Source organism: Pinus tabuliformis, chromosome 4_1 (assembly GCF_031772625.1).
Source record: "Pinus tabuliformis cultivar Carrire ecotype Pingquan chromosome 4_1, CPIR1, whole genome shotgun sequence".
In the NCBI taxonomy this organism is placed as follows: domain Eukaryota; kingdom Viridiplantae; phylum Streptophyta; class Pinopsida; order Pinales; family Pinaceae; genus Pinus; species Pinus tabuliformis.
In genome coordinates this window covers 229461285-229533373 of record NC_142303.1, presented here as the reverse complement: position 1 = coordinate 229533373, position 72089 = coordinate 229461285, and the positions used below count along the sequence as shown (strand labels likewise).

The window sequence follows — 72089 nt, the reverse complement described above, 5'->3', positions numbered from 1 at the left end:
AAGAAAAGGGCAAACATACGAAATTCCAGAAGCTGTGGCTTGGTCCTTTTCAGATTGTAGAAGTCATAGGCCCGTCGACTTTTGTGTTGCAGGACTTAACAGGCAGAAGAGATTCTCTGCCTGTGAATGGACAAATTCTCAAAACGTATTTTCCTTAGAAGAGAATTCTTCTAATTTTTGTAGGATAGATTTATTTTTAGTTTTATTTTGATTTTGTTTTTCTTTTTATGAATAAAACCGGTTGTAAATGATCATTTAAAAAGGATTCATGAAAAGAGCACGCCAATTCTCTATCAGATCTTGATTTCGCTTGTACAAATAGCAAAATTTTTGAAAAATCTGAATTTTATTATTAACAAATAGAGTTAACTTCACCTTGATTACGATATCAGTTTCAACCTCAGAAAACTTTGACGAAAGCAACCTTTGGTAAAGAATTGTTTTGTATCAGCACAATGAAAGGTATCATCAATAATAAAATGGGTATTCTCTGCAAAACTGCTGTTTTCAGAAAACTCTATTATTGTCGTCCAGAGCTTTCTTAAGGAAAAACATTGACTTCCTCCCTGCTAAAAGGGAATTGCAGCATTCAGAGAAATAATCCAAGAAAAACACTATATCTCAAAGAATAAGAGATCTCATCACGAGCCGGCTTATCACAATCACAGATATTATAACTTGCTGACTTTGCCAATACTGTATATCAAAACAGGGCAACGACTTAAGATTGTTGCAATCAAAAGACAAGAGGTCTCATCACGAGCTGGCTTGTTCAGCAAAAGTGTAAATCAAGTGAGTGACTGTGTCATAATTTGGCCACCAAACCAAGACATTGTTCTTTAGAGAATTAAAAAAGGAAAAGTGTGTCAAAAAGGATTTTTCTCTGGACTGTTGCGAGTAACCTCAAGCAGGAAAAAGGATCATTGCTGGATAAAATGGTAACCCTATCGAGGCTATGGACGCTTGCGGGCAGCAGAGGCTCTACCTACGACAAATGAGCATACTTTTAAGCCGGTACGCAGAGAAGACCTTATTTTATCTTTAATCAAGACCAAGTAATGTCTGGTGCGAATGCAAGAAAAAGCCTGAGGAAGCAAGCAATTGGGATGAAAAAGGTTGAGACAAAGTATCGTTGACGAGGTGAGGGGTAATCTACTCTATCTGTTCATAACAAAATTTAGACATATAAGAATTTTGTTGTTTCGGAAGTGAACGGTCAATAGAAAAGCAGAGATAACTGGTTCTTCACAGTGAATCGCCATTGTTGTGGTCACCAACAACCCCCCCTTTTTGTTTGATATTAGCAATAACACCAAGCAAAAGGGGGACCCTGAACATAAAATCCAAAAAATATTTTTGTTAAAGTTTTTGTATTTTTCTCCCTAAAAGCTTGATCGCATCGCAAAGAGAGAGTGAAGCGCTTCCTAAACGCGAAAAGCAAAGCTGCGAAGAAGCGACGCGAAGTTCATCGCGTCGCATGCACATTCAAAACGCTCTTAAAGAGAAAACCTTAAGGAACCACCGACCGCCGATATGCGACATCGCACATCGCAAGCGTCGCATGAAGCAGCATAAGCAATTGAATGAAATATGCGATATCCGCGATCTGCGATGTCTGCGATCTGCGATATCTGCGATGTCTGCGATCTGCGATATCTGCGATCTGCGATATCAGCGACCTGCGATAACACTTAATGACGTCGCGGCCCTCGATACTACGATGCCAATCGAAGAAAAGACTCATCGCAAGAATTCTCCGACATACACGGTAAACCCAAAATTGAACGCATGCCTTAAGGGAAATTAATGACCGCATGCTTGAGTATCCAGAGATGATTGCATCGCATTTATCGAAGAGTCAAGTCATGATGAATGTCAGAATTACGCATTCATTAGAATTTAATGCTTTCATGTCAATCTTTTCATCATTTCCCTTCTTCTTTGCATAAACTGCAAGACATGCGACTGATATAAATCTATATGCAGGAAATATCTAAGGAAAAGGGAAGAGCGCCAATAAGACAACAGAGAGAAGATGCCTCCGCAAATGGATGCCGCATGCAGCAGAACCGCGGATTCCAGAGTATCACCCAATAGGCACTGATGAAAATAGACTATCCAAGACTCAGAGTCAAGGGTGCACAAAAGCAGCATGTTTACAAAAGATCCTGAAGCTCAGACTTGGTAAGGCAGAGAAAGAAGCGCAAGAGAAGGAAGACGCTCCAGAAAAGCCTGGAACAAAGAACGGAAACAATTCTCAAAACAGGGGATTGTCCATACAGCGCGACTCCTAACTCATTGAGTCATTCGCACAACTGGAAACCAAAATAGCAACAACAAAATCAGTTCGAAAAGAAATTGGGTTGTACTAAGTGTGCGCACAGCGAATACACCCAGCCAGAGAAAGGTCTTCGAAAATATCTTCTAGTCTGTCAGAAAGAGGTGCCAGGTCTTGTAATTTCTAATTATCAAGCTCGAACAAAAGGAAAGGACAACCAGCTGACTCTTTCAGGGCAAACAGCGCATTGCTTACAGCACTAAAGAACAAATACAGAAATGGTTAGAAATTAGATTTGATTTTTAGAAATAAATTTGCTTTTAGTAAGAGGGCGGTCATTTGAAGCCATTCCCTAAATTTGTGTAATTAAGATTAATTAGTTAGTAGTATTTAACCCTTCTCATGGAATTTGGAGAAGGGTCCGGAAATCTGTCAAAAAACTTATCCTCAGAACATGCACTTCTGCACCCTCGGAGGAGGTTTTTGATGAATGGATGGATCGAGATTTATTTATGTTTGCATTTTAATGTCTGTTACTAATGTTGCACTTCTGTACTCTTAGCAGATATTAGAACAAGTAGAAATAAATCGTTATTGCTTGAAGTTTATTAGTGAAATCAGTCATAAATGGTACTTTTATCTCTTGGCTAATTTTTGCTTATACTCCTAAAGTGATATGCAGCTGAGTTCTTTATATGTTAATGTATGAATGTGTGCATTACCATTTGGCACTTCTGTACGGTGGAGTCATTTGTTTATGCTTGACATATGAATAACTAATTATGCGATATGCTGTTCACAACTGTTTTGCCTAACTTCTTATGCAGAATGGTTTATCTTCATTGATTTATATTCTTATAATAGCTGAATGATCTTTATTACCAGCTATTGTTCGAAATCTTTTTAGATCGCATAATAAGAGAAAATACCCCGGGTTAGCGTAGACTAGATGTATTGTTTTTCCATTAGATTATAATAGCATAGAGTTAGATTAGAAGTTAGAATTAAATTAGCTTAAAAATACCCCTTAGATCAATACCATCAAACTCTACACACACACACATCCCTCACATTGGGAAACTGGTCCCATTACCCCCAGTCGGACCCGCTACTCCAAACGGGCAAGGAGCCACCAACCAGGTTCTGGACCGGGTGGGTATCCCCCTTGTTGTCGACCCGATTTCAGGGTCCTCAACACTATCAGAGCTTGATGCATCCTCCTCACAAGGTGTTTTTCGGAATTGGTCGAGTTGCAGGCTGAGCAACTCCCTCAAGAAATTGCGCAATTATGAGAGGCAACCAACCTTCCCTCTAGAAATTACGCAATTTAGTTTAGTAGCCTGTTGGGCTCCAGAATTGCACAATTCTTCGAGTCAGGCTTCATCCAGAAAATTGCGCAGCTCAAGAATTGCACAATCCTGGGCAGTAGTCAGTTGCTCTTCCCAAAAATCATGCAAATCTCCTGGGAAACCAGTCCATCTCCCTTCCAGAAATGCCCTTACAGAAATGCACATTTTCTCCCAGTAGTTGAGCAGCCTCTTGCATGTGCAATTGATTTCAATGGTTCCCTCCCAGTCTGAGCAAAACTGATTTGCATGCATGGGATTCTTCTCCTAGGGCAGCATGCAAAGGCATCCCTTCATTCAGGGATCTACTTCTAGCAGCTAGAGGTTGCATGCAAGGATCATCTCGAAAACCTCCCACCAAGTGTCCCTCTTGCTAGATTTGTGTCATGCGCATCATATCTTCGATTTTATCAAACCTCATGAATCGGATGTTGCAGAGATCATTCCTAACATCAACCTTGCAACTCTTACATCCCACATCGCATCAAGGAGTCGTTGGCACATTCAACTCAATTGTTTTTGGTAAGCCTGCTTTTTATGTCTTGTGTTGCATTTGTGGTGCTTTTTGTGTTTCGCTTCATATGAATGATGTCTTCTTGATTTCAGTGAGTGCTTGATATCGTTTTGATACATACTAGCTTGTACTAGTGTCGTTTCGTTTTTCGTTAACATCTCACTGTTGTCGCATGCATGAAATTGTTTTTCACAAATGCTTGATGATTCGTTGACTCACCTCACCCACATGAATGTTGTTTCATTTTCTAAATCTTTCATTCATCGTTTTCATGAATGATCATTCACTTATGCTGACACTCAGTATCACCATGCATTCACATTCACATTCTCTTTCAGTTGCCCGTTAGCGAGTTTGGGCAGCTTTGCCCCAGACTCTGCTTCACCAAGACAACATTGCACAATCCTGAGAGGGAAAGCTCTATCTTCTTCTCAGGAAATGTGTATTTATGCCCAGTGAATATCCTCCAGTCTTACATTGCGCAATTATGAGGGACAATGACTGCTGGCCCAGAAAATCACGCAATGCAATCACTGAGCCTACAACCATTTCTAGCCGATATTGTGCATTGCCCAATTCCAGTAGTCAGTAGCCAGACTTGACTATGCGTTGCATAGTTCTAGGAGTCAGTAAACCTCCCAGCAACCCAAATTGTGCGTTGCGCAGTCTTGGCAATTAATCTCCCAACCTCCCAGCGGAAATGGTGCAACCTTCATGATCAGTCACATAGGTATGTTGCAAGTGAGTTCTCAAGTTTGCCATGAGTGTTGCCATGTCTCTAGGTATCGCAGGTTTTCATTTACCTCTCAACAGTACAGGTACAATGGCTTCCAAAAGAGTAGAGTCAAAGACACCGTTCAAAGCACACTTGGGGATGTATTCGATCAAGTGTCTATGGATTTGCCTACCCATGAAGACATCAAGTTATTCGTAGATAAGGACATCAAGATATGAGGACAATAACATCACAACGAGTAGCATCATGAAAAACAACTAAAGGTAGCATACTAGATGCAACGAATGAAAGAGGAAGGTTGTTGACAACAGAGAGGCGAAACAAAGTTTCAAGCTCAAGCATATCCACTTATGGTGAAAGCAACTTTGGAGACTCAGGCTATGAGGTGACAACGCGACATGAGGATCATGTGAAAGCAAAGAACAGAATAGAGAAGGAGTTGCATGTCCTCAAGCAACAACTCAAGGAAGAACAGGAGCTGCATAGACAAGAGAATGAGTTGCAGCAAGAACAAGTACATCAACGGGCAAAGCGTGCACTCATAGGTGAAACTGTGCCCATACAAGTTAAAGATCCATCCCAGCAAGTGGCATGGAGTAGACATGGTGGGAAGTGTTGTTGATCGCATGCAGGGAATTCAGTAGCATGCATGTTATCGTGCGCACACATGCGATCCAACCCATTCAGCACACTCACGAAGGAAAAGACAAGAAGCAAGTCTGACTGGAGCTGAGAATGTAGTTGACAGTTGATGTGCATGATCGCTAGCACACACTAGAAGATCATCATGGACAATATGCATTAGTGTGTTTCAGGTTCATTTGCACCAAGAATACCATGCTCATAATAGAAGACGAGTTAGATGAAGGATCCACACCAATGCACTCAGATTCAACGGAGGCAAGAGTTTTCTTCAACAAGATGTCACCATGGGGTGCATGCACACCATCACAGATGACCAAGCTTGGCATCATCTCACCAACTTCACCATTACAAGCATGTCAAAGAGTTGGTCTCACCACAATGGATCGAGTGTCAATGATGTCTTGCATGGTTTACTCAAGCCATTTTGTCTCACATAAGCACATGTGCATTGTAACGTAACGCCGTGTCAAGTGGAAGTTCAAGTGTCAATAGTTGGATGTAAAAGTCATAGAGTAGATGAAGAGTCATGAGGGTAGATGAACTGTCACAAAGGGGAATGTCAAGGGTCACCCCATCGTTTGCTATAAATATAACCTCATAACTCGTTGTAAAGGCTTTTGGTCAACCAAGCTTCGATAGGAGTACCTTAGAGAAAGATTGGACAGTATTGTAACGATCCTTGGCTTCTCCACTACATAGAGCTAGTACATCTCTTTGGAGGAGAAGGCGGTTGTGGCTGTAATGTTCTGCTATCAAGATTAGTGGTTGGACATGGATGTATTGTATGACTGGAACTTACACTTATTAATATAACAGGAGCCAACACATTTCATGCATATGTTGTATTGTATTCTATGCTATCTAGTTTACTCTAAATGATTTATGTATTTGTTTCCTTGTGCATGCATGTATGGACTATTCTGTATAAGTATGTATGAATCTTTCTTAAATGTGTTGTTGGTTTAACCATCACTTTGGATTTCTTACTAATTTGCCTTCCATGTTGTGATGCATCTTCGCTTGTGTGCTCCCTTCTTAACTGCATGCTATCACATGTTTCCAAGGGGTGCACTCATCTCAACCCCTGTGTGTTAGAACCTCTCATGCACCTTCCTTGGCTCACTGCAGCAGTCACACCCTTGCTACCAAGAGAGTTATCTTACTTGCCTCTGTGAGAAATCACATCAAGGCATTACCATATGACCCACTATTGGGACTCCTACACCAAACGGTCTAAGGTCTAATTATGACTTCTTACAGGGGAGATCCCCTGAAATGTTGGTGAGTCCAGCACCGTCAACATTTTGGTGCTAGAAGGAGGGCTAGATGACAGTTGAGTCCTCACATCTGTTTTGAATCTCTACATATCTATCATGACTAACTACCGAGTTTCTCTTTCAGAGTGTATTTCTTATGGAAACGATTTCATTATCTCATAAAATCTCTCACATAACTTTTCTCATAAAACATATGACGGTTGAGGCCATGTAGCCTTGGTTAGGCACACGGTCGGTGCTGTAGGCTCATATGAAAGGCATGGAATCTTTGAAGAATACGTGACCTCTGTGTTGTTCGTCTACAAGCTTCGAGAGCACCCAATGCATTGGTGTGCCACGCTGACCAAAAAAACTATTCATTCTCTTTCTCATCTGGTCGCAGAGATAGACCGTGCTTTCAATCACTTTAACTAGAAAGCACTCAACAATGAAATTATAGAATTATGAAAAGCACTTGATGAATTCATTGAATGTTTTACACATGCTTTTGTAATCTTGCATATCGATTCCCCGAAGATGATATTGATTGGGAATTTCTTAATTGAAGATTTGAGTATCTTCTTCACATATTCAAACCCTGCTCAGCACACTTCGATGATGGAGTTGCGCAATCACAAGCAAGCATAGTTTCTGTCACAAGTGACTGTCTGCCTTCACCTCATCAAACAGCTCCACCACCGTGAAGTGGTGTGGGAGATCGTGCACACACATTTGTTGAACTGTCACATCCTCGAACCCCACCTGCTCTTGATATCTATGTATATTTGGCTTGCAGTCTTGTTGGTTGTCACGTGGATTCATTCCCTTAACCTCCATCCCCGCGTTCTGTTGATCCTCCAAATTGTACTGTCTTGCTCTCTTCCATTCCGAAGTCCTTACTTGTTGTGAACGAGGATCAAACTATAGACGGAGTTAGTGTTGTGCAGCCAACCTGCACCATCATTCATGACGAGTGTGTGTGAGAATCTAAAGGAGAACCCATGGTGAAGGATGACTCCCTTCCAGTCGTGCCTCATCTGCTTTATCCTTACATCCCTTGTGATTTTGTCACTACTGATTTACCCTGTGAAAACTCATTTCCAGATGTTTCTACTTCCGATAATTCATAGGACACGTCAGATGTCAGTCTATCATTATGTTGCAGAGAGGACACATCTTCCTCCGAAAATCTATCCAATCTATCATCTATCATTTTTAAAAACACAGAGGGTGAACATCTTTGCTTCTCATCTACCCCTCTGCCTAATTCATCAAATCATGAGGATGCCGACAAACATCTTGAATTTTTTGATCTTGGTTGTCATGATCTCTCTACTTCCTCATCTGATCACGATGTTGATTCAACCGTTGTTAATATATCCAAGACACTGGTCTACGATGATCTATCTGTCAACAAAGTCGAAACCTCGCAAGTTGTCGAGGCACTTTAGCCTGAGCTGATGGTTATGTCAGGCCCTCGCTCTCCTGAGGTTGGTTTCACTTCTGATCAAGAAATTGTTGAAACACTCAAGGCTCCTCATCACTCACTGATTTGCATTGAAGATCAACAAAACACCCATATTTCACTTCCTCCACTCGAACTGCACGACCCCATCGCTCATGCATTGTAGGAATCTTACAGAACAAGCACACATGCACAACGTAAGTGGTCTAACTTTCTCACGTTTTCTTGCTTGTCACAGTCAAGAGAATGCATACACTCGATGTATGCACGCAGTATAGCACAACACCATGGCAAGTCCATAGAGTGTGTATCATGGACTTCACTCATTTTTGTTTTGTGGACGCTTTTAAACTCGGAGTGTGTTTGTCTTCACTGTTACATATTTCTTATTTGTTGGTTCGCACAACTGTCTTGTTCGTGAAACATGCCTTAACCAACATGGGTCAACCAATGCACCGGTGGCTACATTGGAAGTATCACTGCACGTGAGATGGCGCATACACCGTTAGCTTAGGAGTAGGAGTAGTGTTGTTTTCAATTTGTTTTCTTGCATGCTTGTTTTCTTACTTGCTTTGTTGGTTTGTTTGTCTGCTTGCTTTTTTGCTTACTCTCTTTGCTTTCTCTTTTTCTTCTACTTCTTCTTTTCTTTGTGGTTTGTTTGCTTGTTTTGTTTGTAGGTTAGTTTGACATGAAACCATGTATGACTCTTCAAACAAGCTGGGTAAAGTACAAGAGGACTTGTACAACTATCAACATTTGGTTATCTGTTGTCTGCTCTATTATGTAAGAAATCGTTGTCTTAAATCCATGATACATAAATGGAAAATACATCATGTTCGAAGTAAACCTTGGTGAAAACACAACACTTGCACGCTAACTAGTATCACCTACTCTAGTCGGTTATTTCTGGGTTAACCCTTGTTAGCCCAATCAAGTAGAGTAAGGTGAGGGGTTAAACCTTAATAAGCACGTCAGAGGTATAATAAACTATTTCTCTATAGGAACAACCTCTTCTACTCTCAATAAGTCATGATCCCTCTTCCGCCTATGAAATGAATGAGTGCTATGCACAGTTACGAAGATGAAAAAAATGAAAAAGTGAAAAAAGTTTGAAAACAAAAAATGAAAATGAATAAGGTGAAAGAAGAGAAAGGATTCCTGTGTAGAGAGGTGATGCAAGTACCTCCACCAGGGTACCGATTAGGCTTGCTGGCAATGAATCCATGCTTGTGTTCCTATGTGACTCTGCCAAGGTACTGTCCAGGCCTGCTTGTGGCGAAGAAACACCAGAGATGAAACTAAGACTCCGACGACTACATTGCATGTGCACCAATATACCCCTTGACCCCAATCAAAACAATCATGTTTACTTGGCTTGGAATGTGTGTCAATTAACGAAGAGCTTGGAAGATGCTACATCTTACAATCAAGCAAGTGTGGAAACCAAGATGTATTAAGAACTGAACAATACTTCTAGAAGTGTTAGACTTGCTTTTCATTAACAAGGTCCATTCACAGAGCTGGAGTTCTACTAGTGTGTCACCAAGTGTTGTAGCGGCTACAACCACCATCCAAAAAATTTCCTTAGCTTTGTTTTGGAGCCTCCCTACCAACCTTTCACAACAGCATGTCTTGCTTCATCAAGTACACAAGCTTCAGTGTTTCTCTTGCAAAAAGGCAGCTTGTCTATCAGAGCTTGATGTATCACCCTCACAGGGTGTTTCTCCAGGCATGGTCTAGCTGTAGGCTAAGCAGCTCCATCAAGAAATTGCGCAATTTTGGAGGGAAACCAACCTTCTCTCCAGAAATTGCGCAATTTAGTCTAGCAGCCTGTTGGGCTCCAGAATTGCGCAATTTTGCTAGTCAGGCTTCATCCAGAAAGTTGCGCAATTCTTCCTAGCAGGGCTCGTCAGCCCAGGAATTGCACAATCCTAGGCAACAGTCAACTGCTATGCCCTGAAATCGCACAAATCTCCTGGGAAGCTAGCCCATCTCCCTTTTAGAAATGCACATTTTCTCCCAATAGTTGAGCAGCCTCTTACATGTGTAGTTGAGTTGACCGGTCCCCTCTCAGACCAAGCAAAACCGATTTGCGTGCATGAGCTGCTTCTCCCAGGGCAACATGCAAAGGCATTCCTTGATTCAGGGATCTACTTTTAGCAGTTGGAGGTTGCATGCAAGGGTCATCTCGAAAACCTCCCACCAAGTGTCGCTCTTCCTAGATTTGTGGCATGCGCGTCACATCTTCGATTTTATCAAACCTCATGAACCGAATGTTGTAGAGCTCATTCCTAACATCAACCTTGCAACTCGAACATCCCACATTGCATCTAGGAGTCATCGGCACATTCAGCTTAGTTGTTTTTGGGTAAGCCCTATTTTTATGTCTTGTGTTGCATTTCTGGAACTTTTTGTGTTTTGCATCATATGAATGTTGTCTGCTTGATTTTAGTGAGCGCTTGCTGTAGTTTTGATACATCGTAGCTTGTACTAGAACTATTACAGTTTTCATTAACATCTCACTACTATCACATACATGAAATTGTTTTTCACAAATGGTCATCGATTCGGCGACACGCATCACCCACATCCATGTTGTTCCGTTTTCTAAATCTTTCATTCATTATTTGCATGCACGATCATTCACTTATTCTTGCACTTAGTATCACCATGCATTCACATTCACATTCGCTTTTAGTTGCCCATCAAGAAGTCTAGGCAGGCTTGGCCCAAACTCTACCTCACCAAGACAACATTGGGCAATCTTGAGAGGGAAGGATCTGTCTTCCTCTCAGGAAATGTGCATTTCTACCGAGTGACTGTCCTCTAGTATTGCATTGCGCAATTCTGAGGAACAGTGATTGCTAGCCCAGAAAACTCCGCAATGCAGTCACTGAGCCTGCAACCATTGCCAACTAAGATTTCACATTGCACAATTCCAACAGTCAGTAGAAAGACTAGACTATGCATTGTGCAGTTCCAACAGTCAGTCAGCCTCCCAATAACCCATACTGTGCCTTGCACAGTCTTGGCGGTCAGTCTCCCGACCTCCCGGAAGAAATTGCACAACCTTCATGATCAGTCACACAAGTACATTGCAAGTTAGTTCTCAATTTCATTTTGGTTTTGAAGTGACGGATTGCTTGTCATGAGTGCTGCCATGTCTCTAGGTATCACAACTATTCATCTTCCTCTCAACAGTATAGGTACAATGGTTTCTAAGAGAGTAGAGTCAAAGACACTGTTTAGAGCACCCTTGGGGATGCAATCAATCAAGTGTCTATGGCCTTGCCTACCCACGAAGACATCAAGTTGTTCGTAGACAAGGACATCAAGATATGATGGCAGTAGCATCACAACAAGCAGCGTCATGAACATCAGCTAGAGGCATCATACCAATGCAACGAATACAAGAGGAAGGTTGTTGACAATACAGAGGTGGAACAAAGTTGCAAGCTCAAGCAAATCCACATGTGGTGAAAGAAACTTTGGAGACTTAGGCTATGAGGTGACAGTGTGACATGAATATTATGAGAAGGTAGAGAACAGAACAGAGAAGGAGTTCCATGTGCTTAAGCGGAAACTCAAGGAAGGAGAAGAGTTGCAGAGACAAGAGAATGAGTAGCAGGAAGAACAAGTGCAACAATGGGCACAACATGCACTCACAGATGAAACTGCGACCATACAAGTTAAAGATCCATGCCAATAGCTCAGATGGAGAAGACATGGTGGGAAGTTTTGTTGATCGCATGCAAGGGAATTCAGCAGCATGTATGTCATCATGCACACGCATGCGACCCAACCCATTCAATACACTCACCAAGGCGAAGACAAGAAGCAAGTATGACTGGAGCTAAGCATGTAGTTGATAGTTGATGCACATGAGCACCTGGATACAGTGGAAGATCATCACGAACATTATGCATCAGTGTGTTTCCAGTTCGGTTGCACCAAGAAGACCATGCACATGCTATAAAATGAGTTGGATGAAGGAGCCACACCAATGCACGTGGATGCAACGGAGGCAAGGGTTCACTTCAACAAGATGTCACCATGGGGTGCATGCACACCATCATGGATGACCAAGCTTGGCATCAGCTCACCACCTTCACCATCACAAGCATGTCAAAGATTTTGTCTCACCACAACAGACTGAGTGTCAGTGATGTCTTACATGGCTTGCTCAAGCCATTTTGTCTCACATGAGCACATGTGCATTGTAACATAACATCGTGTCAAGTGGAAGTTGAAGTGTCAATAGTTGGATGTAACAGTCATAGAGTAGATGAAGAGTCATGAGGGTAGATGAACTATCACAAAGGGGAATGTCAAGGGTCACCCCAACCTTTGTTATAAATAAAACCTCATAACTTGTTGTAAAGGCTTTTGGTCAACCAAGCTTCGATAGGAGTATCTTAGAGAAAGCTTGGACAATATTATAATGAGCCTTGGCTTCTCCACTGCGCAGAGCTAGTATATCTCTTTGGAGGAGCATGCAGTTGTGGCTATAACATTCTGCTATCAGGACTAGTGGTTGGACATGGATGTATTGTATGATTAGAACTTACACTTCTTAATATAACAAGAGTCAGCACATTTCATGCATATGTCGTATTGTATTCTATGCTAGTTGGTTTACTCTAAATTATATATGTATTTATTTTCTTACACATTCATGTATGGACTATTCTATATAAGGATGTATGAATCTTTTTGAAGTGTGTTGTTGGTTTAACCATCACTTTGGATTGCTCGCTAACTTGCCTTCCACGTTGTGATGCATCTTTGCTCGTGTGTTCCCTTCTTAACTAGATGCTATCATAGGTTTCCAAGGGGCGCATCATCTCAAGCCCCATGTGTTAGAACCTCTCATGCACCTTCCTTGGCTCACTACAACTGTCACACCCTTGCTACCAACATAGTTATCTTACTTTCCTCTGTGTTAAATTGCAATCAAGGCATTATCGTACGACCCACTACTGGGATTCCTACACCAAACGTTCTGAGGTCTAATTGGGACTTCTTACTAGGGTGATCCCGTGACATGTTGGTGGGTCTAGCACTGTCAACAATTTGGGAACATCTTGTCAGAGTTTTGGCAAATAAAAGTACTTTTTTAGTATGACCACAATTTTCTCCACATTAAAGTTCCCTATGACTCGATTGTAGTGTGCCTCCCAAATCATCTTGGCATGCCCGCTTGAAGGAACACAAAGGTCGCCTAGGTAGCATAATAATGTGTCCTAGAGGTGGAAATTAAGAACTTGGTTGCCATCCACTCAGATCTGGTATGTGGAGGCAAACTCTGGATCATTTGTGTAGAGTTTCAACCATCTAGAGGTGTTGTGGCTACAAGTGTTGAGAATAGTAGCCAGTGCTACAACTGGGGGTTGACTGAGGCAGTCTATAACGTGATTGGTGTTGCCATTTTTTTGTTTAATGTTCAAGTGCAATTGTTATAGATATGTAGACCAATTCTGATGGAAATATTTCTGCAACTTCCATTGTGCCTGTATAAACTGAAGAGGTTGGTGATCGATTTGTATGATCATATCCTTCCACACAATGTAATGCCTCCATTGCTAGCAAGCCTGCATGATGGAATACATATCTTTATCATAGGTGGGGTACTTCCGAATTATATCAGAAAGTGTCTCACTATGATAGGGCACTGGATGCATGTGCTAAGTGAGGACTACACCAATAGCATAGTCATAGGTGTTTGTCTCAATTTCAAATGGTTACTGTAGGTCTAAAAATGTGAGTACTAGTGCAGAGCAAAGGCAATGCTTCAACTCAATGAATGGCTTCTGTTGGGATTCAGACTAACTCTTCCTTCACTCAACCCTTGGTAATTTGACTTAAAGGCCAAGTGATATGGGAGAATCCCAACATGAACCTCTGATAACAATTTGCAAGGCCCAAAAATATGTGAAGCTCTGTTAGAGTGGTCGGGGTGCTCAATCCAGAATGACTTGGATCTTAGTTGGATCCACATGCATGCCTCTCTCATCTATGATGTAACCTATATATTAGACCTTACTTATGCCAAAGCTGCATTTCTCCAAGTTGGCACACAAATTGTGTTGCCGCAGGGTTTCAATGACCTTCCAAATGTGTTGAAAGTGTTCTTTCTAACTCTTGCTGAAGATGAGGATGTCATCCATATTAGAAACCATGAATGAATTTGTGAAAAGCTGCAAGATGTCATCCATTAGACTCATAAAAGTAGTTGGGGAATTTTTCGACCTGAAGGGCATAAGCAGCCATTAAAAAATTCCTTCCTTGGATTTGAAGTCAATCATCCATACATCTATGGGCTCTATTAGAACCTGGTGATAGCTAGAGTTCAGATCGATCTTGCCAAAATACTTTGTCCCCTTGAGTTGGTCCATAAGGCCATCAAACCATGGGATTAGATACCTGTTCTTAACAGTGACTTTGTTTAGTGCCTGATAATCAATGCAAAGCCTCTAGGTCCCATCCTTCTTTTGTAAAAGTACAATTGGGTTCCCACAAGCTGAGGAACTTGGTCACATGTGCCATTGTTTCAGCAACTCTTTGATTTTCTACTTGATCTCTTCATTTTACAAAATAGGGTGGCAATATATCGACTCGTTGGGTAGAGATGTGATCCTGTTGGATATTGGTGGCCACCTGCCAATTCCACTTGGAGCCCCCCATTGTTTCTTTTAGTTTTTCAGTTTCCTTATTTGTAGCACAATTTACTATTTTTGGTAGTTTTTCGGGTCCTAAACTTCCGGAGCCATTTTGAGGCCCTAAACGACGTTTTTTGGGAAAACTAGGAGCAACATAGGTCCATGGATTAATGTTTCTCTTCGCAAAGTTGTATTCCTCGGATAGATCTTTCTAACAAGGTATTGTGCGCGTCAAATGGAGATCATATGCCAAAGTTACGACCCCAGGAAGTTGATGTACCAATTTACCCAAAATGGGGCCCATAGTTTGGCGCTTCATCTCCCCGGGTTAGGGTTTTGGATATTTAGGGTTTTCCATTGTTTTTCAACAATAAAAAAGCCTTTGAGCCTCATTGAAAGATAGTTCAGAGGCATGTAGCCACCACATCTCTCCTCAGAGATAAGCTGCCATTGCCCGAGCTAGTTTATTTTGATTTCTATTTGTAAGCATATTTCAGTATTTTACATTAATGAAATCAAGTATTATTTCTATTGTATCTCTATATTTATGGTTATCTTTGTAATTTGTTGCGTTCTTGTTTAAATCCAAATCAAGGTGCTCCAAGATTCAGATCCATTGAATGCTTGATCTGACAGTGCAAGGGTACACCTATGGGTGAGGAGAAGATGTCCCTGTATTCTTCCACGACCTCATCCACCTTCTTCTGCTACGTGGATGAGCCCTTCCTAGGGGCCATGGATGTGGCCACGATCTTCCCCTTACTTTGAGATTGAATTAGAAAGAAAACAAATTTCCTGGTCTGGAAATGATCTTACTGCATTGCTTAGCAGAGATCAAAGATATGGTGGTAGGAGGGGCTACCTCCAATATCCTATATAACTTATTTCCAAAAGAAATAATAACATTGCAAGGTCTCAACTCATACACAACATGAAATTTCCACAAGTATGGTTAGCCTAATAATACATCACAAACTTGGAAAGGAGCAACATCACACAATACCTCATCCATCAAGCGCTTGATGCTATAGGGAAGGTGATACATTGGTTGATGTAGAGATCTCGTCCTTGGTGAAGTCACCCGATGGTGTACAACTCCAGGTGTGGTGTGGTTGATAGGACCAACCGCTTCACGACATCTACTGAAATGAGGTTCTTTTGGCTCTCGCTGTCGACAATGAATTGCAATGGAAAACCCTTCAACCAACTCTGTGAGTGGAAGAGACGCTCCCCGTATTTTGGATCTTTAGGCTTAATTTTCTGGATCTTGGTGATGGCAACAGTGGCACTAGGCTCTGTATCAATAATCTGCTTCCCTTTTTCATTCCCCTTGTCAGGTTCTGACTCAAAGTCAGAAAATTCAACTGACTTTGAAGCCTTCAGCTCAACCATTACTGATTGCTTGGATCGACACTCACTTGTGTTATGAGTGGGGCTCTTATCACACCATTTTCCTGTGTCCTTCTTTGTCTTCATGGTGTTTTTATTTCCTTGTGGATTTGACGAGTTGTCCTGGGTCACCCCACATTCAATTTTTCCTTTATTCTACGGTTTGGGGGCACCTTTACCATGCTTCAGATTCACAATCCAAAGTCTCGCTTCTTCTATTTAAAATTTTGCTCAATCTTGACATTGTATCGATAAGCGGCACTAAGGGAGGAGATGTCTAGGAACTTGATCTCATCCTAGATATATTTGCGCAGACAACCGCGGTACTTGAGTACCAAATTCTACTCAGAATGCTTCATACCCAACTTCATGCAAAGGGTATGTAAAATGTTTTTGAACTTCGTCACATTTTGGTCCCTTCCCTACTGTAGTGTGGTCCACTTTATGTACTTATCTTCATAACTCCCAACATGGTAATAATACTCCTTGATGGCATCTTGGAAAGAGTTCCAAGTGGGTGCATCTAAAAATAATGAGGGTTCCCTCTCGTCCTTCTACTCATAATAGGCTTCCCACCAGTCCTTGAGATGGTGGGCAACTTTGAGGAGTGCAAAAGCAATATTTTCCCTATTAGAAAAATCATGAACCACAAAATACCATTCCAGTAAATCTAACCATCTATCTATGGCATCTACATCTATCTGACCTCAAAATATGGGAATGTAAAATTTGACTTGTACCTTGAAGGGAGTGGTACCTCCATAATGTCTATCAGATGAAGATGCATCGCCTGTGGGTATTTGCTAAAGGATCTGGGCAAAGTTGTCAATCATCACATTCCTCTATCTCTCGAGGGCTTCTTCAAGCAATATTTGGAAGGGATCTCCTACTCCCTCATCTTTCTTTTCTTCCACAATGCGAGGCCATCAGGGTTTGTGAGGCTGTCGTTGCAAAGGTTCAACCATTTCGATCCCTAACTCCTTATACCTTGACCTCGTTGGGGACATGCAAAGAAAAACAAAGAAAGAGCAAACCTCTTTGATACCACTGATTTAGACTTATGCAGGAATGCAAAAAAATAAAGATATAAACATAAACATAGAGATGTATCAAAAGTAAAACTTCATTTCATTAATATCAAAAGACTGAAATATGCTTACATACAGAATTGAAATAAACTAGCTTTGGCGATGGTAGCTTATCTCTGAGAAGAGATTTGGCGGCTACTGGTGAGCACTAGTATTGCAACAATAATGTTGCAACTCCTGGGCTACCTTGTTATAAAACCAGCTCAAGAAAAGATAGAAAAGAAAGATCAACGCCTTAGAATTCAGCCTCTTCGAGGGGGCAACCTCCTTTACATTACATAAATGAACAATTCTTGGATGATACAAATGACAAAACCTCCTTTCTATATATAGGAGTCTAAGGAGTCACAATATAATCCAGCCGACCTAACAATAATAATATAAAGCCACAAAAATAACAATAGAGGGATTCTATGGGGCACAGAAATAACAATATGGGGGTAATATGGGCACAACAATATAAATAAGGGGTATAACTACAATAGTAATTGGGTAATCACTAATATTATAGGGACCAAACATGCCCCTCTCCTTCAAAAAAGTGTTGTCCTCAACGCTTGAGCAGTTCTGGATACTTCTGCATAAAATTCTCATCCTCCCATGTTGAATCTTCAGCAGATAAGTTCTTCCACTTGATAAGATACTCTGAAATTGATCGATTTCATAGCTGTCGAGTTCTTGTTTCTGTGACTGCTTCCGGTTCCAATATAATTTTTCCTCTCTCGTCAAGTTCTGGCAACATTGTTTGAACTGGGAGCTTGTTGCCTATAACCTTCTTTAAACATGAAACATGGAAAACTGGGTGCAGTCGAGAAGCTGCAGGAAGCTCCAATTTGTATGCCATAGTACCAATCTTTTCCAACACCTTGTATGGACCATAATACTTTGGTGATAATTTATTATCCTTCTTAGCTTGCTTTAGGGACATTTTCTTATATGGTTGTAGCCGTAGGAATACCCAATCACCTACATCAAAACTTCTTTCACTGCGATGTTGATCTGCCTGTTGTTTCATTCTATTTTGTGCCAACACGAGGTTATCCTTTAAGAGTTGGAGGACTTGTTGTTGATGTTCGATGTGATGTTCCACTGCCTAAACCTTAGAATTTTCTCTTAAATATGATGTGATTGATGGTGGTTGGTACCCATAAAGTGCCATAAATGGGGTCATTTTTGTTGTTGTATGGAAGGAAGTGTTATACCACCATTCAGCCAGAGGCAACCATTTGACCCATTGTGTTTGTTTATCAGATACAAAGAAACGAAGATATCCTTCCAAACATTTGTTTACTATCTTAGTTTGCCCATCAGATTGAGGATGATAAGATGAGCTATGAGCTAACTGAGTACCAAGACAAGAAAATAATTCTATCCAAAAATTTCTAGTGAAAATGGGATCTCTATCACTTACAATAATCTTTGGATTTCCATGTAGCTTTTGAACTGTTTCCATAAATGCAGTAGAAACTGTACTGGCTTTAAATGGATGTGATAATGCACAAAAGTGTGCATACTTGGTAAGTCTGTCAACTACCACCATGATGACACTCTTTCCCTCAGACTTGGGTAAACCTGTGATAAAATCCATTGAAACCTCCTCCCAACGTTGGCTTGGAATGGATAAAGGTTGTAATAGACCCGGTGTCTTAATTGTTTCAACTTTATTTTGTTGGCAAACCAAACATTACACCATAAACTTTTGAATATCTGATTTAAGGCCATCCCAAAAAAATTCCTTCTTAACCCTGTGGTAAGTTTTTAAAAATCCTGAGTGCCCTCCTAAGGGAGAAGTGTGCAATTCCATAAGAATCTTTTGTTTTAGCTGGGAATTCTTACAGAGGTATAAGCGATCTTTGTACCATAACGAATCATTTTGCCAGCTAAATGTATCAGAAGTACTGGAATCTTGTTGTAGCTTTCGAATAAGTGCCCACACTTCTTCATCATTCTTCCATTCCTCCTTTGCTTCGTTTATCCAATCTGGTTGGATAATAGAAATGGCACACAACAATGCTTCCATATCCTCATCCTTTCTTGAGAGTGCATCTGCCACCACATTTTGCTTCCCTTTTTTGTAGATGATTTCAAAGTCATAACCCAACATCTTTGTGACCCACTTTTGTTGCTCTTCAGAGGATAGTCTTTGTTCTAAAAAGTATTTAAGGCTATCATGATCCGTTTTTACCTTGAAGTGTCTTCCCATTAGGTAGGGTCGCCATTTCTTAAGTGCATGGAGTATTGCCAACATTTCCTTCTCATAAATAGCTTTGCTTAAAAACTTTCCCTTGATTGGACGACTTTCAAAAGCAATGGGTCTTTCATCTTGCATTAGAACAGCACCAATTCCATTTCCTGAAGCATCACATTCCACAATAAAGGTTTTTGTGAAGTCCGGTGTAGCTAAGACCGATGCTTGGCACATTGCCTCTTTAAGATGTTTAAAGGCCTTTGTTGCTTCCGGAGTCCATGAAAATGAATCTTTCTTCAATAATGTTGTTAGAGGTGCTGCTATTCTCCCATAATTCTTAACGAACTTGCGATAATACCCTGTCAACCCAAGAAATCCTCGCAGATGCTTTATGGATGTGGGGATTTTCCATTCCTTAATGGCTTTAATTTTGCTAGGGTCTACCTTAACTCCTTCATGAGATACAATATGACCCAAATATTCCACCTCCTGGACTCCAAAGAAACATTTGGATCTTTTTGCATATAATTGTTTCTCCTCCAATAGTTGTAGCACCTTGTCAACATGTTCAACATGATCCTTCCAAGACTTGCTGTAGATTAGTATATCATCAAAAAATACCAACACAAATTTTCTAAGGAATGGTTTGAAAATTGAATTCATCAAACCTTGAAATGTTGAAGGTGCATTGGTAAGGCCAAAAGGCATGACCAAAAATTCATAATGACCCTCATGAGTTCTAAATGCCGTTTTCGGAATGTCTTCAATCTTCATTTTGATTTGATGATATCCCGAACGAAGATCCAACTTGGTGAAGTAAATTGATCCATGCAATTCATCCAATAATTCATCAATGACAGGAATGGGGAACTTATCTTTAATAGTGAGCTTGTTGAGCTCCCTATAATCTGGACACATGCGCCATGATCCATCCTTCTTGTGCACCAATACTACTGGAGCTGAGAAAGAACTTTGACTCGGTTGAATTATACCAGCCTCTAGCATTTCTGTAACCATACATTCAATTTCACTTTTTTGGACATATGGATATCTGTACGGCCTGATGTTTGGAGGAACACTTCCTGGAATCAGATGAATAGCATGATCATGATCACGCATAGGTGGGAGACCTTTGGGAGTCTCAAATACCTTGGAATGATTGTCCAGGACTTTTTGGAGATCTGGAGAAATAGATGATTCCAATGTGGAAACATCTAGCGAACATAATTGTGCAATTACACCTCTTTGCTCCTTTTTTAGAAGCTTTGTCATGCCATTAGAGCTGATTATCTTTCCTGGTTTCCCTGCAATACCCCTTAATTCAACTTCCTTTCCTTCCACAGAAAATTTCATGAAAAGTTCTTGAAAATTAAAAGCTATTGTACCCAAGGATTGTAGCCATTGGACTCCTAGTACAACATCAGCACCTCCCATTGGAATGGAAAGCATTGGGCTAGTCAATACATATTCTCCCATGGATAGCTTGATATTATGGCACTTTCCAGAACAATTTATTGTTCCTCCATTTGCAATCATCACTTGACACTCTGGTGCTGGATATAGGAAGCAATTCAATTCTTTTGCTACCATACAATGAATAAAATTGTGGGTGCTTCCTGAATCAATCAACACTATTACCTTTTTCTTCTTGATTTTTCCTTCTATCTTGATGGTTTGAGGAGTGGTAATTCCCGCCAATGCATTACAAGATATGGTCGGATTTATTTGTTCTTCATCTAGGCTTTGTTCCTGGAATATATCCTCTTCTTTTGACCTTTCTTGCTCCTTTTCTTCTTCCTCTTCACAATCTATGTAGAATAATTTCTTCTTAGCACACTTATGACCTTTTGTGTATTTGCTATCACAATTGTAACAAAGCCCTTTTGCTCTTTTTTCTTCCAATTGTTGTGGTGTCAACCTTGTAGGTTGTGGAAGACTATGGGCAACAACACTTCCGTCTTTTATAGTTGTGAATGGTATGCTTCCTAGTTGCCATAATTTTTCTTTCCATTTTTCTTGCTAACCTGAATGCCTTCTCTAATGAATCAGGTTCCCAAAGGCACACATCATGTTGGATATTATCCTTTAAAGACCCTATGAACACATCAATCCTATGCTCCTCTAGAATATCTTTTACCCTTATGTTCAATTTTTGGAACTCCTCAATGTGCTCCATTATTGAACCCTTTTGTTTGAGACTTATCAATTGGCTAAAAAAAGTGTTGCTTTTTGTATCCTCATAATGTGCTATCAATTCTTCCGTAAAAATTGCCCAAGTGATAAATTGTTTACGAGAACAAAGCCATTGATACCATACAAACTGATTTGGTTCCAAATATAAAGTTTCCATACGTACCTTTTGTGTGTTTTGCACATTATTGAGATCGAAGAATTGCTCCATCTGTAATATCCATGTGGCGGGATCCTTGCCATCAAACTTCCTCATATCGATTTTTGGAACATGGTGAGTCTTTGATCCAACATTAGAGTCTATGGAATCATGATTAACATTTCTTTTGTTCTCATCATGAGTTTCCTTTAGTACTCTTTCACCCTTAGTGACCATTTCTTGTAGCAACTTATTCATATTTATCTTCAATTCTTCCATCTTATCATCCATGCCATCAATTTTAGCGTCCATGCCATTCACCTTGGCTTCCATGCCATCCATCTTAGCTTCTACGCCTTTCTTTAAACAGTCCATCTTAGCTTCTACACCTTTCTTTAAACCATCCATCTTAGCTTCTACATCTTTCTTTAAACCATCCATCTTAGATTCTGTTCCTTTTTGTGCAAGGGACAGTTGTTGCACTTGGTCTTGTAATTTTGATATATCATGTTGCATTTCTTCCTCTTCTTCATGAGTCATGCTAGAGCTTTCAGGTTCCTTACTAGGTGTTTGCATTTTCTTTCCTCGGGGCATCAGTTACCGATAATAATGCTCTACTATGCCCTTTAAATTCCTTCAAAATAAATTTTCAAACCAAGCTTAAGCAAAAATTTAAAAAAATCTACACACCTTTTTTCACTTTGTAGGAGCTTGATATTGCCTCTGATGTATCTCTGTACTTTCCAATCATCTAGTTCTGAAATTGTGACCTATAGTAGCTCTCTGTGTCCTCTTTCCAATGCCACTAGTCTGATCCAAATTGGATTCTCCAAGAAAGAGTTATGCACAATCTCCCAAGATGACCTGATTATAGACCTTTCCAGAAGAGTGAACTTGTATGAAGTGCCACGTGTAGAATTTTCGACCTTTGATTCTGAAAAAGATATACAAGAAACTACAGTCCGTCCTCTTTCTATACCTTCTTATGAAATTTCAATCCGATCCCCAGAGAGAAAGTTATGACGATTTTCCCTAGGTCACCTGTGTTGAATGTAATTCAGGAGTCTGCAAAAAGACCAACTTCCTCAGAGCATATCTCCACAAATATCGTGCGAAAAGATCTGAAATTAGGACGCAAGGTTCAGCGCGATTTCTTCTCAAATGGGTTTTTTTTGCGACTTCTGAAATGTCACAGAAAAAAGTTCTAGCGAAAATGCCACGATGACCTGTTTGGAGCAGCAAAACCCTAGAATCCAAAGCTCTGATACCAAATGTTATGAAACCAGCTCAAGAAAAGATAGAAAAGAAAGATCAACGCCTTAGAATTCAGCCTCTTCGAGGGGGAAACCTCCTTTACATTACATAAATGAACAATTCTTAGATGATACAAATGACAAAACCTCCTTTCTATATATAGGAGTCTAAGGAGTCACAATATAATCCAGCCGACCTAACAATAATAATATAAAGCCACAAAAATAACAATAGAGGGATTCTATGGGGCACAGAAATAAAAATATGGGGGTAATAGGGGCACAACAATATAAATAAGGGGTATAACTACAATAGTAATGGGGTAATCACTAATATTATAGGGACCCAACATACCTACTTTACTCTTATCAACCTGGTAGTTTGTAACAAACTTGGAAGCGTTGGTGTTGTATGCACAAGTACTAGTTCTCACTGCAGGTTGTCACTTGGTCAACCGGCGCAAGATCACTAGGAGCTCAAGCAAACTTATATGGATTCCAGAACAAGCTTTATATGTGATGAAAGGAAAGAAATATTACTCTACAGATGCTATTCTAATTGCAGAAAGGAGAAAGACTGAAATGTAAAGCAAAGCTAGTAAACCCTAACTAACCAACTAATTCTACTTTTGCAGAAAGCGCTATGAAAACCATGAAAGGAATGCCATTACCTATTCAAGGAAGTAAACAACATCTAACTATGCTATTTCTAGAAGTAAATAAGCAAAAGACATACTTTTGGATTTTTATGTATTCTTATGAGAATTTGAGATGCATGTAATTTATTGTGTGAGTGTGGCAACAAATAGGTGGTGTTGAAGGGTGGTTTTGGGACTTGAGAGGATGTAGGATGGTGTGGATGGGTCCTAGGAGATCTCATGTGGCCTCCTGGAGGATTTTCCCACCCTCGGCCTTCAAAAAAAAGCCTACAGGAAATTCTACAGAGGACACAGGAAATCTACAGAAGGAAAATAGGGAATCTACAAGAGGCCTACAAGAGGAGGTCGAGAGCAGTTTTCACTATTTTGATGGTGTGAGAGTGGGTGAAAAGGGTGGATAAGGTTGGAATGATGTGTTAGGGCACCTATGGTCTACCATGAACCACCAGGAGAGAGAAAGATGATTGGGTTTTCTCAAGGAGAGAGGAAGAAGTTCTATGGAAAAGTGCAGGAAACTAGGGCAGAATTGAGGTGAGATTTGGGAGACCTATAGGGCATGGATCAGATGGAGGGTGTGATTGCTGATAATCTGGCCTACTGCTGGAAGAGATATGTTGCATAGAAATTGACAGTCAACCAAGGAAATCAAGCAACAAGTAAAATGAATGCATTTAGGAAAAACAGAGTTTTGCATAAAAATGGTCTAAACTATGATCTATGAAAGGAAATGCTAAGAAATGTTGTAGGAAAGGAAAGCATGAAAGAAGACTATTGAAAATCAAGAAGTGAGCATGATGAAGAATATCTAAAGCAAAGCAAAGCTGGACTATTAACCTACTAAAAAGCTGCAAACACTAGAAGTCCTATGAAGGAGGAAAATCTGTGTTTTTGGGGCAGCAAGAGGGTCTTTGCCTCAAATCATGGTCCCAAAGGGAGGAAGAGAGGCTAAGGCACTATCACTGGCATTTTGAATCTCTGTTGATCACTGTTTAACCTGCTACAGAAATCACAAATGGAAGCAAACTACTAGATCATCAAAAGCAACCTATTCTTAACCATAAAAGAAATACATCTAACAACAAACTAATCTACAAAATGAAATAAAACATACAAATACAAGTAAAGAGGAGCTTGGCTGCTTGGATTGGGCCCTAACCCAAGAGCTTCAGCCCTCTAAGGTAACTCAGTGCTAGCTCAAAAAGGATCCCATCTTTATTATCAAAACAATAGCAAGATTACATGAAACTGTCACAAAATAATAAGCTCGAAGTTGGAGAAGAGTTTACATAAGAAAAAATCCAACAAAAATCTGACCCTAGTGAGGCCCTAGGCCCCTCTACTTATACAAATGAAGCTACCAACAGCTTCCTTAAAATCAGGGAGGCTTGGCTCCCAAAACTCGAGATAATCATCAGTCATCCTCCACTTGCTTGGTTTCCTTCTAGTGCATGATTCGGCTGCTTGTACTCTGAACTGAATGAAGGGGAATTTGAAGTGAGGAGTAATAAATGAGGGGGATTCCCTCCTATGATTCCTCTCCTCTGTCCACTTGGAGTTATTACTGCCATTTATCCACTAGATCCTTGACTTTGACTTTGAAATCCATCAATAATCTACATTAAATACATGTTAGAACACATGGCAAAATAACTAACTCAACTCACTCTATAAGCATAAACATAATCAGAAAATCATGTAATAAGCTAAGAGAATGGTTGATTTGACTAGGTTAGGAGGTAAAATGAGCCCATATAATTACCCATTTATGAGGCTCATCAGCTACATGCCTCCGAATTGTGTTACAATGAGGCTCAAAGGCCTATTTATTATTTATAAATAATGGAAAACATTAAACATCCAAAAACCTAACCCTATGAGATGAAGCACCAAAACTATGGGTCTCGTTGGGGCAAATTGGTACATCAACTTCTCGGGGCCGTAAATTTGGCATATGACCTTCGTTTGATGCACACGATACCTCTTTAGAAAGATCTATCTGAGGACTATAACTTTCAACTTCAATTATTACCCGAATGCTCATGTTTTCCCATTTTCCGAAAAACATCGTTTAGGGCCTCAAAACAGCTCCAAAAGTTTAGGACCCGAAAAACCGCTAAAAATAGTAAATTGTGCTACAATTACATAATGGTACAATGGTGGGTTTCCAAGTGGAATATGCAGGTGGCCACTAATATCCACCTGGATTAGTAACACACTATGGTGGTGCCACAACATGCACTGTGAATAATGTTATCATGGAGCACCATGTGTACCGTGTCACATCAAACTAAGTACACTAGAAAAAATTATGAGCTAGACACATTAGAAAAAATTATGAGTTTCATTCAATTTCATTGAATGTGAATGCACCTTGTCGCACCAATTTCACTCCACTACACCCTACATAAACATTAGTGCATTTGACAACCTAGATAACTATCAGAGGAATTTAATTGTATATATTTTTCTTTCAATTGATATCTAGTATATTGGAGTTGAAATTACATATAATCATGGAACATTTTATATCACTTAAATAAGGTATAAAAAATAATTAAATTCATCCTAACTAGAGTTTAATTGTGTAACCTATAGATATCAGACCACCATGTTTTTGTTGCACTACTATGATGATTTTATGGTATATAAAACTTTAATAAACCTTGAGAAATTGTGTTATAATAAATATGAATTACTCAACATGCCTTCAAAATATTATTTTTTATTTCAATTAATATGTATTCATACCATAATTCAAGGATAGGCATCTCTAATTGGCCTTCCACAATTTTAATTTTGTTTTAAAAAAACTAGGTGAATGGTCTGAATTTCACTGAATCCCCCTTGGAATTTAATTGTATATATTTTTCTTTAAATTGATATAGAATATATTGGAGTTGAAATTATATATAATCATGGAACATTTTATATCACTTAAATAAAGTATAAAAAATAACTAAATTCATCATAACTAGAGTTTAATTATGTAACCTATATGTATGGGACCACCATGTTTTTGTTGCACTACTATGATGATTCTATGGTATATCAAACTTCAATAAACCTTGAGATATCGTGTTAAAATAAGTATGAATTACTCAACATGCCTTCAAAATATTATTTATTTCAAGTAATATGTATTCATACCATAATTCAAGAATAGGCATCTCTAATTCGCCTTCCACAATTTCAATTTTGTTTTAAAAAATTAAGTGAATGATCTCAATTTCACTTCCCCTGAGTATTCTTCATAGCCATCCAATACCTCCAATACCAAGAGATGATATTTATCTCAAACCCTAATCTTGTGTGAAATTTTTCCTATTGAAAAGATTTAATTGTCATTGAATCAAAAAATCTAAAATACACATACCTCTGTTTCATTCCTCCCTCCATTATTTCATTTTCCATCTGATTCACCATTTCATTCTCACTGCTTCTTTTTGGTCTATTTGTACGCATATAGTTCCAATTGCATCAATCCTAATGACACGTGATTCACTCAGGGGGATATAAAATCTATGTTCAATGACGACATAAAATCTATATTTAATGACTAGGCAAAATATTGGAGGACAAGATGGCAAACACTAGGGTTGTAGGAAAGCCCTATTTCCAACCCTATTGCATAGTAAATGCGGCCTGACATGGGGCCGATATAACACGATATAACATGCCGCGTGGTGATGAGAGAGAAAAAAAATAGCGGCGTGTTATATCGTGTTATATCGGCCCCATGTCAGGCCGCATTTACTATGCAATAGGGTTGGAAATAGGGCTTTCCAGGGTTGTAAGGCTCGATTATAAGTGTCTTGGTCTGCTTGAAGTGCATAGAGGCATTAATGGTGAAATATGGTGCAAAATAAACCTAGAGGCTTTGGGTATTGCGAAAGGTTTCCATTTGATTAATGGAGATGAAGTACAAGAACAATGACTTCAATCATCACAATTTCAAGATCAAACGTGGGAGAAACTAAGGGAAACCAAGTTTCTTCCTTAGATCCGAGGGTCCACTCTGTAGCTTGCCAAGATTTAAAGGATTTATAATAATGGTGTTCTAATTTATAGATGAATAATTGGATAGTGGATATGTGTATAGGAGTATGTTTTGTGTTTTTATGTATTGAATTGGCTTGCCATGGTATAAGGTTTCTGGTTGGACTCTTTTAGATTTGTAAACAGAAAGCACGTTTAAGTTGTAACTTGGTTTATACAATTATACAATTTGGAGTTTACTTGGTGTACTGCATCCATGTTTCTTCTTAAATGTTAAAGCAATGAATAACATTTACCCCTTGTTTTTGTTTTTTTTGTTTTTTTTTTCCCATGGAACTACAATGTATTCCATGGTATCTTTATGGTTTAAACGTTTCCATGTTAGAATATCATTTTCCTAAGTTCCTAAGAAATTATGTTAAATTAGGTAATTAAATAAGTTATAAATAGTATTCAGAGGTAACTAGGCCATTAATAATGTGGTTAATTCAACATAAAGAAGACAAATTCTTCACAGGCTAGCGAGTATACCATGGAGGATGACAAAATCAAAGAAGGTTTGAAATTAAGAAGGTGATGCTGCAGTCTTTTGGTTTGAATATCCAAGCAAAAGAAGTTGATGGAGAAAGGAAACTCCCTAGCCCACTAATTGCAATGAAAAAATTGTCACCGCATCCATATGATTTGAATCACCCAATAATTGTAGAAGATCATAATGATTTCTCTCTTTCATGGATTGAATTTGATGATAAAATCCTCCATGAGATTGAGTGAGTAGTATTCATTTGTGTCACATTTTTACTTGGAACAACCACAAAGGAGGGAAACATTAGGTGACTAGTAGATTGGACCAATTAATAGTGTTAGAATCTCTATTACAAAGGGATCTCTTTGCTAAATCCACCATTATTCCAAGTATTAGCTCATACCATTAGCTAATTCTCTTGGAACTAGACCTAAAATCGGCTCCCTATAATCAATGCTTTAGATTTGAAAGTTTTTGGATTCAAGATATTGAATTTTTGGGCACAACAAAATGATGGTGGGAGGAAATATAGTTCCAAGGATCATTAGAGAAATTTTGTGGTCTAAAATGGGTGTGAAAACAAAAATGTACAACCAAAGTCAACTTTATAAGAACCAATAGAATTCAAGATGATGATGTCAACTATGGGAGATGATTTACCATTTTTGGAGTAAAAAAGTAAAAAGATTAAAAACAAATAAAATAAAATAAACTATTTTTTCAACTTATTTCCTTACAGTTTTACTCTCATTTCAAGCGAGAGAAATCATTGGATGCATAATTTAAATCCTCGTCCAAGGAGTACCCATATTGCATACTTTCAATGAACCCTTATGCACAAAAAAAGAGAAATACATGAAAAACATTATTGCAATTACGTTTTTTTCTTATGTATTTCTCATTTTTTTTTTGTAGAAAGGTCCATCAAAAGTATGCAACATGGGTAAACCTTGGATGAGGAATTAAATTATGCATCCAACGAATTCTCCTTCTTGAAATTTGAGTAAATCCATAGGGAGATAAGTTGAAAAAGTAATTTTTTCTTTTTGCCCTCTAAAATTTGATGATGTAACCTAATCTTATTTTATTATTTCCATTGTTGTAACACCCTCCTCCCACATTTTCCCAAGCTAACTGGTCCACCTGGGTAAATATGTGATGAACGGTTATTATGATATGATTCAACTCCCCATGTATAGTTAAGGAAGTGGAATCGACACACCAAAAACCAAACTGACCTTCCCAAGGAGCTACAGGACCCCCAGGGGCTAACCAACCACTCTAGGTTCCCAAACATTGAGTTAACATTCCTTTTTACTGACCTAAACCCCTAGCCGCTTTGATGACAAGCTCTCCATGTGGCTGAAAGCCTCTAGTCGCTCCCACCACAAGGCCTCCATGCGATCACAGTATTTTTTTGGTAGTTTTGTGCTAGCGACCCCGAAATCTGAGCCACCTTTTCAAGGTTCAGACGTAGGCATCTTCTTAGAACTTGATGAAATTCTTAGAAATGATAAATAACAAGAAGAAAAGGCCTCTATTGAAAAAATTGAACGAGGAAATAAGCAGACTTGTCCTAACCATGATAGGCATTTCGTCAAACACATTATAAACATGTAATGTACGGGTCATATAAACACATCTCAACATAGTGACCTCATATTTATATGGGATTCGTTAGGAAGGTATGATGCCCTCTCATAATATTTGTATTATCACTTATTAGGTCATACATTCGTTAACATTTCATTTACTAAACAAAACATGAGGAGATTTATAACCAAAGTCTTCCATAAAACCATGCTTATAACTAGCATATAACCAACATAATAACAATGATAGAACAACCATAAAAGCCACATAATAACAAGCACATTTACTCATGAAATACAATAGGAAAAGATATTTGATTAACATGTGCAAAATCCAATCAAGTCAGGGACTTCCACATACCACCCAATCATAGATTAGGCTAAATCAAATCTTTCTTTCAGCTAATCCCCCCCGTGCCATATTCGAAGCATGAATTTGGGGCTCACAAAAAATCCAACCAAGGATTTTCAGGATTTACCATGTATCCCCCAATTACCGATCAAGGGATTCCTAGGCCCAAAACCCTCATCTATACCACCAGGATTTATCGTATACCCATCATTACCGATTAAGGGATTCCTAGGTCCAAACAAGGAAACATACACTACATTATTTACTGGAAATCCCGTCATATACCGTTGAAGGGATGAATAGGCCCTAAACGAGCATGGATACCTCCAGATCAATCCACCTAACCCATGAGGAATTTTCATGCCTCCAACCTCAAGCTTTATCGTGTATCCCGCTATTACTAGTCAAGAAATTCCTAGGCCTTTTGGAATTTTCCTAAGACTACCCCATTGAGTTTCAAAACCATTCGGAAATCTAGCTCAACCAAGTAAAAGAACCCCAACACGCCATAGCTATCTAGAAATGGAAAGGAAAGGTTGAAAACCACTATCACAAGAGAACCAAATACACACATTTATATACCATGCATGCCAAAAGTAACATGTAAATCATACATGCATCTCAATACCTGTAAGTATTCCCTCTATAGTCACTTGATCCAACTCTTCCTTGCTTGATCTTTTCTTCCCTTTGCTCTCTTGTCCTTCCTTTTCCTTCCTTCCTCCAATGCTAGAGTGCTCCAAGAATACTCTAAGTGTGCAAGAGATGAGAGAAAAGGGAGAATAGAGATAGAGCTCCAAAACTAGACTAAAAAAAGGCCTCTATTTTCTTAAATTCCCATTATTTTCCTCCAATTTCCCTCTCATGCAAAGGTGTGACCTTTCACCTTCCTTTTCTCATAATTTCATTTCTTTCCATAAATAAAACGCCAATTAATTCCTCTTGCCTTTCCAAAGCATTTCCCATTGCCTTTTCCAATTTCTTTTAGCCGTAATAAACCAAATTCACACCCACTAGAATTTTTTGCCCAACATTAATCTTGGAATACATGTCCCATTACCTTCATCTTACTTTTCCTTTATTAACTTTTATTGCATGAACTTTTAACCCAGGGATGTTACAACTATTATTTTATAATATTTTTTAAGATGCCCATTTTGGACCTCAAAATTTCTCAAATGGAAATAGCATGCATACCTTCCAACTTAAGCTAAAATAATTTAAATTCAAACTCAAAGAATGGAACATAAAAGAAGTTTTCCATATCCTCGAAGAGAAATAGGTACTGGAATCTTGTATGTGATAGGTGCAACAATAGATTATTGTAGATGCATGCACGAATGGATTGGTAATGGAATATGGATAGTTTATCAATCAAATAGAGAAATTAATAAAGCAGGAGGACACTGTCTGGAAACATAAATCTTATGTGTGAGTTTTGAAAGAAGGAGAACCAAAATTGAAACTCTTTCATAAAGAAATTGTTAAGCACTGATATAACAACATGATATTTTTCCTCTCCTCTAAGCATGGGAAACATTTGGTGTAACATGTAATGTTGGAGAAATAAATTGTCTCCTACTATCACTCCCTACCAATGAATCCCACTCATAATAGATTGACCATTATCCAAATAATTAATTTGCATATCCCAAAATTAATTCATCCAGAGCAAAATGTAGTTTGGATGTGAGAAGTCTCATTTTTAAAAGTGGAGGAGGTAATGATGGTGATTACAATGAATAGAGCTCTAGTACCATACATACTCATAATAAACTTCTTTCAAGCTTGTTGGTCTTTCTGAGGCCTAAAATTTCATGCTTTGGAAGAAGAATCTCACCACTCACAAATGATATGGTATGGTGTTAATGTTGCTCTTATTACATTGATCCCAAAAAATGATAATGTGGACAATTATAATAGTCTTATACCAATATCTCTTTGTAATGTTGTTTATAATATTACATTGACTCTCATTGTCAATTGTTTAAAACCTTTGCTTCATAGTATCATTTCACTAGAGCAAACTAGTTTTGTCGAAGGATGCTAAATTCTAGATGGGATAGTGGTAGCTCATGAGGTTATCCATTCCCTAAAGAGATCCAAGTGGGAAGGAATGTTGATAAAACTTGACCTCTCAAAAGCCTATGACCAATTAAATTGGGATTAACTTCTCCAAACCTTCCTGAATCCTTTTGTTTTTTAGACTAGTGCATCACCTAGAACAAATCATTAATATCTACCCCTCTTCTCCATTCTCTTGAATGGTGCCCCAACAATGAATTTTAATCCTTCTAGAGGTTTTTTACAATGGGATCCCCGTCCCCCTTTCTAATTATTCTTACAATGGAGGGACTAGGATGATACCTCAAAGCAGCGAGGAATTAGGATAACATCCAAGGACTTCTACTATACATACATTATCTACCCATCACCTATCAATAGTTCATTGATGATATTATGCTCTTTGAAATTCAACAGTGGGGGATAATATGGCTGTAAAACCCATTCTCAATGATTTCATGGAGGTGTCAGGTATATTGACCAAGGCTGACAACTCAAATATATGTTTCCTTAATATTAATGCTATTGTTTAGAAACATATGACTCATCTTTTGGATTTCCAAATAGGTAAACACCTTGAAAGTAGTTGGGATCCCAAATGATGGAGAAATCCTTACAAATAACCTATTGGCAGAGCATAATTCAGAAGCTCTACAACAAAGTTGATAGTTGGGAATTCTACACACTCAACTTGATGGAATGTCTAGTTCGTCACAAGTCTAACCTTTAAGCTCTCTCAACTTACCAACTATTAGTTTTCGCATCCCCCAAACAAATATTTAAAACCATCACTACCTTGTATAGATATTCTCTTTGGAGAGGAGATAAGAAAGAAAGAAAATTTTCTTTGGTCGCTTGGGAAAAACTTTGCATCCCTAAGCTAGGTAGGGGTTTGGGCTTAAGAGACCTAGAGATGCTTAACATGGAAATAGGGGATGAACTCTGGTGGAGGTGGCTTTAGGGAGGCAATGAACTATGGAAACAAATTTGGAACAGGAAAACTATCAATTGTATTCTCAATTGGATAATTTAAGGGCTACATAATATCCATAGGATCCTCTATATGGAATTTAGCACAGGAAAATCAAATTACTATTCAAAATCATGTCTTCTAGGAGATCAAGAATGGATACACAATACTCTTCTAGAAAGATGGCAACAATTGCCCTGCCTAGAAGAACATGGGGAATTTCGAGATCTGGAGGCCTTTACATCAACTCAATAGTATACTATAGTACAGGGACTTTGGAAACCATCCCCAAATTCCAATATATGGATAAGGTGAAGACAATGGATGACTGGCCTAAGCACACATCCTTGATAGTGTTGCCTATTCTTTCTATTGAGTTGCAAAGATGTAAAATCTCCATTGATCAAGCCCATGAAACACTCCATTGGAGATACTAGACTAAAGCAATATTTACACTTAAATAGGTTTACTCATTAATGGATGGTCACAACAAAATTCAAAGGGAAATCCCATGGATTTTTTTTGGATGAATGACCATTGGCCCAAAGTTGCACATTTTTTGTGGCTAGTTGGAAAAAAGAAAACCCTCTCATGGGATCAAATTAGAAAGAAGGGATTCTAGGGTCCTTTGATTTTTCCCTATGTTGGAACTAGGAAGAGAACATGGAGCACCTCTTAAATTTTTATCCATTTTCTAACCGTTTAAGGGCTCAAATATTACACCTATTCGAATATTCAAACAACAACTACAACAGTTTAGTGGAAGCTATGGAGCAATGGCGACCAAGCATATTCACTAATCTAGTCTTAAATCACGCTTGGATTCTAGTTGCAGCCTTTGTTATGCGGATGACTTGGGAAGAAATAAACAAGAGGATATTAAAAAAAAAGGAAAATGAAGATGGAAAAGTCTGATAAATTATAAAACAAAACATGAGGGAGATCATCATCGCAGAGGATATGAATAATGAGGATTGGAAATATGATCAACATGAATTAGGGATTTTGACCAAACTAGATATCTCCTCATTAATTATCCTTCAAATTCTATCCAAGAATCCTAGACCTCATAATGAATCTACCACAGTCTTTACCCTTCCCCAAATGGGTTTTGTGAAGTTAAATTTTAATGGTGTCTCTAAAGGAAATATTGGACAAGCAGGATATGTAGTTATCTTCCACGATTGTGAAGGACAAGCATTAAATTTGTATATTAGAAATTGTTGCATCACTATTAATAATGTGGTAGAGCTCCTTGGCTTAGAGATGGGTTTGATCCCGGCTAAAAATGAAGGTTAAAATTGCATGTTGATGGTGACTCTTAGCTAGATAAAACAACAACTACGAAAATAATAAATGGGACCCCAATAGAAAAATTGTTTAAGAGTTGACGACTAGAGAACCTTATCTATTGTATTTGAAGTTTGATGTGATCTATCTCTTTTGTCATCGCCTCACACTCTTAATGTTCTGGTGACAACAACATTGATTTCCTGACTAATGTGGTATGTAAGGATCAAAACATCTACCTGGAAGTGGGATGGCCTAATTAGGCATGGTCCAATTTGAAGGAACCACTCCAAATCATCTAACGTAAAGAAAGATTGGAGGAAACCTGCAACATGAGTAGGAGTGAGAACTGAAGATCTGGTCCCAGTTACTTCATCTGATACTTGATGTTATGTTTAGCCACTCAAAATTTCTCCGTTCTTGTAGTCCAATGTAATAGTCCCTTTTATCGATGTAGTCAAAATGGACAGAATCCACCCATGGTATTTATCGTGGTATTTTCCCATGGTATCTTCCTATGGTATTTTCCTTCATTTTTTGATGGAAAATGTAACAAACCTCATTAAAAATCCTTATAAAAATATATAAGGCCATAGTAATGGGACACGTATTCCAAGATGAATGGTGGGAAAAACATCCTAGTGGGTGTTCATTTTGATTTGTTATGGCTAAGGAAATTGGCAAAGGCAATGGAAAATGATTTGGGAATGGAAAGAGACATTATTTGGCATTTTATTTATGAAAATAATGGAAATTAGGATGAAAGGGAGGTGAAAGGTCATAGGTTGCACGTAAGGAGGAAATTGAAGAAAATAGAGACCTCATTGATAAAAAGGTTTATGAGGACCAGTGGGCAGGCTTGGTTAGAGTAAGCCTTTTGACATGTTTTGGTGGAGCTTTCTCTCTATTCTCTCTCTCATACTCTCGGATGCCTAAAGTTTTCTTGGAGCACTCTTAGAGGAGTGTGGCATGCATGGAGGTTTGGAGCAAGAAGGCAAAGGAAGAGGAGGAAAGTGCAAGAGGACATCAGGATCAACAACTACAATGGTTTTTTCTTGTAGGTACCAAGTTGCATGTATCTTTTCCTCACTACTTTTAGCATGCATGGCATAGGCATGTGGTTTATTAGTCATGATATGTCATTAGCATGGAGGATTGTTGGGATTGACAGTGGATTTGTCTAGCTTTGCCACTTCTTAGATAGCCATGGTGTTGTGGGTTTATTTCTTTGTTTTTTTGGTTCGTTCTCATGTTTCCTTTAGCTTGGGTTGAGTTGCTATTCCTAGAAGCTTTGGTTGGAACAAATGATACGAAGCCCTAAACGACTTGGGTAGAGACCAAACTGATGATGTTTTTGTGATGTCCGGCCATGAGGTGGAATCACTATTTGATGGGTTGAGGTGGTTGGATTCTGGAAGCCCTAGATGGGTTTATTAATGTGTTTTATGATATCCCACATTCATGCTTGGAATATGGCACTAGGGTGACTAGCTGCAGAGAGATTTGGCTCAGTCATGTCTACGGTGGGTGGAACGTGGTAGTCCCATACCCGGTTGGCTTTTGCATCACTAATATGAGGTTATTTCTCTTTGTTATTTCATGAGTATTATACTAGTTTATATGTGGGTTCTATTGCTAGAAACTCAGTGGGACCCAGGGGCTGGTTACCTGAGAGGTTGGGATGGTTCTTGGGGGTCTTGTTGTTGATGTGAAAGGTATGTATGGTGTGTTTTCGTCGATTCCACTTCCTTAAGGTGACCTAGCAGGTCAAATCATATCATAGTAACTTATTGTCACATGTTTACCCCGGTTTGTCGGTTACTTGGGTAGATGTGGGAGGAGGGTGTTACAGAAAACAATAAAATAAGGTTTCTAGAGATTCCATAAAGTTTATAAAAGAGGATATGATCTAGGCATTGGTATCATCCAGAGTTGTCTATCTATTTTTTCTTTGTTGAGAACTTGGCAGGGCCCGTTCTAGTTTGATCCCAGGGACAAAAACCTTGTGGGTGTAATTTTTCTCGTGGATCCATCCAGGGTCTATGATTGTGCTTCAATGTCTTTGTTTTCTATTTTTATGAGTAGTCTTGAATGCCATTACAGGGGCTCCGATATTATTGTATCGACATGTACTATTTTCTTCAGTTAATAATATAAATAAGGGTTGCATCTTTTTTATTTTTTGATCCCTTGTTTTCTGTGTTTGGCTAATTAGTATTTAATCTAGAACACTTAAATATTCTAAATATGTTGATTATTTATCCTTTTGCGATCTTAAAGTGGTATCAAACTTGTGCATATTGCCATCTTGAGGGTTTTATCCAGGGAACATCAATGGGATTCATTTTCACCCTAGCCAACATTTCCATTTTTGGTGATATTTGATATCACTCTATATGGTTTATTTTGGAAATTTTCCTACTCCCGATTCAATAAATAGATCTAAATCTATATTGGAGTAGAGGGATTCAGAACATATATATATATATATATATATATATATATATATATATATATATATATATATATATATATATATATATATATATATATATATATATATATAGATATATATATATATATATATATATAGAAAAAGAAAAATAAAAGGAGAAATTTGAGTTTTGGTGTTATCAATTTTTGGTGTTCGCATTGACCAATTCTAGGGGTTTTGGGCATTGGTTTCTTTGGTTTATCTTTAGGGATTGAGCCAACATACTAACTCTATCCATGAAAGATTTTGGGGAAGGGATTTCGGATTTTATCTTTTGGCATTTGTTTGGAAGCTCAATTGATTTTTCCACAAATTTCACAATAACTTATCTAAAGCCTCATTATACACTAAATTGCACGTAATCTATTGAAAGGATGAAAGCTCTTGTAAAGAAATTGTCATAAGAGTTTGTAGCAACACTAAAAGGAGAATGCAATGACACTCTAAGTGCCATGTTGAAGAACTATGTGTAGATGATAGAGGCATTGTCGGCCTCAACTATCACATAAAGGAGTGAATCTCATTTTTCCTTAGAAGTGTCAAGCGGCATCAACAAACCATCAATAGAGGGAGCGCCCTTTCAAGGCCATGAGACCATCAAATACCGACAAGGGAAGTTACCAAACATAGTGATTTAAATTATGCTCATGCACTAAGGATGTGGAGATCCCTTGCATGATCAGATGGTCGATTACAATAATACACCGGACCACTCCACCTGTTGACTGCATAGTGAGGGGCCGTTATGGTGAGAGCGCAGAAGTTGTTCCAGCGGGTTGCAATAGTTGGAACGATGTCATGGATATTCACAATCATGAAACATCATAGGAATTGGAGCATTCATTGGAATGATTGACCAATCTTGTAGGTTGGCACCATGGGACGAGAGTCATTAACCATGCCCTGGGCCAGTCCCCACAGCAAGCGGAATTCGTGGCAATGAAACACCAAATCATGGGCTTAAGCGAGCCGACCAACGTTGTTGGACCATGATCCAATAATGTCAGGTCAACATCGGTCTGATTCATCATTTATGAGTATAGAGGGTGAATAACTATGCCTTGATTCAACATCACCAAGCCAAAGACAATCTATGTTCGGTGTAAGGAAATCACATGCTTCTCAAAGTCAAGTTATAATTCTATTGGGAAATTGGTGTAGTAAGTCAAACATAGTTTATGCTTGGCCCATTTTACAGAATTATTGTAAACCTTCGATTAATTAAATGGTCTTATTTTGCTGAATTTCATAATGCAAGATTTTCATATATATTGCTTTGCTTGAGTTGTCTGTGAGATTAAAGGCTTCCATCTAGTTGATATCTATAGTATCCGAATGGGAGAAGGCAACAATGTTGGACAATCCCACAAATAATTGGAGGCGTCCCAACTCCCATCTAATAGGTCGAATTAATAGTAACATATGTTGTTCTAACTAGATGTTGCATTGGAGAGTTAGAAGGGTTCACCGCTATGAAGGTGTCGATTTCTCCATCTAAGGGAAACTTATTCCCCAGGTAAGGTCAACAACATTGTTCTTCTTTAAAGATTAAGTTGAGGATTATTAAGGGATACCAAGATTGTAGCAACTTCAAAGATTCAAATCCATTCTTCATGATATCTGGCCATTTCATAAATAAATAAGGTTAATTGTAACCTTTTAAAAGAAGAAATAAATTATTAAGAGTAGTTACCATGATTGTTGAATATATATAAAAGAAACATGAAAAAAAGAGGTGGGAAAATCATTTCTTTCGCTATTATTCAACTCTATGGCTATAGTATCCTTAGGCCAAATTTGTTGAAGTGGAATATTTGGGAAGACATGAAAGACAAAATGTTGATGTAATCTCCCTATGAAAAATTAGTCTATTCCTGCATATTTTCCAGCTTTGGCATGTGAGAATATGGGTCGACTTGAAGAGATCCTAGAAAATAACCAAAACATTCTTGATGAACTAATGAAAATATATGGTCCTTTATGGAACAATACCTCCTTAGACCATAGTCAAAGTAGCAACCCAGTCTCGAAAAGAGTCCGTGTCATTCTGCAGTAGAAGCAACCATGGGAAGTGAAGGACATGGAAGAGGAGCTAAGATCTTCGCATTTGTATATGAATTGCAGCAAACAATGTCAGTCATAAAGGAATTAGACACATGTTTGTCTAAGGTGAGACAACCAGAATGGAAGAAACTTAATTCGACTCTCAAGCCATCCATGCTTACCCAAACTCTGGGAGCATCCCTATAAAGAGGCCAGACTCACAATTGCCTCTTGTCTCAATGGGATCATACATTTAACATCACCTCTACCTCCTTACATAATGAATATCATGAGAGAGATATTGCAACTGATAATAGAAGCCCTTCAAGGGTTGAACAACATCATGCTTCCTGCCTTTTACAAGTGGCATAGAATCTTATAACTCATGGTAGAGTTTAGCTTTGACACATTCATTCTAAATTTGGAATGTGGCGACTTAATCTTTTAGATATTCTAGAAATTTTACACCATCATTACATTGGATCATCCAGTCCACATCAAAACAAGCATGTAAAATATTGTGTCATTTTTCTCAGAAGGAGATGCCAACATTTGCAAGATACTAAGATCCAAACCTTTGACCATGTGGAGAAAGGAACTAATTGTATCACAATCTTCCTATGATCTAGTTGATAATTTGGTCATGCAAAACATAAAATTTCTCATAAGGGTGCTAACTAAAAGGGAGCTTAAAATGATCAATGGAGGAAGCAAGAACCAATGTAGTAAAAGTTGCAGCAAGAATGAACTAAGAAGGAAAGGACTATGTTTTATCTGCAAGGGATCTTGGGCACTTAATCATTCATGTCGACGTGATAGGAAGGAGATAACAAGGATAGAACAAGAGGAGATTCCTTCATATCATAGGGATTCTTCTATAGTTGGGTCTATTGATTTTTAGGATGGTGAGCAACAATTTTATATTATTCGGAGTCTTGCAAGATGACAAGCATTCAGAAGTGCATGAGGAAATTCTACCTATTGGTATTGATGAGGTAGAATCCTATACAAAGAATTCCATAGCTCACCAAGAAGATGTCCATAAAGATATGATTAGTTAAGTAGAGATAGCAGTCCACCAATGCATCTATGTTCAATAACCGAAGAGGATGAACAACAAATTGTCTTCACAAGTGGAGGAGGCTAGGGAGACTTGAGTGAGGATCCAAAATTAGAGAATCAAAATGATGAGCATGATCAAAAGGGGGAGCATGACAAACATAGTGTGCAGGGTGAACCATTCCCAAGGAGCCTATCAAATGCTCAAGTTGGAGTTGTGATAGTTGGGAATCTAGTGTAGATAGATACAAAGCATTCAGTAGGGCACCAAAATTGTGAGTGGACTTTCGAGAAAAGATCAAGCATTTCAAGAAAAATATTTAATGTTGAATCAGAGATTCTAGAAAGCTCGAGACATTGTCTTACAAGAGAACAAAAAAATTGAGGACCTCATAGGGGTATGTGCTGAGTTAGTAGCCAAGTTGTCTAGTGTAGAGGAACGTATTAAGTCCCTTATAAGGAAGCAAGAGGAGTACAGTTGGGAGTTCCAAAACAACCCTCTATGGGAGTACATAGATAGAGCTTGCAACACTACCAACCCAACTTTATAGATTAGGGTGAGTAGGGTAGAGTTCTCCAAAAGGATCATGTTGGGTGATCGAGTGGAGTAGCATGAGTTGAGCATCGACCAGTATCAACATAGTAGACTTATTCCATGTGTAGGAATTCATGCATTAGATCCTTTCCACGGGATGGATTGGCGAGAGATTATGAGTTGGAACTCTATTGATGGGATGATTCCTAGGAGGATACTCTTAGCCAAGGGCATATTGCAGCTTGGGCTCTTAGGCACAGATAGTGATGGAGGGTCGAGATGGTATCATAACCCACACGTCCCAGGACAGAATCCACCCATGGTATTTATTGTGGTATTTTCCCATGGAATTTTCCTTCCTTTTTCGAGGGAAAATAATAAAATAAGGTTTATAGAGAGTCCATAAATCCTATAGTAGGAGATAGGAGTTAGGCATTGAGATCATTCAGAGTTGTCTATCTATTTTTTATTTATTGAGAACTTGGTAGGGTGAGTTATAGTTTGGTCCCAGGGATGAAAACCTTGTGGGTGTAATTTGTCTATGGATCCATCAAGGGTCCACGATTGTGATTCAGTGTTTTTTTTTCTATTTTGATGAGTAATTGTGTGTGCCATTGTAGGGGCTTCAATATTATTGTATGGGAATGTACTATTTTCTTCAGTTAAAAATATAAATAAGGGTTGCATCATTTTTTTTTGGATCCCTTTTGTTTTGTGTTTGCCTTGTTATTATTTCAATTATAACACTGAAATATTCCATATATGTTGATTATTTAGTTGTTTGGGATCTTACATTCAAATTATGTCAATTTATATGAACTTTACAGTGATAGTTGTTAACATTTTGAAACATCTAAACTATTTTCCATGGTCAACAATTTTGATTTCTATTGGACACCTAATCCTCTATGGGTTGGTGTGGAATGTGAACAACCACCAGAGTCCAAGAGACCACTTGGAATATGAATCTAAGGGTCACACCAATGTACTATATATGTATCATTGTGAATAATAGATGAAATCTCATGCTTATCCTTCATATTCTTCCTTCACCATGTATGTGTTTAACATGGTATCAGAGTGAGTGATCTCCTACCCTGCTCATATTTGAGCCACGTGTTTTGTTTTGTGGCCTTTCTGTATGTTAGTTCTGACATTTCAGTTCCATGTCAGAAGTGTTTCCTCTTCTCACCAAAACTACTTACAAAACTCTGTTGTTTGCGTTTAATCCCCTCAAATTCTTCTCCCGAGCTCTATGTTGAAGCAACTACATATTTTCTATGCATTGAGAGGGGCATGTTAGAAAATTATATATTACGGAGCAATGGAACACATAAAATATTGCAGAAATATAAACAAAAAAAAGCATAAAACAAGAGAGACACAGATATACGTGGTTCACCCAGTTTGGGCTACATCCACGGAGAAACAGCCAATCCTTCTTTTATTATATTATCTAGCAAACTGAAGAGATACAACCTATAGCAGATCCGCTGGAACACCCTCTTCGCTCTCAATCTCCTCTCTCTTCCTCACTCAGAATACAGATCTATCATAGACGCAATACAATTCCCTCATATATAGTGAAGGGTTTCCTTTAGGCCAAAAAACCCTAAATTAAACATAACTTCTACCGTCAGATCATCTGCCTAATGAACGGCCCAGATTGACTAGAAATTACTAGACTTTTACAAGGCAATTTTACATCTATTTTTAGCTTCAGGGGTGCTACCCCTAAACCCCCGCCGGGGGACCACTGGCCCCTAGACCCCCTATCTGTGGGGGATTAGCCCCCCTGGACCCTCGTAGGGGGGACAAGTCCCCCCTCGCACCCCCCCACGTGGAGGGGTGTACAATCTTCTTGGGGTATACATCTGGCTGAAACCTTTGAATATAGAAGATAATCAAGCTCCACACCCAACAATCTCCCACTTGGACACTGATTATAGCAACTCACTGCTGCTTCATTTGCAAGACAATGACTCCACCTTGGACCTGGCTATTTCTCATCTTCTTCATCATACTTGAAGACAAATTGAAACTGAGCAGATTCTCAGTTTCTCCCAGGTTACAACTTTTGTTAGCATATCTGCAGGATTCTGGCTAGTGTGTATCTTTTCCAGCTTCAACTGTCCATCTTCCAATGCCGACCTTATGAAATGGTACTTGAGCTGCATATGTTTAGTCTTCGAATGAAATGCAAAGTTCTTTGCAAGATGAATGGCACTCTGGTTGTCATTGTATAACCTGCCCAACTCGTGCTTCTTACCCAATTCATCCAGAAACCTTTGTAACCAAATCATTTCTTTACTAGTTGTTACAGGGAAAAGTGTCTATGCAGAATTGCTAATCCCACTAAGGCAGGTAGCTACCTTAGAAACAAACAAAGTAAAACTACTTTCATTTTCGTTTATGAAAGATAGATAAGAGAAGAATAAAGGAGACCAACCTCTGTCTTGCGCTTGGTTCCTTACTCGATTCCTCTCTCTTCTAATAGTCCTTTGCTACTTGCTTTCTTGTATACCTAGCTTCACAGAGTACCTGTAGAATCAAAGCAGCATAACACTATACGAGAACATGGATCTATTATCATAAACAATCTAGGATCAGATGTAAATTGACCATACAAATGCACAAAACATAAATTACACAAGAGTATGGAGGAAAACTTGAATAGCTTTATTGATAATCAAGAAAGAGCCAAGAGAGTTACAACCAGTTGTTCTGACCCATCATCATCCTCTCAGCAAGTAAGCCCTTCTTCACCTCATTCAAAGCTTAGATCACCCAACACTATGATGTTGCCTCAAGAAACCAATAGCAATTCCTTACAAGATGCAAAATTCCAGCCTCTGGATCTTTGGGATGAGGGATCCATATATAAATGTCTGTAAGGGAGATGAGTCAGCTTGTGATTTGATTAGTGTCTTCCCTCTGATAGTTCTTGCTTCCACTTGGAGATTGATGATCTCTTACTCATCCCTGGTCGAATTCAGAGAGGCAAGTGTCACAGGAGAAGTTTCTGGAAGATTTCATGCTTCTCCACCTCGCGGATTGACACTGCCATTTGTCTCTTCTCGCCCATCGCACCCCATAGAAGGGCTTTTTGAAATGCAATGCACCCACTGTGTGTATTTAGGTGAGATGCAACACACTTTGCCTATGGAGCAGGTGAATTGATCCAGTTTTGACCAGTTCTTAGTAGTTTTTCATGGAGAACTTCTGGGAGAAGCTGTAATGAGTTGACCTTGTTCTTTTAGGGGTTGGAACAACACTTTTAGGGACTTAGGTGCCGTTGGTTTATGGACATTTTATGCTTGGGGTTGTAGTGCCCAAAAATGTCTATAACAGTTGCCCCCTAAAGCATGAGGTCGTTAATCTTTTTTGATGTCAGGTGAAATGCTTTATCATGAGGATCCGAAGTTCTTTCAAGCTGGAAGGAGACCTGTAATAAGATACAATACAATACATTATCTTCATAAGATTTTCATGATCTAGCTGAGACGGGCATTCCCATGCTCAGCTTTATAAATTCATTTTCATGTACATAGGACAGACAATCGTCTGAGTGTAGACTGATGATTCTGGAGGAGCCATCATCCCATAGATTTGATGATTATCTATGCAGCAATGATGTACATTTGATGTCTTTATTTTCCTAAATACATATCGCAGCCCGGATGGATGAAACTAGATCCGGGGTCTTCAATCTCGTTCGATCTTCACTCAAAGTACAAGCCGATCCATGTGAGAGATGTTCTGGAGTCGAACATGGAAAGACATCGCCTGATTACCAGCCAATGATGTAAGCTATTAACAGGCGCAAGAGGAATCACCGATAATGATAATGATCCTCAAGGTACTACAGTACAATTCACGTGGTGTGAATAAGGGACTTGGCGTCGAACACCATGCAAAATCTTTCGGTCGAAGGCCATTGGTGTAAATCTGTCACCGGAAGTGAGAAACTTGCCATTGAGGCATGCAGGCTTCAAAGTACTGAAAGGGGTGTTCCTAGATCGACTTCTTGGATAATGAGCTGATGTCGACAAGAAGCGATCTGTCATAGGAGGGCCTTAATGAATCCCACATCAATGACACGGAACGAAGCAAATGATTTTAATGGAGGTGAAAACGATCTGGTGATATAAGGTTCAGGGTGGCGGTCATGAAAGAATGTAGTGTAAATGTATTGTAGTGGGTGAGACACAGGTGAATTCTCTGAGTGACTTCTCTTGAACATATCGGCAACACTAACATGATGGATTGGTAGCATTAACCCCAAATGTGGATGATGTGATGTGACCATGGCGATGTGACCAGTGAATGAAACAACCCAACCCGACTTGGATGCGGAGTGAAAGTGTCATGATCAAGAGCGACTTGCTACCAACAAAGTTTCTTCGAGTTTTCTTCCCAAATTTTCCCTAGTCATTGCTGACCAGTACCTCTTTATTTTTGTCAAGCTTGAGGAGGATAACATATGCTTGTTCTATAATTTTCCCTTCAGGCAAACCCATCGCTATGTTTTAACGAGCCTAGCGATAGTGAAACTCGTTCTTGTCTGTTATGGACAAGTTTGTCGCTATTAGGTTTTAACGAGTTTAACGACAAAGATAACTCGATCCTTTTCAATTTTAGAGAGTCTGAAAAGGGACGTAAAGGAAACTCCAAAAATCCTTTTTCGTCATCTAATCCCTTAAGTCTGAAAAAGTATAAAATAATACAGAAGGGATGAATTTTTGGTACTTTTAACGAGCTTAACAAAACAAGTGCTCGATCTTTTTGTGTACTAATCCCTCAGGTCCAAAAAGATTAAAATCTAAAGGAGGGATAGTACTTCTGGTCACTTTAACGAGCTGGAAAGGCCAATAGCTCGGCAATCTTTTCATATTCTACGAGTCAGTTGAAAAGAGCTTAAAGGAGACTCGTTTTTGAGGAACGAGTGATAGATTCGGGTAGCAGCTGATTCCAGGTAAGGTTTGGAATTTTCCAATCACGGCAGTGTTACAAGGATGGCTAATAGGATCACTCTTCACAGCTGTTCCTCAAAAGGGGTAAACAATCAAGTCGAGGTGAATGATCGGCCAATACAGAGTGGAGGTGATGATGAGAACACGACCAAGGCTTCAAAGGCTGAAGTTATACATTCACGATGGTTATTTCCTAGAAATTGGTTCATTTTTTAATGAGCTTAAACACTAGGGGAAACACTTGCTCATTGCTTATGTTTATTTTTTAACGAGCTTGAATTCCGTGATAAAACTGCTCGATGCGGGTTTATTTTTTAACGAGCTTGAACCCTGCAGTAACACTGCTCGTGGCGGGTTTATTTTTTAACGAGCTTGAACCCTGCAGTAACACTGCTCGTGATAAGTTTGCATGCCCCCAGCATAATAACGCAAATCGAGGTGCATGCCCCCCAAGCTTCATTGCATTCAACTCGGTGGTTGGAATGAAGGTTTACCTTTGAGATTTGGAAAGGGGATTTGTTTCATTTTTTAATGAGGTTGACACGGTAAAAGAACTATCCTCATGACTTCTTGTTTCATTTTTTAATGAGGTCGACATGAGATAAGAACCGTCCTCGGAATCCACCGTATTTACAATATTTGATAGAAAATCAAAAACTGAAGGATGATTAAGGTCATTGGAATAATCTTCGTTGTAATCCAGGAGATGGGAACGATGGTGGTAATCTTCCCATGGTGCCTCTCCTAACATCATTGACTGAATGATTCCTTTGTCTGTAGAATGTACATGTGACCAAGGATCTGAAGAGGTACCATATTCCTTAGACCTATCTATCCAAACACTCGATGAGCATTGATTTGGGTTTGCCCCCCAAGCCAAGAAAATTGATTGCTACAATATTTCTAAAATGGCGATGATCCATGCTGACAAAATGTTTAGGAATCTTCTGAATCCATTAGATATAGAATATTTCATATTACGGGTTTCCACTGTGGCCACTTCCGCCAGATTACTCGGAGGCAATAGGGCAAAAGTACCCATTAAGGCAGGGTCTTTTAGGAGACCTACTCCGATATTTTGGAGCGAATGATTGCTTCCATGGATCATTGGAATGCTTCCCGTAACTTGTGAATTGTTGGGGAGAAATGTTTGTTGGTCGACGATTTTAATTTCTCCTTGAAAGGGAAATGCAATCTTCCTGAAGTAGGTCGACACAACTATGGCCATGGCATAAATCCAGTGCCTTCCCAGTAGGATGTTGTAATCGAGGTTTCCGTCGATTACTTCAACATCAATTTCTACTGTTTTTCCCCCTAGTTCAACTTGCAAGTTACTTAAAATCTCGTATGGAGTGTATGATCATCCATCAAATGCTTTTAACATTGTTGACGATCACGACAAGGGTGGTGAGCCTAAATTTTTCCAGCAACTCATCAACATAATACATGTAGATGCCCCCTCATCAATAATTGTTCGATGAACAGTTTTGTTGAGGGCTTTCACCTGAATAAGGAAAGCTAGTTGAGCTGGTAACTGAGCGTCATATCCTTTGTGATTAAAGGATACAAGATTGGAATCCGTTGGGTCAATCCCACCTATTACTGATAATAGATCTTGCTTTTGGGAGAGGCAATTTTGCAGTACCTCAAGTGTCGACATAGCGAACGGTGATTGGGCCAGGTCGTATACTATATTATAATTCTGTGCTACTTTTGCATGAGGATTAAATGTCGATTTGTGTACTACTCCATTTGGCGACTTTATCATTGGTTCAGGAATGATGGGGGGCACAACTTCGGTCAAAGTTGTTGTCGAACTACTAGGTTGTTCATTAGCCTTGTTATTCGACGGCTGTGGATTCCCGTAATCTTTATTCCTTGTCAAAGCATCATTTTGCTGCTTTGAGATAGACAACATAAGCACTTGGGATCGGGAAGCATTTTGATTAGCAACCAGTTTGGTTCCCGGGTTCGGAAACGGATCAGTCAATACTGCTGAGGTTTTTGAACTCTTAAAGAGTTTCTTAACTTCAGTTTTATGTGGACAATCTCTCGTCCGATGATCCTCATCGCATATCTGACACCCCGTAGGGGGTTTCCTTTGCCCAGAAGGGTTTGCAGAAGGTTTTTTAGGAGATGACTCACCCTGCTTCTTTTTCCTCCCTTTATTTTTCTTCTTGCCCCCTGGTTGCTTCAGTTGTTTGCCCTTGTCGGTCAACACGGCATTTACCTCCGAGGCAAGAAGTTCTTCATTTGCATTTTGATCAGAAATCTTACGGGCTTTCTTAGATGTAGCCTTTGTTGATTTCGTGCTTGTTGTACCTATCACGCCATCACTGGCATGAGAGTCTTTGTTTGATTTAGGAGGGGGAGGAACGGAAAATTACGGTCTAGGAGCATCAAGTATTTTATCATAGAGCGTGCCAGACTGAGTATAAATCAATTCTAAATATTGAGCACAAGCAATAACTTGCTCTTCAGTGATGACTCCTCCCTTTGCCACATCTTCTGTAATGGAAGGTAATAATGACTTAATAAACCATTCAGCTAAAAGCTGATCAGGAACGTACGTTTTTACCATTCTACGATGACGTCGGCACTCATGAATATGATCAGATATGTGAGTGGATGTTGTCTTTTTGAAATTGGTAAGAAGCTCTGTTCCTGTTTCGTACCTTATCGGTAATTGAAAATGGGTTAAAAAGGTGGTGGCTAGGGCACTGAAGTTGTCAAACAAAGCTCTGGGCAATTCGATATACCATTTTGCTGCCGGACCAGTTAACGTCCTCTGAAAAAGGCGAAGTCTAATCGAATCATCGTTTAGGGTGTTTGATGAACACCATAGATGAAAGGTCATCACATGATTCGACGGGTCTTCACCCGGATTTCCATTAAATTTAGGAATATCTGACAAATGTTTATGCGGAATCACGAGCCACCAAGGGGCATAAGCAATTGGATCATTCATCAGCCGGTTTAGATCTGGTAATTCTAGAGTTATTAAGGAATTTAGACTTCTATGATCCATAACATTGTTTAGTAATCTTCGGCAAAATCACATAATCAATCTTTTGTCGACGCGTTTCGAACCAACTTGTCCTGACGATGAACCACACTGGTTGGTTCGAAACACGTCGACAAAAGATTGATTATGTGATTTTGCCGAAGATTACTAAACAATTCTAGAGTTGCTACAAAGGGCAACTGTTGATTCAGGTTAGGCGAAGCATACCCAGGATAAGATGGAATCACCTGAGTAGTGGGTCTTTGCATACCAGCATAAAGTATTTGATGCTGGTAACTTTGATAAGGTTGATGGGCATAACCATTATAGTATGGTTGTTGATAACTGCTTTGGAAATGTAATTGCCCATTACTTACAAAGACTTGTTGCTCAGGTCCTTGATATGATTGCTGGAATTGCAGTCGTTGAGATTGAACCAGTCCTAGTTGTTGGACCATTTTCTGTTGTCCAATACTAGATGATTGACCAAGATGAGGAGTCATAGTACTTGTTTGTGCCTGAGTCTCTCCAGATAAGGAGGCACTAACCTGAGGTTGTGATTGAGTCATTGAGACAAGAGGCTGTTGTATTGCAACCTGAGAAACTTGGGGTTGACATACAACAGGTAGCGCTTGTACTTGCGACGCAGTCACCATAGCAGGTATAGCGGGAATATTCGACACAGGGTGGACTGGTTGCATTGAATATACAACCCTTGGTTGCTGAGGCAGTATTGGTACCCAACCGCTGGATGTAATTCCAGTTTGACCTAAACTTTGTTGTAAACTCCCATATGGTTGTTCTCCGGGAGGGAACAATGAAAAGGCATACTGCCCTCCATATGGTGTCAATCCAGTACTTAAAGGGTAGATTGGCCTTTAAAGACACATTGGATCAATTTGTTGAGTTTCAACATAAGAAATACCAGATGATAATCTGGATGAAGAAATAGGAACTGACCATGTCGTTGAAACAGTCCCTGATTGGACTCCGGCTTGTTGTTGATAACTTGCTGGGACAGATGGTATACCGGCGAACATTGTTGGAGTGAAAACAGGAAGTTCTGCTATCGCTGTGTCAGATGACACAGTCCTAGATGTCGACGGTTGTTCAGACATTTCTAGTCTATCCAAAAGATTACCTAGCAATTCTACAGGAGCTTCCGCTGGCGGTAGACTAATTTATGATGAAGAAGGATACAGAGTGATCCCGACTCCAAATTGCGATGGAGTACTAGATGGAGGATCCTCTACAATCTCTTCTATAGAAATCAGACCAGGTGGAAGAGGTAGACCGTCAGGTCCGGAAAATATTTCTGGTGCTGAAGAAAGTATGGAATCTGCAGCGACAAATGTTTGGGGAACAACACTCTCCCAACTGGTTGTAGATGAAACTAGTTCAGTAACACAAGTGTTTACCCTCAGACTAGGATCAGTACTACTGTCCTTCGGTGGCTGTTGAACTTCTTCTGTAAAGGTATGGATACCAGAAATGTTTGGAGTAACCGAAGTCTCTGATGTTGTTGGAACACTTGTTCTAACTTTACCAGGAGATTTGGAACTGGTTAAACGAGTTCGCTTTGTCCGTAATAGTTTCGATTCCGGAGACAAAGACGGTTGACTCATAAGCCTCTGCGAACTACGGGGGTTCAATTGACTTTCTTCCACGATTGCGGATTACTAGATCAACTAAAAATCAAGGGGAAGTATGTTTCCGAATTAGATGAATTTTAGATGCTTTGACACAACTTGTTTTTTCAATTTTTAAGAGTCGAGAAAAAACAAAAGATGACTCTAGTCGCCTTCGATTTTTAATGAGCCTGAAGTGACAAGTGCTCAGATGGACCTTTTCCATTAAGGAGTTTGAAAAGGAATGAAAGGGACTACTCTGGAAATCTAGGTAGAGGGATTACCAAACCAATCGCAAAACTGCAGAATACTTTTTACGGTACGGCAGTCAATCTTCCTGAATGCTATGTTCAGTGCATTGCGATCGATAGGGCGGCAGACATGGCTTCCTATGGATAAAGGATTAAGCCTATTGTGGTCTCCCAAAATATACTCGATGGTACGTGGGAGCACAAGTCCGTACTGGCACTTATTGTCTCAAAGTGGAGGAATCACCCAACCAACAGTGAAAACAACAGTTACCAGGCTTTACGACGCCGGAATACGTCTCTAGCCTAGACTTCTAGATGTTGTGCGTTAGGTTCCAAAGCGTTGTTAGATTCATTAAATTTATTTTATAGTTGATCTTGCTTAAGAAATTTTCCTTTCAGGTTCACCGCGTGATGTAGATATACAATTCCTAAAATGCAATCTAAGATGATAAACAGTCGTTTTATCTTCTTTGTGCAATGAAAATCCTAGCTACTAAGGAAAGAGAGACAATATTCTTTCAACAAAGAGAAAAGAACACACAATATATGCACTGTCCTAAATCAAACCAATCAAACAGTCTAAATGCAAATGCACATGCATGTATTTGTTTTCAGCCTTCTTAATATGTGAATGATAAAAAGAAAGCTAATGCGCAAATCTGAATTATTTTTCAAAGCGACAATTACTAACAAGTTTCTTTTCAAAATCAAAATGGAGACAATGACAACACTTTGCGATTTGGAAATGAAAACTTGCTTTCGACACTAGAAAAACTACTAATTCAGATCAAATACAACAGTAACAGGGTAATCGACTATCAAGAGCAATCAGACTCTCTTCTATGACTGAAAACGACACTTGCGACACTTTCAAATCAAGAAACAACAGTACAATTACGTTACTTCTTTGCAAAGGAGAATTGACAATGACTCAACAAATACACAAAAACATTTACAGTTCTTTTCATAATGGAGGCGGAATAACAGCAAGGAAAGGGGTTTCAAACATAGGTGTACTAACTACAGGCAGCAAAACTCTTGAATAGATCTGAAAAGAGTGAACACAGAAACCAAAATTTAGGAACAATGCCTAGTCTGATCAGCGCACCTGTAACACAGTGAATTTGAAATGCAGTGCACCTACTACACTCGGGAAGTGCGCTGAATTTGAGATTCACAGAACAGACAGTGTGCTGGGCTAGGGACGAGACTTTGATTGGGTTCCGGGTCACAGTTTGCAGTTTAGTTCAGGGATTTTGGCTGAGCAAGTGGTAATCAGTAAATCAATCACAGGGGTAGATCTAAGGAGGTTACTAGAGCCACCACAAGGGAAATTAGAGAGTTTGTAAATCAGTTGTTTAATTCATAAACAAAACCCGGAGATTGACTGAAGCAGCATTTATCTACTTTGCATTTGCATAGCAAATGCAGTTCGAAGGCTACCTGGCTCAACTTCAGGCTTCGTCTGTAAGTTTATAAAGTAAACAAATGTAGATAAACAAACATCCTAGTCGCTCCCCAGCAGAGTCGCCATTTTGTTACAGGGAAAAGTGTCTATGCAAAACTACTAATCCCACTAAGGTGGGTAGCTACCTTAGAAACAAACAAAGTAAAACTACTTTCGTTTTCCTTTATGAAAGATAGATAAGAGAAGAATAAAGGAGACCAACCTCTGTCTTGCACTTGGTTCCTTGCTCGATTCCTCTCTCTTCTGATAGTCCTTTGCTACTTGCTTTCTTGTATACCCAGCTTCACAGAGTGCCTGTAGAATCAAAGCAGCATAACACTATACGAGAACATGGATCTATTATCATAAACAATCTAGGATCAGATGTAAATTGACCATACAAATGCACAAAACATAAATTACACAAGAGTATGGAGGAAAACTTGAATAGCTTTATTGATAATCAAGAAAGAGCCAAGAGAGTTACAACCAGTTGTTTTGACCCAGCATCATCCTCTCAGCAAGTAAGCCCTTCTTCACCTCATGCAAAGCTTAGATCACCCAACACTATGACATTGCCTCAAGAAACCAACAGCAATTCCTTACAAGATGCAAAATTCCAGCCTCTGGATCTCTGGGATGAGGGATCCATATATAGATGTCTGTAAGGGAGATGAGTCAGCTTGTGATTTGATTAGTGTCTTCCCTCTGATAGTTCTTGCTTCCACTTGGAGATTGATGATCTCTTACTCATCCCTGGTCGAATTCAGAGAGGCAAGTGTCACAGGAGAAGTTTCTGGAAGATTCCATGCTTCTCCACCTTGCGGATTGACACTGCCATTTGTCTCTTCTTGCCCATCGCACCCCATAGAAGGGATTTTTGAAATGCAACGCACCCACTGTGTGTATTTAGGTGAGATTCAACGCACATTGCCTATGGAGCAGGTGAAATGATCTAGTTTTGACCAGTTCTGAGTAGTTTTTCATGGAGAACTTTTGGGAGAAGCTGTAATCAGTTGACCTTGTTCTTTTAGGGGTTGGAACAACACTTTTAGGGACTTAGGAGCCCTTGGTTTATGGACATTTTATGCTTGGGGTTGTAGTGCCCAAAAATGTCTATAACACTAGTCTCTGTAGCAGCAACATACTCTGCTTCTGTTGGTGAAAGTGCAACAACACTTTGGATTTTTGAAACCAACTGACAGCTGTTCCACCTACAGTAAATACATATCCTATAGTGCTCCTCCTGTTATCTCTATTACCTACCATATCTGCATCTACATATCCCTGTAGAGAAATGTTTGAACCACCAAAGCATAATGCTTGATTTGTGGTACCTCTCAAATACCTGGGAATCCACTTCACCGCCATCCAATGTTCTTTTCTTGGATTGTTCATGTACCTGCTTACAACTCCCGTTGCATGTGCAATATCATGCCTTGTGCAAACCATTGCATACATTAGGCTTCCAACTATTGATGCATATGGAACTTTAGACATATGAGCCATTTCTTCCTGAGTCTTGGGACATGCTTCCTTACTTAATTTGAAATGGCTAGCCAAAGGTATACTATCTGGTTTTGCATTCTGCATATTAAACCTTTTCAACACCTTTTCTATGTACTCACTTTGAGACAATGTTAATTTGTGATTCTTCCTGTCTCTAGTTATTCTCATAGCAAGGATTTGTTTTGCAGCACCCAAATCCTTCATTGCAAATGAATTTTCCAATTTCCTTTTGAGCACATTTATTTCCTGCATGTTAGAACCTGCAACAAGCATGTCATCTACATACAATAACAATATAATATAGCTGCCATCATTTTGCCTTTTGAGATAAACACAATGGTCAGAGTGACATCTAGTATAACCTTGTTCAGACATAAACCTGTCAAATTTTAGATACCACTACCTTGGAGCCTATTTTAAGCCATACAAACTCTTCTTCAACTTGCACACTAGTTTCTCCTTCCCTTTTACCTCATATCCTTGTGGCTGTTGCATATATATCTCTTCCTCCAAACCCCCATGGAGAAAGGTTGTCTTTAAATCTAACTGCTCAAGATGTAAATCTTCAGAAGCTACTAGACTTAGTATAGTTCTAATTGAAGTCATTTTCACAACAGGAGAAAATATCTCATCAAAGTATATAACCTTTTTCTGTGCAAACCTTTTCACCACAAGTCTAGCTTTATATCTTTTTCTACCTCCATCTTCTTCCTTCAATTTGTAAAGCCATTTATTCTACAATGTTGTTTTACCTGCAGACAACTTGACTAAGTCCCAAGTTTGGTTATGTGCTAAGGAGTCCATCTCTCCTTTCATGGCTTTCTCCCACTTCTTCTTGGTTTCTACGTGCACTGCTTCTTCATAACATTCTGGTTCACCAGAATCAGTTAACAATACATAATATAATGAAGGAGAGTATCGTTCACGAGGTCTACTTATCCTAGTAGATCTTCTAACACCACTTTCAGGTGTTTGAAGTGCTTGTTGCTATTGTGGTTGTTGATCACTATGATTTTCAGACACCATCACTTTTCCTGTGATATCATCAAGCACTGTGTATTCTTTGTTTTCTTTTTCCTATTTCTTTTCTAGCAGCTGATCCTTATATAAAACATTTTCATTGAATATTACATCTCTACTCCTAATGATTTTGTGATTTTCATAATCATATAAGTGACAACCAAAATCATTAACACCATATCCAATAAAGGTACATTTCTGTGATTTTTCCTCAAGCTTTGTTCTATTTTCTTTGCTAATGTTGACAAAGGCTTCACAACCAAAAGTATTTAAAAAAGAGTAGTTTACCTTTTTACCTGTCCATGCCTCCTCTGGAATACCACCATCCAAAGAACTTGAATGCCCTCTATTTATTAGATAAACAACAGTATCTACAGCATCTGCCCAAAAATGTAAAGGCAATCCCGCATGCAATCTCATGAACCTTGTTAGTGTCAGCCTTTGTAGCCTTCCTCCAGTGATCAAATATGCTCTTACAAAGTGATTTTAAGGTGTCAAGGTCAATTTTGTCATTTCAAAGAGTCTTCAAGCAAAATTTGGTCACTAGGCATTAGGTCTAGGGTTTGTTTTCACTCTTTTCAAAGTTGCCCAAATGTCAGTCTATGTAACTATTTAGCTGAGTCTATCATCATTCATATGGTTTTTATCATCATGTCAAGTTCCATTGGGTCATTTTACAGCTTATTCATGCTTCAGTTGTGCCTTGGTAAGGTCCATTTCCCTCTCCTAGGGTTTTGGAGGTAATTTCTCTTGGATGGTCAAATCGTAGAAAAAATTTGTATCCTGATGTTCATACACCTTTCCCTATCCTTCATCTACCTTATTAAACACTTCCCATCACTGAGATTCCCCAAATTCCTCATTTTTCCACAAACCCTAGTTTCTTGCTACAACTTGGCAATTTTCTAGGTTGGGCCTGTGTTTTGCCCTTTTGGACCCCTTCCCCTCGCTTGATCTCCGAGATTCCACTTTCCCCTGCTTCCTAACATCCCTCCCTACTTCCAAAAATTTCCCCAAGAATTTAGAAGCCCCTTATCCCCTTCATTTCGCTTCATTTGGACAAAATCTCTTGTTCCACACATCGGGGTAGGTTTTACTCAAATGATGTTTCTGAGCCATAAAAGATGAATTGGGGAAAACTGAGAGAGATTTTTGTCCACAACCCGCCAAGAAAGAAAAACCTCCTTCACTTTTTACACAGGTATAATGTTTTTGGATAAATGTCAAAAATACAATCGCCTCGGGAGAATTGATGCACCTCTGAAGTGACCTTGGAAAAATAAATTTTTCTCCTAGCTTGGTTGGCCAAATGACTTGCTTGATGAGTCAAATGATAACTAGACACAAAGATATTTCCAATGAGCTATCATGAGCTCAATTTGGAATTGCGGAAGACATTCAAAAGTTGACTGCAACAACACTCTGCCTTGAGGCAGCCTCATTTGGCACATTTTGACCAGTCCTGGGAGATTTGATTTTTGACAAGTCAAATGAACTCAAAATTGAAAAATTACAATTGTAATGGAAAGTAGACTCAGAGACCTTTCCAACGAGCTATCATGTGCCTCATTTTGACACCGGGAAGGCCTCCACATTCTTCTTACAAAATGCGCTATGCATTGGAGGTGTGCGCTACGCACTGAGGTGAGCACTACGCATTGGGCCTCACTGGCCAGTGTAAAAATACACAGGCGCTACGCACTGAGGTGTGCGCTACGCACTGGGTTTGTGCACTATGCACTCAGTCATAGCACCAAAATTTTTTGTGCATACGACCAGATCTTATCAAATCGCCTCTAAATCGTGCAAGTAGGTGTTTCTTAGCTGCGCTTTCAATTTGAAATTGCTTGTAGTGTGTTTGAGAGGAAAATATGATGTATGGGGTGTTAAAAAAAATGAAACCCTAGGCTCATGTCAAAATCATTCTTTAGGGTTTTAAAGAACATGTGGGTGGTCGGAGAAGATTTTTCCACTCTCCCTTCATGAAACACAGCTTCATACTTATTTGTAAGAGTTTTGCCAACATCACAAAGGGTACATTTCAAATACTTTTGTTTATCTGTCAAAACTGTCCTTGTGATCAAAACAGTGAATGTTTCATGCCCAATACACTGAAACAGAGTATTACCATTATGGCATAATTCTTAAGATGCTTCGGTTTTCTTTGGAGTATGCATTGAAATTGTGATTTCACCACACCTACAACATACATATTGCAGACATCTTGTTTCCAAAGCCATCTTAGACACAAATTCAGTTTATAAGCAGGAGGTAGAGGCTAACCGAGATTTTTGGCTGGAGAAAATCAATCGACACCTGGAGGAGTTGTTGGCGAAGGCCAACAGAGACAAAGACATGCTTCGTCACATGAAAAATCATTATTGGGCTCGTATGCATGTCGGCAAAGCAAAAATAAAGATTTTGAAAAGGAGGTTGAGCAAAGCACTAAAACGGCGAAAGAGGCTAGATCCACTTTGAGTTTTGGCTGAGGCTTCACTGGCTGAGCATGCCACATGATGGAGGGTCTTCGCTCCGAATTTGAGCAAATTTGGAGAAAATTTTGTCATTTTGAAATTTTGGTCTCAAAAAATAGTTTTTTCCGCTCAATGGGTAGCACGCCCGCGCGCTCGCTTTTGATTGGGGAACTTCCTGGAGAAAAACCTTATATTTTTGGGTTTGTCATGGTGAATTATACATGCTCATTTATTTCCAAGGCATTTCATCAAGTTCTGGATGATCAAAAGGCCTAAAAACACCATGAAAACCACCTTGCTGCCACCTTTTGCAACAGCAGGGAGTACTTCTGGGAGAATTCAGTTTTGGAGGGGCAAATGAGCTCCAAATTGGAAAATTCCACTTGGGTTGGAAAGTAGACATCCAGGGTTTTCCAACAAGCTATCATGAGCTCAATTTTGATGTCGGGAAGTGCCCCAAAAGCAGGCTGAAAGGTGCACTACGCATTGGGATCAGGGCGCTACGCATTGGGGTTTTTGGTCCAGTTTTCATTCTCCATCTCAGGAATTCAGCCGGTTTTCACCCGTTTCACTCCTTGATGTAATTTTTGACCCAACATGATGTAATTTGATGTATGTAAGGTAACATGGCACCTATCTACCTTCTTCTAGATGATTCATTCACAAATTAGCAAGCAATTAATGTAATGAATCAGTTTCCTTCGTTTTAGAGGCAGGTTGTTTTGGTCACCTAGATTCCTGCTCCATGTTTAGAATTTGTTGAAACTGCTCCTAGAAGGAGGAGCTCGACCCCTAGAGGTTAGGGAATGAGGTTAGCTTGATCTATATATGTAAATTTTCAGTCAGTAGCACAGGTTGGACTCTTGGTAAGATTTTGGACACTATTGTACATATTTTTTCATATTTGGGCTAAGGAAAGATCAGAGATTTTGCAGCACTTGTTGGGATCCTTGTGGCTTTGTGTGTTGATGGTGTGTTTCTTTCTATAATTGTAAGTTGTTAATGTGTATTATTTTCCTTCTTTCATCTTCTGCAATTGAACAAATGAAGTGTTAAGGTAGAATCCATAGATTGTTATGCTCTGCCTTTAAGTTTGTTTGATTTTCCATGTTTTCGTCAGTTTGAAGAAGATCCATATTCTCTTTTGCCCTCTTCAACTCCTTGTCATTCTGATCCGTCCATACACCTGATCAAAGGCATCAAGACTATTTCCTACCTCGCCCCAACTCGATTTCTGCAAAGATCTGACCTCAATCCCCACACCCAAAATTGGTTTTCCCATTGCTCCAACAAAAAAATCAAAAATCTAAAACAAACCTTCCTATCTCTTTACTAGCCTAAAATCAGTATTAAATTTGAGTCATCTCAGCCCCTTGGAAGACCTCTTGCCGAGATAGACCCGGAGAGAGCCCTCTCCTGTCCTCGTAGGGCTAGCTACGAGGTTGAGCTTGGTTTGATGTTGCCTCGAGTTTTGCCTTCCTCAGCCTGAGGCAGATTTGAGCACTAACATAGTGGTGACCATACTGGGGAAGAAAATGGTTTGCTTGTTGATGTCATTTGTTTTATAAGCTACAGACGGAGCCTGAAGTTATGTCAGGTAGCCTTCGAAATGCTTTTGCTTTGCATTAGCGGAAGTAGATAAACGCTGCTTCAGTCAATCTCCGGTCTAGCTTGTAATCGTGACATCTAACTTGTTAATTGCCCCAGTACATGTATCAAGTTCAGATCTGATTATTGATGGTGGACAACGATCAGACACTGGCAAGGCTGAAATCATTCACCTGGCGACTTCATTCACTAAAAAATCCAGAGATCAATGCTTCATGGTGACTCCATTGCAGGAAGATTAGTTGCTTTGAGCTTTTCAAGATGGATCAGGTTGAAAGAAGATACGCTCCCATGACCCGGGATCACATTCCAGGCTTTCCAAATAAAATTCCCAAGGTATATTGGTCAAAGAATTTACCTGTGTTCAGAAATGTGGAAGGTAATGACGCTTCTCTTCATCTAGTGAAATTTCACATTCATGTGCATTGATTAAAGATCAATTTTCCTGAGGACTGTTTGATGAAAATGTTTATGGCTACGCTGGAAGATGAAACCCGATCTTGGTATGAAAGTTTGCCATCTGCTTCTATTTACTGTTTAAAGGATTTTCATATCATGTTCTTTGAAAAGTATAAAGAATCTTATCCATCCTTGATGTTAATTCAGAACTGTTGTAGCCATGTTCATAGTTTTATTGAAAACCTTGAGAATTTTTATGGGGATAATGAATTGATGGACGGAGAAATCATGGAGGCTCTGTACAAGAATCCATTTTAGCAACATGAAGAGAACCTAGAGGATTCCCATAGAGACGATCATGAAAATTTGCAGTAGGACCAAGATCTTAGTACGGTGGAAAATGAAACAATTTCGCATCTTGACAGTCAACAAGAATTGCATGAAATGGATCAGCAGTATGAGGAAAATCTGTATACTCCTTCACTTGAAATCAATGAAGACAATCATTGTTTGAACAAAAGAAAACAAAAGGCATTATCTCCTCTATCTGAAGATGAGATAGATCTACTTTTGAGAGGACTTGTTCCAGCTCAAGTTAACGCAGATCTGCAATGTGCACATGGTCAAGAAGGTGATGGTGGACCTTCTTCCTCTTCTGAAAAGGATGACAGTCCTGTAAGTAGCTTTATAGATCAGCAGGTTGAAATTTGTTATATGCCTGAAATTGATGAAAGAGAAGAGCTTGTTTCAGATCTGCCCACAGAAGAAGACAGCATGCAGATTGCAGAATGTGATAATGTTAGGACAGCTACTTCAGTTCTAGATTCAGATTGTAATGACCAAGCATATCTTGTGCTGAAGCCCATCAAAGAGAGCTTCGTTGTTGAGATCATAGACAGAGTTTTGGATTCAGATGTTCATGAAAAGCAAGATGAGATCTTCATTCAAGTAAGTGAAACAGTTCCTTTGGATGAATTTATGGTAGATGATAGAAATGTCATTTTTGCACTTCAAGAATCAGCTGAAGTTTCTTTCCTTAAGATTGAAGAATGTAATAAGGAACTTGATAATTGGGTTGTGATATCATATGAAGATGACCTACCATATTGTCATACTACAGAAGATCAGAGCATATAGGATTATCTTTCATATTCTTCATATGTTTCATGTGTTGAAATGTTTTTACAAGAGAAGATCTGCTCATCTACCTATTCAGAGTTTTTTGAAGCCCAGGAGCATACTTTTACTAAAGTACATGATAAAGACAGATCAGAATCAGAAGAGAAATACACCTTGTTTCTTCAGCAGGAGGTAAATCTTCATGTTTTTCAGGATCCAATGGCAGATTTGTTACAGTCAGCAGTGAAAGTGATTATTGTAGTGTTCAGTGATGAAGGAGATCATGGTCAGCTATGTTTTTGGATGCCCAGTTATCAGTTTGTATTGTTGACCAACAGATTTGATCAGGGAAATCAGTCAAGAAGCCATCTGCTTGATTGGTTACATTGGAAAGCCAATTATACATGATTGTACATATTTCATTAGTATGCAGGTGGTTGTCATCATGATTCCAAATCTTGATGGATTGCTGCCGTTTTTCCAAAAGCTTTGTAAAGTCTTGTTTTAAGTCAGTCATGAGTCATTTGTGTTTGGTCTGTTGAGTCAGTTTTTTCAAGTTATTTCAGTTTGCCATCGAGTCGGTTTGAGTCAAGTTTCAGTTAAGTTTCAGTCGGTTTTCAGTCATGCATTTCAGCTTGAGTTTTTGACTCCATTGCCCAATGGATGAAGGCACTGTCTAGCTCTTCCAGAGATCTGTCGTTCTTGGCACCTCCAAGGAGCTACCATCCCCATTGGAGCCAATGTTAGTGTCAGCCTTTGTAGCCTTCCTCCAGTGATCAAATATGCTCTTACAAAGTGATTTTAAGGTGTCAAGGTCAATTTTGTCATTTCAAAGAGTCTTCAAGCAAAATTTGGTCACTAGGCATTAGGTCTAGGGTTTGCTTTCACTCTTTTCAAAGTTGCCAAAATGTCAGTCTATGTCACTATTTAGCTGATTCTATCATCATTCATATGGTTTTTATCATCATGTCAAGTTCCATTGGGTCATTTTACAGCTTATTCATGCTTCAGTTGTGCCTTGGTAAGGTCCATTTCCCTCTCCTAGGGTTTTGGAGGTAATTTCTCTTGGATGGTCAAATCGTCGAAAAAATTTGTATCCTGATGTTCATACACCTTCCCCTATCCTTCATCTACCTTATTAAACACTTCCCATCACTGAGATTCCCCAAATTCCTCATTTTTCCACAAACCCTAGTTTCTTGCTACAACTTGGCAATTTTCTAGGTTGGGCCTGTGTTTTGCCCTTTTGGACCCCTTCCCCTCGCTTGATCTCTGAGATTCCACTTTCCCCTGCTTCCTAACATCCCTCCCTACTTCCAAAAATTTCCCCAAGAATTTAGAAGCCCCTTATCCCCTTCATTTCGCTTCATTTGGACAAAATCTCTTGTTCCACACATCGGGGTAGGTTTTACTCAAATGATGTTTCTGAGCCATAAAAGATGAATTGGGGAAAACTGAGAGAGATTTTTGTCCACAACCCGCCAAGAAAGAAAAACCTCCTTCACTTTTTACACAGGTATAATGTTTTTGGATAAATGTCAAAAATACAATCGCCTCGGAAGAATTGATGCACCTCTGAAGTGACCTTGGAAAAATAATTTTTTCTCCTAGCTTGGTTGGCCAAATGACTTGCTTGATGAGTCAAATGATAACTAGACACAAAGATATTTCCAATGAGCTATCATGAGCTCAATTTGGAATTGCGGAAGACATTCAAAAGTTGACTGCAACAACACTTTGCCTTGAGGCAGCCTCATTTGGCACATTTTGACCAGTCCTGGGAGATTTGATTTTTGACAAGTCAAATGAACTCAAAATTGAAAAATTACAATTGTAATGGAAAGCAGACTCAGAGACCTTTCCAACGAGCTATCATGTGCCTCATTTTGACACCGGGAAGGCCTCCACATTCCTCTTACAAAATGCGCTATGCATTGGAGGTGTGCGCTACGCACTGAGGTGAGCGCTATGCATTGGGCCTCACTGGCCAGTGTAAAAATACACAGGCGCTACGCACTGAGGTGTGCGCTACGCACTGGGTTTGTGCACTATGCACTCAGTCATAGCACCAAAATTTTTTGTGCATACGACCAGATCTTATCAAATCGCCTCTAAATCGTGCAAGTAGGTGTTTCTTAGCTGCTCTTTCAATTTGAAATTGCTTGTAGTGTGTTTGAGAGGAAAATATGATGTATGGGGTGTTAAAAAAAATGAAACCCTAGGCTCATGTCAAAATCATTCTTTAGGGTTTTAAAGAACATGTGGCTGGCCGGAGAAGTTTTTTCCACTCTCCCTTCATGAAACACAGCTTCATACTTATTTGTAAGAGTTTTGCCAACATCACAAAGGGTACATTTCAAATACTTTTGTTTATCTGTCAAAACTGTCCTTGTGATCAAAACAGTGAATGTTTCATGCCCAATACACTGAAACAGAGTATTACCATTATGGCATAATTCTTATGATGCTTCGGTTTTCTTTGGAGTATGCATTGAAATTGTGATTTCACCACACCTACAACATACATATTGCAGACATCTTGTTTTCAAAGCCATGTCAGACACAAATTCAGTTTATAAGCAGGAGGTAGAGGCTAACCGAGAGTTTTGGCTTGAGAAAGTCAATCGACACCTGGAGGAGTTGTTGGCGAAGGCCAACAGAGACAAAGACATGCTTCGTCACATGAAAAATCATTATTGGGCTCGCATGCATGTCGGCAAAGCAAAAATAAAGATTTTGAAAAGGAGGTTGAGCAAAGCACTAAAACGGCGAAAGAGGCTAGATCCACTTTGAGTTTTGGCTGAGGCTTCACTGGCCGAGCATGCCACATGATGGAGGGTCTTCCCTTCGAATTTGAGCAAATTTGGAGAAAATTTTGTCATTTTGAAATTTTGGTCTCAAAAAACAGTTTTTTCCGCTCAATGGGTAGCACGCCCGCGCGCTCGCTTTTGATTGGGACACTTGCTGGAGAAAAACATTATATTTTTGGGTTTGTCATGGTGAATTATACATGCTCGGTTATTGTCAAGGAATTTCATCAAGTTCTGGATGATCAAAAGGCCTAAAAACACCATGAAAACCACCTTGCTGCCACTTTTTGCAACAGCAGGGAGTACTTCTGGGAGAATGCAGTTTTGGAGGGGCAAATGAGCTCCAAATTGGAAAATTCCACTTGGGTTGGAAAGTAGACATCCAGGGCTTTCAAACGAGCTATCATGCGCTCAATTTGAATGTCGAAAAGTGCTCCAAAAACAGGCTGAAAGGTGCGCTATGCATTGGGATCAAGGCGCTAGGCATTGGGGTTTTTGGTCTAGTTTTCATCCTCCAGCTCAGGAATTTGGCCAGTTTTCACTAGTTTCACTCCTTGATGTAATTTTTGACCCAACATGATGTAGTTTGATGTATGTAAGGTAACATGGCACCTATCTACCTTCTTCTAGATGATTCATTCACAAATTAGCAAGCAATTAATGTAATGAATCAGTTTCCTTCTTTTTAGAGGCAGGTTGTTTTGGTCACCTAGATTCCTGCTCCATGTTTAGAATTTGTTGAAACTGCTCCTAGAAGGAGGAGCTCGACCCCTAGAGGTTAGGGAATGAGGTTATCTTGATCTATATATGTAAATTTTCAGTCAATAGCACAGGTTGGACTCTTAGGAAGATTTTGGACACTATTGTACATATTTTTTCATATTTGGTCTAAGGAAAGATCAGAGATTTTGCAGCACCTGTTGGGATCCTTGTGTCTTTGTGTGTTGATGGTGTGTTTCTTTCTGTAATTGTAAGTTGTTAATGTGTATTATTTTCCTTCTTTCATCTTCTGCAATTGAACAAATGAAGTGTTAAGGTAGAATCCATAGATTGTTATGCTCTGCCTTTAAGTTTGTTTGATTTTCCATGTTTTCGTCAGTTTGAAGAAGATCCATATTCTCTTTTTCCCTCTTCAACTCCTTGTCATTCTGATCTGTCCATACACCTGATCAAAGGCATCAAGATTATTGCCTACCTCACCCCAACTTGATTTCTGCAAAGATCTGACCTCAATCCCCGCACCCAAAATTGGTTTTCCCATTGCTCCAACAAAAAACTCAAAAATCTAAAACAAACCTTCCTATCTCTTTACTAGCCTAAAATCAGTATTAAGTTTGAGTCATCTTAGCCCCTTTGAAGACCTCTTGCCGAGATAGACCCGGAGAGAGCCCTCTCCTGTCCTCGTAGGGCTAGCTACGAGGTTGAGCTTGGTTTGATGTTGCCTCGAGTTTTTCCTTCCTCAGCCTGAGGCAGATTTGAGCGCTAACACACCTTGCACGCTCCATTATTGTCATGTTCATCCTTTCTGACACGCCATTTTCTTGTGGTTTTCCTGGAACTGTCTTCTCTCTACGAATTCCATTCTCTAAATAGTACCTATCAAACTCTTTGTTCCAATATTCACCTCCATTATCTGATCCGAGACACTGCAACCTTTTTCCTGTCTCATTTTCAACCAAAGCTTTCCATTTCTTGAAAGTATCAAATACATTAGATTTATTTCAAATACAATAAATCCAGTTTTTTCTGGTTGCATCATCAATAAAAGTAACATAATAACAAGAGCCACTAAGAGATGATACTTGAGTAGGTCCCCATACATCTGTATGCACAAGCTCTAATTTTTTTCTTTTCTTTTCTTTCCCAACTCTAAGGAATCTAGCTCTCTTCTGTTTTCCATAAACACGATTCTCACAGAATTCTTAATCAACATGCTTCAAACTTGGCAACAAATATCTTGAGTGAAGAGTCTGCATCCCCTTCTCACTCATGTGCCCAAGCCTATGATGCCACAATGCCGTATCTTCTCCTGTAGAGGTTAAAACATTAACAGAATTAGAAATACCATTGCATAAATACAATGTACCAACCTTTCCTCCTTTCGCTATTACCAGGGATCCTGTAGTGACCTTCCAGGTTTTATCTATGAAAGTAGTTACGCAACCTTCACCTCCCAACTGCCCTCTTGAAATCAGATTTTTCTTCAGATCTGAAACATGCCTTACGTCCTTCAATAGCCACTGATTTCAATTTTGCTATTTTATGAAAACTGTACCCATTCCAACGAATTTACAAGGTTTATCATCACCCAATCGAACCTGTCCAAAATCTCCTTGAACATAATCATGAAAATGTTTCCTTTCAGGTGTGGCATGGAATTAGGCCCCTCAATCTACCACCTAGGCATCAATAATATTTTCTAATGAAAGAATCAAAGCATCTTGCAACACATCACCTGTTACATTCACTTCATGATTGTTTTCTTGTTGCGCGTCTCCTTCTTTTCCCTTCCGAGACTTGCAATCTTTCTTCAGGTGTCCTTTCTTCCCGCATTTCCAGCACACTATCCCTGATCTGGACTTGGATCTGCCTTTTCTTGACTTACTACGATATCCTGGGCTCTTTCCTCTTTCCATTTTCTTCCTCTAGTCTTTGCAGTCAAAGCATTACCTGATGTCTCACCGGAGCTTTTCCGTCACATTTCCTCACTAAGGATTGCACCAACAACATCATCAAACTTTAAAGTACTAGATCCAGAGACAAAGTTACTAATGGCCATAACTAAACCATTCCAACTTTCTGGCAATGAGCACATAAATAACAAAGCCCTAACTTCATCATCAAAATTTACCCCTACAGAACTTAACTGACTTGTAACTGTATTAAAATCATTTAAATGGTCTGCAACAGATCCACCTTCTGACATCTTCATATTAAATAAACGCTTCATAAGAAATACCTTATTTGAGGCCGAGGATTTTTCATGTAGTTTGGCCAATGTCAACAGTAAACCCTCTGTTGTCGTTTCCTTTGAAATATTAAATGCTACCGACACCGCCAGGCACAGCCGTATTGTTCCGAGTGCCTTTCTATCGAGAAGATTCCATTCTTCATCTATCATACCTGTCGGCATCTTTGCTTTTCCGCCCAATGGTAGGTACAGATCTTTCTGATACAGATAATCTTCCATTTGCATCTTCCACAATGATAAGTTTTGGCCATTGAATGTTTCGACCCTAAACCTACCATCTTCCACCATTGCTCCAACTCGAACCAGGAACCCTTCTCTCCTGTGAGTTTATCAGCCAAATAGACCTTTGGCTCTTATACCAGTTGTTAGAAAATTATATATTACAGAGAAATGGAGCACATAAAATATTGCAGAAATATAAACACAGAAAATGCATAAAACAAGAGAGACACAGATATATGTGGTTCACCCAGTTTGGGCTACGTCCATGGAGAAATAGCCAGTCCTTCTTTTATTACATTATCCAGCAAACTGAAGAGATACAACCTATAGCAGGTCCGTTGTAACACCCTATTTGCTCTCAAAACACATATTTCATTAAATTTGGAAGTAAATAGTGGATCTAGAATTTAAAAATAACCAAAAAGCTCAAGTCTAGTGATGTCCTTGTAATAAAATATTTCCAATTGTAATGAAATATGTGTTTCAATCTCCCCTCTCTTCCTCACTCAGAATACAGATCTATCATAGATGCAATACAATTCCCTCATATATAGTGAAGGGTTGCCTTCTAGGGCAAAAAACTCTAAATTAAACATAACTTCTACTGTCAGATCATCCGCATAATGAATGGCCCAGATTGACTAGAAATTACTAGACTTTTACAAGGCAATTTTACATCTATTTTTAGCTTCGGCGGTGCTACCCCCGAACCCCCATCAGGGGACCGCCAGACCCCCCCGCGTGGAGGGGTGTACAATCTTCCTGGGGTATACACCTGGCTGAAACCTTTGAATATAGAAGATAATCGGGCTCCACACGCAGCAAGGCATTCCTTTTATTAAATGATGGTCGCTTCTCTTGATATGTGGGGTGTATACATTGAATTGTGTTGGACACTGTGAATTTGGTTGAAAACATTGAAAACTTAAATGTTGCATTCATTCCGGTCAGCTGCGTTGAGTTCTGTACACTGGTGTTGAAGCATTACTCAGAATAGAGCAATGAAATAGTGGTATGCACTGTGAAGTTTTATATGCCAGTTGTTGTCAATTAAAACCCTATATATCTTGTGGCCTTTCTATGCGTATCTGTTGCAGGACCTGGGCATTGTCCAGACTCTTGATGCCATACCCTTTCTGCTACTCAGAATTGTTGTCAGTGATGGTTTCTATTTTAGATTTTTCCTTGAACAACGATTCATCTAACCTTTTGCTCATTGGCCTGACATGGTAAAAAAAAGAAAACTCTCATGAAATTCTAATGGTCTGCTCCTCTCCATTATTCTCTATAACGCACTATCCTACATGACGCACATTCCTAGAAATATAACGGTCTCTAAGGATGTAACGCTCCTATTGATCTTCATTGGCACCCATGCTCTAGATACAACATGAAGACTATAGTGACAAAAATGAGGAATGCCTGCTAGACATTCTCTTTCTATGCGATGGAAGAGAGGTTGTGATGTCTCAGGTGACTCCGTATTTCGATCTCCCTTCTCAGCTGGTGTTCTACCTGGGATTGTTGGAGCTGATTCTTGAATAGTACTTTCAAAACCACAACATACTTGCTCCTCTTCTCTTTGGAAATATACATTGTGCTGCCGAGCACTATACGAACTGCATTGATGTCACTCTGCTTTAGCTTAGGGAGAGGCCATTGAATAACAATAATAATATCAATGTGGGTCTCCTACACGCTTATTCCAACAGGGTGGATACGTGGTTACAAATGAAGGAATTCAAGAAGGCACTGGAAGAGTCTTGATGGTTGTCTTGGTATGTGTTGCAGTTGGACAACATATGGTGATTTATCGGTCCTCAAATTAAGAGATATTGGTGCCTCCACTATTACGTCATAGTGACTTTCGATGTGGAAGACAGAAAATGGCGGACAGTCAAAGGGCCTCGAGACTCGAAAGTTAACATGAGAGGTAATATCCTTTAGAAACGATTGCATGTTACATCACTTAAAGGGAATATAGTTTTAATTTATGTCAACAAAGTTTCTTTGTGGGCTAAATTTGGCTTTTCGGATGATTGTTCAAGAATAAGGAGAGTCTTGTGATAGAAGCCTAATGAGGAGGAAGTTTGCATTACTCCGGTGAAACCATCCCATGTACTCACTACTAATAAAAACGAGAATTTGCCCGGAAAGAACTTGCCATCTTTCCCTTTGGATGTCTTGGTAGAGGTAGTTTGTAACTTTGGGCACCACGAACTAGAGCCATTGTGTTACGTTTCAAAGGATTTCAAAGAAGTTGTTAAAGTTGCAAAGGAAACACATTTCGCTTTTAAAACCCTGGATCAGGGGTGGCCACATAAACGTTTGTTATTTCAAAATATAAGCCATGCACATTCTTCTTCAATAAATGATAGTCCATTGAGATTGCCTATAACACCTAACGCACCGAAACGTGTAGAGAAGCATCAAAATCCTTTGTTGACTGATAAAGATCTAGTTGAATTAAGAAGAGTGTTATTTCTAGAAATCAACAAGCCATCCAAAGCTAAAGCTTATGATGGAGAGCATACTATTTCCGTGAAACCAACCTACGAACAGGGTTTTGTTCATTAAGGATGAGCTTTCTGGTGCGTTGTACTACCACTACATATAGCAATTTCTAAAGGGAATGTGAGCTCCTCCTATTTTTCCAATGTTGGGAAAGCAGGTGGATAAGGGTTTTATGGAAGAATCTCATTGCTCGTGAGCTTTCACAGCCAAATTTAACTTTTTTTAGGCTATACTTTTTATATACATATATTTAGCAAGTTTTGGTTTCAGCACCACTTGTTCTTGCATTGAGCCTATTAAACTCTCTTATGGAATATTTGGTGCATTGAATCAACTATACCATGGAATGTGTATGCATGCTAGTGTTAGTTGTGTATTGTTAGTACCTCAGGTGAATTAGTGATTTTTGATTCTTTGCGTTAACTTGAAAATGGCCAAATTTGATGATATATTAGAGCTACTGAACACCTTAATACTTTCCATTGTTGATGGTAAGGTAAACATTAGGAAAGACACTCTCTATGATATTTAGGCCTACCTATATAATGCACATGAAAAGATTGATTTTTTGCAACTAGAATCTCATTTCCAGTGAGATGAGCTTCAACAAATTTTTCATTCTAAAAACACCCATCAACAACCATCAAGTAATGAAATTAGTAAGATTGAGGTTCATTCAGATCTAGTACCTAATTAAGCAGCAAAATTGCATGCAGAAGCAGAAATTCAGTTTTCACTTCCCAAGAAAATCATCAAACCTTGGGAAGATCGTCTTAGCAACAAGAACATAACAAGTCTTAGATATGACAAGGAGGTTTCCTTTCATATTCTGGATTACTAAAATCCCATCCAGTTTTAGAGTGCTGGATTTCTTCATGATAGTTCACCTTCAGCTGTTTCAAATTCTGTGCCTCTTCCACAACAACCACAACAGATTGTTAAATGCCAATATTGTGACCAAGTTGGCCATGTGAAAGATCTTTTTTTTGATCATCATCCATGCAACCATTTTGGTCAGCATACTCATTCTTCACATAGATGCTTCAAAAACAAGCCTCCTGCAAGGATAAAGATTCATCTTTGATGGATCGCTTCTTGGCAATGGGCATCAACAACAAAGAAGATATTTCAATCATATGTCAAAATTTATTCTAGAATATTAAAAGGTCTTGTATTTGAATTTTAGACATCTTCTAGCCTTGTATATTACAGGGGGGAAATGATGGTCATCTACAAGCTTCAAAGCCACATCAAGCGAGCCCGAGCCACAACCTGCCATACCAGATTCGGAGTTGTAGCCATAGACAAAAATGCCCCTGAGCATGCCTTCGGTTGATGATTAACCTTAAACCATCTATGTGGGGTTAAGACTTCCCTTAAAAGAATTGGGGACACTTCCTCTAGTAGAAGACTTCAACTTCTCACTAGTTTTGGAAGAGTTCCAGGAATTGCATTAAGCATTCCAGAGTTGGTGGTCATCCTTAAACCACTACAGGTTGTAGAACTCCCTTTTAAGGTTGAAGGTTTCCCTCTTCAAAACACGAGGAGCACTTCCTATAGCAAAAGACCTCAGCCTCATGCCAGATTTGGAAGAGTTCCAGGAACCACACTAAGCATTCCAGTGTTGGTGGTCATCCTTAAAACACCCCCCTTATACCAACATTTCAGAGAGCACATTCATCCTAGTGCTACCATGCATTTTTTCACATTCTGTATTACAACTCTCTTCTTTGATTCATACCTACCCCTTCGGATTAAGGGGGGGGGGGGGTGTTGTTGGACACCTAATCCTCTATGGGTTGGTGTGGAATGTGAACAACCACCGGAGTCCAAGAGACCATGTGGAATATGAATCGAAGGGTCACACCAATGTACTATATATATATATATATATATATATATATATATATATATATATATATATATATATATATATATGTATATATGTATATATATATATATATATAGATATATATATATATATATATCTATATATATAGATATATAGAGATACATACATATATATATATATATATATATATATATATATATATATATATATATATATATATCTATAGATATATATATATATATATATATATATATATATATCTATATATATGTATATCTATATATATATATATATATATATGTATATCTATCTATATATCTATATATATATATATATATATATATATATATATATATATATATATATATCATTGTGAATAATAGATGTAATCTCATGCTTATCCTTCATATTCTTCCTTCTCCGTGTATGTGTTTAACAATTTCCCTTGAGGCATACTATGACTAGACATAGCATATAAAATGATATATGGTGTTGTATGAAGGAATTTTGAGGAAATACAATTACAAATTCACAATAATAATAATAATAATAACGTACAAAATCATCATCAGAAAGTGACAGACAAACTATCAACTTAGTAATATGAAAAATAAAAAGCAATGTCATAATGTGACCAAAAAATATAAACATCAAAACATCAAGAAATAAAATAAACACTACAAATTGAAAAACAAAAAAAATGATATTTCCCTATGATGAAAAAATAACAATGTCACAACATGATGGCATAGGGAAACATGGTCAACCTCTGTATTCCACCTTTATAGTCAACATTTGAACAATTTTCAACCTTAGTCAACCATTTGCTGATGATAATCAACCATGTTTGACCATATTCAACCTTAATCAACCCTGGTCAACCATAGTGACCATTTAAAAGGGTTTAATAATATTAATATTAATACTTTTATAACATTTTTCAACAATGCAACCATATTCACCCATGGTCAAACTAGATCAACTATGGCCAACCTTGATCACCATGGTCATGCAATCTGATATGAAAATGGAGGAGATGTTCACTTTCCTCTTATCCACTATCAAACAAAATAAAATAGGACCATTCTGATGCTTTGCAAGGTAAAATGGGTGTTGTCACAAAATAGGTTTTTCCAATGTCTCTTCAAGTCATGAATTAGCCTTCACATGCAAACTTATCATAAGAAACATAATAGCACATAACTCATACATGCATAATGAAGATCTTAACAAAAGATTCGTTGATGGAGTTACCACTCCTGGGCTACATCTCTGAGCCTGCCAACATAGCTAGACCACTCCATATATTTAGTAGAAAGGGGAGTACATAAAAGCTTGCTGGTGAAAATATGTGGTTATTACCCTTACAAGGTAATGTTCTCATGCAAAGAACTCTCACATAAAGCAAAAATACAAGGCATCTCCTACAAATATCCTATACTCCAACTGAAATGAACTTACTTGAACATATGAGCACTTCAATTCCACATTGAAGAGCATAAACAAAACTTCCTTCAAAATGACATATGAGAAAAGTAAACTTGAGATGAATCCTACAAGTA

The 72089-nt window shown here is 38.9% G+C and overlaps 1 pseudogene; it reads left to right on the top strand.

Moving 5' to 3' along the window:
• The first annotated feature begins 32763 nt into the window (after nt 1-32763).
• On the top strand, nt 32764-68778 carry LOC149175070 (F-box protein At4g05010-like; annotated as a pseudogene).
• The last annotated feature ends 3311 nt before the right edge of the window (nt 68779-72089 follow it).